This window comes from Zingiber officinale, chromosome 6A (genome assembly GCF_018446385.1).
Source record: "Zingiber officinale cultivar Zhangliang chromosome 6A, Zo_v1.1, whole genome shotgun sequence".
Lineage (NCBI taxonomy): Eukaryota > Viridiplantae > Streptophyta > Magnoliopsida > Zingiberales > Zingiberaceae > Zingiber > Zingiber officinale.
The window spans coordinates 85,772,256-85,844,344 of record NC_055997.1 but is presented as its reverse complement, the minus strand read 5'-3'; the positions used below and the strand labels follow the sequence as shown (position 1 = coordinate 85,844,344).

The window sequence follows — 72,089 nt, the reverse complement described above, 5'->3', positions numbered from 1 at the left end:
TATCTGTAATTTAATTTAACAGATATGAGACGATCTACTCATATTGCTGCGAGACGTGGTGCTGGTCGACCACGTGCGAGGACCACGGGATCTCTGGATATGCCAGAGATGCCCACTGTTAGTGAGCCTGTCAGTCAGGGACAGACTCAGGATGCAACGTAGCTCCTGTAGAGATATCTACTTTGGCCACACCGACGGTATCCACGCCTACCCTGTTTACAGTACCATCAGGAGTACCATTGGTGTACCCGACATCTGCTCCAGTGCAGCCTACGGTGTATTCAGGACCACCGCCACTTGGACCTACAGTGTACCCGACACCAGTGGCACCTGTACCTCCAGTGCCTACAGTAGCAGCAGCTGTTCCACATCCGGTACCTTTTCCTACCGTACCTCCAGTTGCCACCACGTTTGTTCCCCAGGCAGTACCACCGACGGCTTATGCTCCGGTATATACAGTAGCACCGGGAGTTCCTCCTCCGGTCTATTCCGCGGTACCACCTGTAGTATCAGGTTCCGCCAGTTCCTGCAGCCATCCCGACACATCATCGATATTGTCGCCGCACGAGCTAGGATTCCAGCCTTGGCCGAGTCGATGAAGACTCGTTCACTCTTCTGCGGAGATCTCGATCCGAGTATGGCTCTGTCATGGATAGAGACTATGGAGCGACTTTCTTCTATATGGCTTGCTCCGAGTGGGAGAAAGCAGTGCTGGTGCTTATCATTTACATGCCTGGTGGGTTACTCAGCGTTCTATCATTGGTGAGCGCAACGTCACATGGACCAGTTCAGAGAGGCTTTTGAGAGCCGCTTTTCCATCGCCCTATCGATGGCTCGTGACAGATTTTATGGGTCCGAGGCAATAATCGCCGTGACCGAGTATAATCTTGAATTCCTCCGTTGGCTCGCTTTTGTCCAGAGTTAGTTGCGGAGGACGGAACTCGCATGATGCAGTTTATATAGGGATTGGATGGTTATCTGCATGTACAGCTTGCCGGATTAGGGATTACATCTTACTCTGATGCATTGAATCGAGCTTTGATGATAGAGTTAGCTCAGGAGACATCCGGACAGAAAAGAAAGCATACGGGTCGACATCGTAGGTGTCCAGCAGACTCAGCGACAGATGCCTCGAGTAGTCGCAGACAGTCAGTCGAGTTCTTCCGGGCGCCTCGTAGGCCTCGTAAATCGGGACGGTCTTCTTCGTGACGCCCTGCTTTCTCAGCAGAATCCAACCGCCTTCCGTGATACTCATTGTTTCGATGTGGATCCAGATCACCTCACCCCGCCTTGCTCTTCGGTTGCTTTTATTGCAACCGCCGGGCACCTGAGCAGATTGTCACCAAGGCTCAGACACGGCCCTGAGGGTCAGTCGAGGGGACAATAGTCGTAGGCATATCGAGGAGGGCGAAGCCCAATCTTCACAAGGGAGTAGCTCCTCCGCAGCAAAGATTTGGCATGCTTGGACAGAGTACTCCGGTTTCAGAAGCACCCCGAGTTTTGCTCCGTGACCTTATTATCCGACTCAAGCGATGTCGACTCGATTCTGCCACCGCACAAGATCGCCATCATCCTCTCGCCTTATCCGCACATAGTCCAAGAATGGCATCCGCCAAATACCGGCAAGATTACCACCTCCTCCGCCGTAGACCGGTCGTGTTCATGCTATTACAAGAGAGGACGCTCAGCGGGCCGACGGATCCGTTTTCCGCGATTTCCATTTATGCATTTACTGCTGATATTTTGATTGATACCGGTAGTTCGCACTCTTTTATCCCGTACTTTTATGCGGAGATTGGTAGATTACCCATCGTTAGGTTGCGAGTGATCGTCTCCCTACCGTCGGTGATACTTTAGACGCCACCCAGGAGATCGGAGGTTGCCCGTTAGACTTTGGCAACATGATACTTACGGTAGATCTTCTAGTATTGGAGATGGTCGAGTTTGATATCATTCTTGGTATGGATTGGCTATCGATATATCATGCTACCGTTGATTGCCGACGAGGGTGGTCACCTTCCGCCCTCCGAACCAACCCTCGTGGAGTTTCACCGGCATCAAAGAAGACGACATCTCGATTATTTCGCGATTCCAGCATGTCACGACTGTCATGGGTTTCTATTATCGCTGATCAAGACCGAGGATGAGTAGTTCGCAGCCTCCGACGCCCGTTGTCCGGAGTACCGGATGTATTTCCGAGGAGTTGCCGGTTTGCCTCCTAGAAGGCCGGAGTTCGCTATTGAGCCGATTCCAGAACCGCTACGACATCGAAAGCTCCGTATCGTATGGCACCAAAAGAGTTGAACGAGTTGAAGGTTCAACCTGGAGCTTTTAGACAGGGATTTATTCGCCCTAGTGTTTCACCATGGGGTTCTCCGTATTATTTGTCAAGAAGAAAGACGGCACCATGAGGTTATGTATTGACTACAAAAAGTCGACCGTCGTAAATAAATATCCATTACCACGGATTGAGGATTTGTTTGATCACCTGAGGTACTTCAGTGTATTCTAAGATTGATCTGCGATCCGGATATCATCGATTGAGAGTCGAGATTCGATATCCGAAGATTCCGCATCGATACCATTATGAGTTTTGGTAATGCCATTTGGCTTACCAATGCTCCATGTGTTTATGGACTTGATGAACCGCATATTTCGGAGTATCTGGATCAGTTTGTTATCGTTTTCATTGATGACATATTGGTCTACTCTCGTTCCGAGGAGGAGCATGCACAGCATCTTCGCACAGTCTTGGAGATTCTTCGACGACATCAGCTGTACGCGAAGTTCAGCAAGTGTGCATTCTGGCTATCCTCAGTCGGTTTTCTAGGACACGTGGTTTCTAGCAGAGGTATTTCAGTTGATCCTCAGAAGATCGAGGCTGTCACCGGTTGGGAGCAGCCGAAGTCAGTTCAGGAGATCCGCAGTTTTCTGGGTTTGGCCGGATATTACCGACGTTTTGTCGAGGGATTCTCGTGTATTGCTATGCCGTTGACACGTCTTACCAGGAAAGGCGTGAAGTTCATATGGTCCGAGGATTGCGAGACCAGCTTCCAGGAGCTGAAGCGGAGATTAGTGTCGGCTCCAGTTTTGGTTTTACCTTCTGGAGAGGATGGATTTGTACTTTACACCGACGCGTCTCTACAGGGTTTGGGCGCTGTTCTGATGCAGCACGGTAGAGTAGTCTCTTATGCTTCTCGTCAGTTGAAGGAGCATGAGAAGAACTATCCAGTTCATGACTTGGAGTTAGCTGCCATCATCTTTGCTCTGAAGCTTTGGCGTCATCATTTATACGGTATCACATTTGAGATTCTCACTGATCATAAGAGTCTCAAATACATTTTCACTCAGAAGGAGCTTAATCTCCGACAGAGGAGATGGATGGAGTTCCTGAAGGACTACGATTGTACCATTAGCTATCACCCGGGGAAAGCTAATGTGGTTGCAGATGCACTCAGCAGGAAGTCCAGAGGGACTTTGGCTTGCCACCGGACTTCAGTCACGGACTTGATTCAGAGTTTCTCGGAGTTAGATCTTGAGGAGCAGGGACCGACAGAGCAGGGTATTCTGGTTACCATGGTTGCTCAGTCGTCGATCAGGACGAGGATCCGAGAGGCACAGGCCAGTGATCAGCATTTGCAGTTCATTAGCAGTCAGATAGCTTTCGGGCAGCAGACCGAGTTCACACGAGACGAGGAGGGTGTTATATACTTCCGAGGCAGATTATGCGTACCTCAGTCTCATCCGGTCTTACAGGAGTTATTACAGGAGGCACACCGTTCTCGATTTGCGATCCATCCAGGCGGGACCCGCATGTATCGAGACTTGAGGCGTTCCTACTGGTGGAACGGCATGAAGAAGGACATCGCGGATTTCGTAGCTAGATGTCTTGTTTGTCAGCAGGTGAAGGCTGAACACCAGAGACCTGCAGGGTTACTTCAGCGGATTCCTATTCCTGAGTGGAAGTGGGATCACATTACCATGGACTTTGTGGTAGGGTTGCCGAGGACACGACGAGGCCATGACGCGATTTGGGTAATCGTTGATCGATTAACCAAATCAGCGCACTTCTTAGCGATTCGGAGGACTGATCCCCTGGATCGATTAGCAGATTTGTATTGCCGAGAGATTATCAGACTACATGGCGTTCCATTGAGTATCATTTCGGATAGAGATCCACGGTTTACGTCTCGTTTCTGGCAGAGTCTGCAGCAGGCCTTGGGCACACAGCTCCGTTTCAGTACAGCCTTCCATCCACAGACAGATGGACAGTCAGAGCGGACCATTCAGACTTTAGAGGACCTGCTGAGATCATGTGTTATGGATTTCGGAGGCAGTTGGGAGGACCATCTGCCATTGGTAGAGTTTGCCTACAACAACAGCTTCCATTCGGCTATCCAGATGGCACCGTTTGAGGCGTTGTATGGTAGACCTTGTCGGACACCCGTCCTCTGGGATGAGGTTGGAGAGGCTCAGTTGTTGGGACCTCATAGAGTTCAGCAGGATGCAGAGTTGGTCCGTACTATCAGACGGAGGATGTCAGAGGCGCAGGATCGCCAGAAGAGTTATGCTGATCGGAGACGCAGACCACTAGAGTTCTCTGTTGGCGACCATGTGTTTCTGAAGTTTCACCCACGAAAGGGGTGAAGAGATTTGGCCTCGAGGTAAGCTAGCTCCACGGTACATTGGTCCCTTCGAGATCTTGGAGAGGATCGGAGCAGTAGCTTACCGTCTGGCACTAGTCAGGCGTACACGATGTATTTCACGTATCGATGCTGAGGAGATACGTGCCTGACCCGACGCATGTACTGGCTGATATTCCAGTTCCAGTTCAGCCTGATATTACATATGAGGAGGTTCCGGTACGGATACTCGACCGGAAAGAGCGTCAGTTGCGGAACAAGACTATCCGGCTGGTTAAAGTCGGATGGCAGCATCATTCGGACGAGGAGGCTACTTGGGAGCTCGAGGATACTATCCGAGCTCGATATCCCCATCTTTTCACTTGAGGTATGTGATTTATTTACCGTTCAGCATTTATACTCTATTATCTGTTACTAGTACTTGCGATGGTAGATACCGAAATTTGGGGACCAAATTTTTATTAGTGGGGAGAATGTAAAATACCGGAAATAGGCGAATATTAATAAGGGATTTTTCCGGAATTTTTGGACATTTTTCGGGAATTTTTCGGAGCTCGTATGGACGAGTTAACGGGAACAAGAACGGGGTCCGGAAAATGCCTGTTTAGGCTACCCGATTTAAGCGAGGAAAAGATTATATTTATATATCCTTTTCCTTTTTATTTTCTTATTTCTTTTTCCTTTGCTTTTATCGCCGTTTCTCTCTCGCCGAAACCGTGCCGCGCCCCTTCTTCCCCACGCGAAATCTCTCTGCCCTAACCGCTGCCGCCCGCGGTGGTTCCTCCTCCTCCTCGCGACAGAAACCCCTCGGCCAGCAGGGGCTCGCCGGAAGGAAGATCAGTTTCGTTGCATCGCGTCGCCGCCACCGGCCGAGTCGACGCCGACCCTTCTTCTTAGCCTAGCGCCGACAGCCGGCCGCCATCGTCTGTGCCTTAGATCGCCGGGAGCCGAGAGCCGCCGTCGCACAGAGCAGTGCCGGCCACCAGATCTGTTCCGAGACCCCCTCACTCTCGATCACCCCTGCGCCAACACCGTGCCCTAGCTTGTAGCCGGCTCCGACGCCACTGCCAGCCACTGCCTTGTTTCGTGTTTGAGCAGCCGGCGATCGCAGGGATCTTCCTCACCAGTCCCGTGCCCTGGGTTTGATTTTTACAGTCGGCCTTGCTTCATTTTTTCTCGGAGACAAATCGATTAAGGTAAGGTTAGGTTGTTAATTAGGTTGGTGTTTAGATCTATGATTCCCATAGCTTGATATTTGTTCTTGTTCTGATCAAGGATATTATTGCTTGATACCATATTGATCTGTTTCGTGGGAAGAATTTCCAGCAAGGTGCTGTTCTGTGGTTTGTTTTGGGTTCGGCAGCTTTCTAACAGCGGCTACTTTTCTTAGGCAGCAACGTTTCTGCTGGGAATCTAGGTAAGGTGTAGGATAACAGATCCTTGTAGTAGATTCTGTGTTGGTTGGACTATTATGATGGTAGATGTGAGTTAAGTTTATATGATGAATTAGGTTATGTATAGAATTGGATTGGTATTGAATTTAATCCATTGCTTGTTTTGTTATATGGGATCAATTCCATTTCTAAGGAAGGATAAGGTTATTAAATAGGTTTGGAGATTTTTATTTAGTTATATAGCTAAATACATTATCTGTTTGATAACACAGGACTTTGACGCGAGACGGTATCTCGACGTTGGATTGGACATTTCTTATTTGGAGGCGGGTACTTTTGACTCTTGTTGTCTTTGATATGCTTAGTAATGGAATTAACATGTTTCATTAATTATGTTTCTTATCTATATCGGTTAATCACTACCCAAATCTTACATGCTTGATTGATTGATTGGTTTTGCATCTCAGGTATATTTTTACCTGTTTATACATGCTTATAGGGGTAGTGATATGCCATGCTTGACCATGTTCAGGACCTAGGTTTTTATACCTTCTGTGTACCTTGATTTGATATGATTCTTTGACCTAGGGTGCACATTTCTATATATATGGATTAGGTCAGGATGTTTATATGGTTATTGCCATGCATCATTTGCATGATTGCATGCTGTGCGATAGTCCGCTCCATTATTACTGAGCACATCGCCAGTTACATGGATCTGCACACACCACCACTCATGGGTTAGTGGTCGATTCGGTAGAGTGTGTCGCAGTGGACTCTGAGGCACCGCTGGTCCGCTCATGGGTAGTGTGACACAACGAGTTATCCGACAGGGATTCCTCCTCTGGAGTCTCGGGAGTTGAGAGCATTGCTCCCCCACTTATGATTTGGGGTAGGAGGATAGGTGTACTCGACAACATCCCGCCCACTCGGTCACTCAGGAGTAGTGACGACAGAGTGCACGTTGTCACAGCCCTACCCACTCGGCCTCACTTTGGTATGAGATGATCGACTGGCGTCAGGGGTGACCAGGACGCATCATTGGCATCATATGCATGATGCATTTATTGCTTGTGTTTGTGGTTGCTGCATTTATATGCTGCATATTGTTTGGATGCCTATGTTTGACATGCATACAGGATTCCTATACCACTCGGACTGTTTGACCTTATACTCAGGACCTGGTTAGTACAACATTCTCCTGTTTACATCAGATGCATATTTATATCTTTCTTATAGCAGGAGACTGTACGCATGATTAGTGTTAGGTGTTATTTCTTTACTTTGCATATCAATTGTACCTGCTGAGTGTTGGACTCACCCCGCCTCCATTGTTGATATTTTCAGGTTGATGCTGTCAGGAGAGAGTTCCAGTTGCTGGTCCCTACAGACCTCGAGGATAGGATTTGGTTTCCGTTTTGGTTTCTTTTCTGTTCTAGACTATTTAAAACTTGTTAGGTTTTAGATTTATTCCACCTATGGACGTTGTATGGATTTTATGATGTCGATGAAATTGGATTTGGTTTTATTCTACTACATGCCTGCCTGAACGGCAGAAGAGGTAAGAAAAAATCGGATTTGGGCTTTACGAGTGTAGTTGAGTAGGGTGGATTTCGAGTCAGAGTATTATTACTGCGTGGTTGTGTCAGCTAGAGGCTGAATATATATATAAACTGCGTGGTGATTGATTTTATTTATTGTTATGATTCCAGCCGCCTGTGGCTGAGTATTTAGTGCTTGTAGAAATTTTTGATTGTCCGTCGTACAGGGGAGATGCTGCCGAAATTTTCTCGGACAGGGACTCCTCTGGGGGCGTGACACTTATGTTTTACTATTTTATCCTTCTCTCTTTTTTCTTTTCTTTTTTTACAAAGAAGAGAGAATGAGGGCACAATGGACATAATATGGAGAATTGAATTCCCTATCTAAATCACACATAAAGAGGTGTGATTTACTTTTGCCTTGTTTGATGGAATTGGAATTGAATTCCATATCAATTCTTAGCTAAAAAATCATTCCAAAGTATGGAATTCAATTCCAATTCTAAAAGAAATTGAATTCCATATCATTCCAAACAGACTGTCAGGGATTTGGTGGAGAAGTTGAAGCTCGCGAGCTTCCGCTGGTGGCGCCACTTGTCGCCGTCGACGGCAAATATGCCATCTCCAAACAAATCGCGAAGATTTATGTAGTTGTACAATCCCTGAATTAACCAGATCTTTAAGTCGATTAACATTTCTGGTACTTACTTAAAAAGGCATACCTTGCCGTAGTTGTTGAAGTTGGTCTTGAGTATGTACTCGACGACGGCAGGGTCGGCGGTGTAGAGCTGCCGGCCGAGGGGCGAGAGCAACCTGTAGTTCTTGTGGAGGCGCGACAGCTCCGTGTGGTAGTCGTGAAGCCTTTGGAGGTTGAGGAACTGGTGAAAGATGGTGCCCACCACCGGTGGAAGCAGTACTTGCCTCCTCTTCCAGCCGCCGCTGCCGAAGAAGAAGAAAAAGAAGGCGGGGATAGCAACGAGTAGCAGAAACTCGACCGCCGAAGCGGCAGAAGCAGCGATCAAAGCTGCCATGAAGAAGGGGAGTCGATTAAGGGTGTTGAGCAAGTAACACTAACAATCAGGGATATAAATAAAATGTGTGGCAAATGGCGAAATCGTTAATGCGAGAGGATGATGGGGCGAGTTGCACAATATCTAAGAATTTATGTCTGATAATTTTACGATTCGATCTCATGATCTTATATAATAAATATATCACTATTTATCATCTCGAATGATTTGTAAATCAGGGATATAAATAAAACATGTGGTAAAAGATGATTCGTTCACCCTAGCGCCCCCGTCAACCTGTCCCTAAGCTAATACAGAGGAGGTAAATCACAGATAACTACTAGTCATTAGTACAAATGACCAAGACATGAAAAAAATTATACTCAGTTATATTGAATTTTGAACCTAAGACCTGATATGATAACACTCTATATTTTAATCATCGTATCATCTCGAGAGGACACAGGATGTAAATAAAACATGACCACTCAACAACGACAGATTTATCCCATTAACAATATTTAACTCCTTACACCCTGTTTGGAAATAACTTAAGTCATGGAATTGAATTGAATTCCATTATGAATTGAATTCCATAAGAAATTGAATTCAATTCTCATGTTTGGAATGAATTGCAACTTAAGTTATGGAATTCTTATGTTTTACCATTTTATCCTTCTCTCTTTTTTCTTTTCTTTTTTTACAAAGAAGAGAGAATGAGGGCACAATGGACATAATATGGAGAATTGAATTCCCTATCTAAATCACACATAAAGAGGTGTGATTTACTTTTGCCTTGTTTGATGGAATTGGAATTGAATTCCATATCAATTCTTAGCTAAAAAATCATTCCAAAGTATGGAATTCAATTCCAATTCTAAAAGAAATTGAATTCCATATCATTCCAAACAGACTGTCAGGGATTTGGTGGAGAAGTTGAAGCTCGCGAGCTTCCGCTGGTGGCGCCACTTGTCGCCGTCGACAGCAAATATGCCATCTCCAAACAAATCGCGAAGATTTATGTAGTTGTACAATCCCTGAATTAACCAGATCTTTAAGTCGATTAACATTTCTAGTACTTACTTAAAAAGGCATACCTTGCCGTAGTTGTTGAAGTTGGTCTTGAGTATGTACTCGACGACGGCAGGGTCGGCGGTGTAGAGCTGCCGGCCGAAGGGCGAGAGCAACCTGTAGTTCTTGTGGAGGCGCGACAGCTCCGTGTGGTAGTCGTGAAGCCTTTGGAGGTTGAGGAACTGGTGAAAGATGGTGCCCACCACCGGTGGAAGCAGTACTTGCCTCCTCTTCCAGCCGCCGCTGCCGAAGAAGAAGAAGAAGAAAAAGAAGGCGGGGATAGCAACGAGTAGCAGAAACTCGACCGCCGAAGCGGCAGAAGCAGCGATCAAAGCTGCCATGAAGAAGGGGAGTCGATTAAGGGTGTTGAGCAAGTAACACTAACAATCAGGGATATAAATAAAATGTGTGGCAAATGGCGAAATCGTTAATGCGAGAGGATGATGGGGCGAGTTGCACAATATCTAAGAATTTATGTCTGATAATTTTACGATTCGATCTCATGATCTTATATAATAAATATATCACTATTTATCATCTCGAATGATTTGTAAATCAGGGATATAAATAAAACATGTGGTAAAAGATGATTCGTTCACCCTAGCGCCCCCGTCAACCTGTCCCTAAGCTAATACAGAGGAGGTAAATCACAGATGACTACTAGTCATTAGTACAAATGACCAAGACATGAAAAAAATTATACTCAGTTATATTGAATTTTGAACCTAAGACCTGATATGATAACACTCTATATTTTAATCATCGTATCATCTCGAGAGGACACAGGATGTAAATAAAACATGACCACTCAACAACGACAGATTTATCCCATTAACAATATTTAACTCCTTACACCCTGTTTGGAAATAACTTAAGTCATGGAATTGAATTGAATTCCATTATGAATTGAATTCCATAAGAAATTGAATTCAATTCTCATGTTTGGAATGAATTGCAACTTAAGTTATGGAATTCTTATGTTTTACCATTTTATCCTTCTCTCTTTTTTCTTTTCTTTTTTTACAAAGAAGAGAGAATGAGGGCACAATGGACATAATATGGAGAATTGAATTCCCTATCTAAATCACACATAAAGAGGTGTGATTTACTTTTGCCTTGTTTGATGGAATTGGAATTGAATTCCATATCAATTCTTAGCTAAAAAATCATTCCAAAGTATGGAATTCAATTCCAATTCTAAAAGAAATTGAATTCCATATTATTCCAAACAGACTGTTAGTGATACGCAGATTAGATGAACCCAAACCTTTTATAAAAAGTCTACTTAAAATTCTAGTACGCTACTGGTAGTTCTGTGCTTTTTTTTGTTAGAGCTTTTGGCGTAAATGCAATGTTGATGTCTTATCAAAACTTCATGATTATGGCATGCAAGAAGGTACATCTCGAGCGTTGCGTACAATATGTAATGCCCATTATGCATGGCTATACACTAGGTTAAGCCGAATTTGCAAGAATTCCAGATAAAATTGTTGGGAACTTGGAGTCCCATGCGCATGATCTCAAAAAATACATGCCCTAGCAATTGGTATCATCCATATGTTGTGGACAATACAATAATGACAAGAATGCATAATGAATTTTCTCCTATGCGAGAAGAAATTTGCATCACTATGCTGAGGTTATATTCTCTTCCGGCAACCCATTATTGTCACATTATGTACCTTCTATCAAATTTACATCTTTGTAACAGATTTAAATTTTAGAAATACTAGACTTTACTGTTTCATTGTTAAAAAGAAATACTAACATATTGGATCGAAAGCGCTAAAGGAAAAGGGGAGGGACTTATTGTAATCGAAAATGTTTCGAGAGTTAAGCAGCCGAATAAGAAAACAGTACACACAAAGACACCAAGTATTTACTTGGTTCGGAGCCTAGGGCGACTCTTACTCCAAGGTTCGCGATCGTTGATCACTTTCGATGGGCAATCATTATCAATCCGTAAATCTTTTACAGCTTTAGAATATAAGTGTTGAATAAAGAATTATAATACCGATAATACAAAAGAAATGAAGAAAGGAGTTGTCAGTTGTCGGAGTAGCAGAGCGTAGTTGAAGCGTTCGGAGTAGCGTACAAGAGCACAAGTTGTTCTGTTCAAGTTCTCTTTGAAGCTGCAGCCCGAGGATCCTTTTATAGCCTCTACAGATCTGATCCAGATCCTCGAAACTCGGGATCAGGTTTGACCCGAAGCGGATCGGTCGATCGATCTCCACATTCGGTCAACCGATCAGATGATCTCCTCCTCATCCGATCCGCTCGCTCCGCTTCGATCTGGTCAACTCCTATCCTTGGATCGGTCGACCGATCCCAAGGTTCGATAGACTGATCAGATGACCTCTTCATCCGATCCGATCCCCCTGACTTTGGTCTGGTCAACTCCCATCCTTGGTTCGGTCGACTGATCCCCAAGTTCGGTCGACCGATCCCTCGACTAAACCCGGTCTGCAATCTGGAAATCTGGTCCTTTTGTGCTGTGGTTCGGTCGACCGATCAGGCCATTCGGTCGACCAATCATGGCTAAGTCTGACCCTGCAGAAATGTTAGTTTCTTGCAAAACAGAATTTAACAAATAGCAACTAAAACAAATAAGTTGACATCTTTCAGGCTGTCCGGTTCTAGCTTTGGATTTCCTACCGGAAATTCTAGGTTGAACCGACGCCTACTGTTCCCTCTGCGAGGAACGCGTCCTCACCTACTCCACTCAGGAGAAGTTACCTTTTGCTAGTTCGGTCTTCCAGACTGACTGGGCTTTTGCTCGGCGCTCAAGTCTTCCGGTCTTCATGCTGGACACCCGCTCCACGACCCGTCCAAACTTCCAGGTGGTTCGCGACACCAGGATTTCCACGTAGGGTTACCTCCTCCTAGGATTTTTGCCCGAAGCTTCGACCTGCCAAGACTTTCCGCCTAGGGTTACCACCCCTAGGACCTAGGGTTACCGCCCTCTAGGGTTTTCCCTTTGCCTAACCGTAGTTAGGATTTTTCTTCACCTAGGGTTGCACCCCCTAAGACCTAGGGTTACCACCCCCTAGGGTTTTCAACCTCCCTAACCGCAGTTAGGACTTTTGCTTAAGTAACCTTGAGACTTTCTTGTAATCTCATTCACACACATTAGATAATAAACCAACTTAATTTGAATCCTTTAACATAATTAAAATATCAATTCGATCGTCAGATGTTTCCTGTACCAACATAACATAACATAGACCCATTAAATCATTATCCAATCAAAAGAGCAAGCAGGAACTACAATTAACAAATTGATTTTTCAACTCATGGAAATGTTTAATGATTAACTGGTTGAGAGGTTAGATAGGCTACTAAACATCTACAAGATAAAGGAGAAAAAAAAGTTTAAATAGCTAAGACAGACAATGTGAAAATTCAACAAGTTTGATACTATCTCACTGACTAACAGAAAGCTAAAGTTTCCAAGTTTAGCACACCTCATATCATAGGCTATCATCATGTTGACTTCTAACGCTAGCTGGATAATTTAAAAAACAACAAAAGCAATTTAATGTAGAACAGTGCCTTCACTCTCAAGGATTGTTAAGATTGGCATTTGAGTTATGAGATACATATTACAATGATATTTACATAATACCAAAAAATCAAACAAACAATAGTTGGTCTTTTTCCTTGTGGCTGTCTTCCTTCCTCAAGTCGAAAATAAGCAGTAACGAAGCCACGCCATTCTATTTGGATGCACGGACAACAAAGGTTACTAGTCACTTATATTTACTGGAGAGAATATTTTCCTATTAGAAATGAAACATCAAACGCAAAAAAATTTCTTATAAACATATCTTATTTTTTAAATATACCTATCAATAATTTCTTTTATCATAAAATTTTCTAGATACATCCCATAATATTCATATTTTATCCTTCCAAAAACCCTAAAAGAAATATAGTGTCAAAAATCTATATTTCTAACTTTCCTACTCCTCTTTGTCGTTCTGTTGTCTCTTCCGCGCATGAACCAGGTAACTCGATTTCTATCAACACCATGAAATAGCGGTGCTAAGATTTTATAGGTACTAGCTTGTTTGGTGGCCTTTCATTGTGTTCTATAATTTCATTACATAGTAAATTTTTATTTTTGTCAGATTTATGTTTAGTTTTTATTTATAAGTACGGAAACTTACTTGAATATGATGATTCCTACGTGAAAAGGTTTTTGAGTGTTGGGTTGTTGGAATTATAAAATGTATGTCAGAGATAGGATGAAAACCTCAAATTTTAATCGTACGTTGATCAGCGCTAGTCCGCCGAACACATTACTGTATGTTCAGTTAACATTGGTTGAACGCATGCACTAGGATATGTTCGGTCGTGGTCCACCGAACGCAACACGATGTGTTCGATCGATGACCACCAAACATAACCGAATGTGTTCGATTTATATCTATCGAACGAAACACAAAATGTTCAGCCTCTAGAAGTTGAACACCGACGGATTTGTTCAATTGTGTTTTTCCTGACACATTGTGTTTTGTTTAGTTTTAAGTAGCCAAAGAGCTCCGTTTCCTTTCAACAAGACATATTGGTCATATTAAGATTTAAAATCTTGATCCGTGCCGAAGTTTCGGTTTTGAATCGGAATGATACGGTTTCGATATCGTATTCTGCCATATTGATATAGTTTTGGTAGTTATTAAATATAAGTATAAATGTATATTAATATTTGATTATTAAATATATTTTATATTTTAAGATGTTGAATTTATATTTTAATATTTTCCTATAAGATAATGTCTATTAATTTTTTATAAAAAATATTTTTTAAAATAAGTAATTCTTAAAATTTAAAATTATAAAGATAATTATAAAATTATTTAAAAATTTTAAATTATTTATTTAATGTATTTTGTAAATTTTTTATTTTAAAAATGTTTAAGAATTATATATTATTTTTAATTTTTTAGATTATTTTAAATCTATGCTTAATTTTAAAATTATTCAAAAAAAATTTAAATTATTTTATAACATATTTATTAAATTTTAAAATTATTTAAAAATTTTGAAATAGTTTTTAATATTCTATAATTATTACTATTAAACCAAGTTCTTTCATAACTAAATCAAACTCTTTCAATTTATTATCAAATTATAATAAATCCATATCACCTTCAAAAGGCATGGCTCATCCGTTCTTTCATTCTGACAAATATCTTTCCATATTTGTTCTTTCATTCTGACAAATATCTTTCCATATTTGTCTTTTGTGTTTGGTCCAACCAAACTCTATCTCTCTCTTGATTTAAGAATTTAATTCTCAAACTCATTTTAAGTCTCTAAGATAAACTCGCAGTGCGTATGATCTTATAGATTTCAGATTATGTTGGTTTTTCATAATTAACCATTAATTATGGAATGATCATAAGTGACACCTAGTAGTATATCATAATCTCTAATTTATTAAAAAATCATAGTTGATTCCAGAATCACTTCTAAACCCTTCAATAGCTATAATGAGTCGTGTCTCGTTCCTTTCACTTGTCTTATATCTACTTGGTTCAGGGCATTATCTATGTGTTAGTCCTCACTGGGCTGACTACGTCACATCTAACTCATGTAATACTTTCTAGTCCTATATATTTAAGTTATTCATACATGTGTCCAAGAGTCCCGTACTCTTGACATGTGATGCTTTGGCCAAAAACTTTGAGTAATAATCCTGACAAGTTGGCATAAGGTATACATCTCCTTTTACAAGGAGTGGTGAATCTTTTATTGGCTATTCAAATACCTTTGAACACTTCGACTTATACTCAATCATCTTGGGTTCACACCTCCATGGAGATTCTTGCTTAAGATGTCAAAGTATAAATCCCCATAACTAAGATAATTTGAATACCTCAAGTCGAAAGAAATTTTCACTCAAGCTACAATAAGAGCTTCATTGACATATCTATACATGTAGAAAATCATATGAAATCTTATAGAAGGTCTCTCTTGTTGGTCTCGATTTGGTAGGCAAGAGTGGGGTGAATTGCTTGAAATGACAAAAATACCCTTTCTCGAAGCACTTCAGATAAGACAAACACTTTAAAAACAAAACTAAATTGCATAAAAGTAAGTACGAAACAGAAAGGATTTACTTGGTTTGCAATTAGGGAGGTTGCTAGTCCATGGCAAGATGAAGCTCAACTAATAGACTCCTTCTTTGACACAAGTTGGAGGTGGAAAAGCTTCGTACAGAACGTTGAAAGCACATAACTTGAAAACAGAATATTAAATTTAAGTACAGTGAGTGTTGTATCTCAATGAAGAAAATCAGGGTTCTACTTATAGCCCATTAGTCAAAAATAGTCATTTATTGACGTAGCATCTCCGAGCACCTAGACCTCTCCGGGTGCTAGGACCTCTTCGAGCGCCCTTAGCATCGCAAACTCTATCTCTATACAACGGCTGGATGATAGAGTGTTTTTATGTCCGGGAGCTTGGACCATGTCTGGGTGCCTGGATCGTTGTTGACATAGACCCGAAAGTGATCCTTGACAATGGCTCTACGACGAGGCGCCTGTTCTGTGCCTTGGTGGTATGGATTCCCAGACTACATGGTCTGGGTTCCCAGACTAGGTGGTCTAGGTGCCTGAATAGTCAGGCGCCCGGACTAGTTGGTCCAGGCTCTTGGATCAGTCAACCACGTGTTGACTGTTCGATGCTTTCTCCGGTCACTGGCTTCATCATTGGTTGCTTGGGTAATCCTCCGGCCTTCTAGAGTTGAGCTCATCTGAACCCAACTCAGACATTCACCTCGAGCAGTCTTTCGCTCTGACTTCCCGTCCCTCGAAAGTGTCGCGTGTGTCCTTCTCACTCCACTAGTGTACTCTTCTACAGCTTCTCATCCCTCGGATGCATCAAGTCCAGATCGAGTCAAAACTCGATCTGGTCAAAAGTCAACTCAGGGCGCTCTGATATGCTCCGAGCGCCCCGGGCGAGAAAGTTAACCTCGTTGACTTTTTTCAGCCCAGGTCTTCTGCTTCGGTTCTGTTCGCCTCAGACCGAGTCTTTCGCTCGCTTGGGTGATCTCTGTCATCCGGAATAGGGCTCACCCGAACCCAACTTTCGATCTTCTCGAGTAGGCTTCCGCTCCGGCTTCTCGTCCCTCAGAATCATCACGTGGTTCCTTCTCGTCCGCCAGCGTACTCATCCGCAGTCTTCGTCCCTCAGTCGCACCTCGGGCCGACCTTCTCGCTAGTTGCGTCTCTTGCTCCTCAAGCAGTCTTCCGCTCCGGATTCTCGCCCCTCGGAACCACCGCACGCTTCCTTCTCGTCCGTTGGTGTACTCTTCCGCAGCGCCTCGTCCCTCGAACACACTGCGTGTCGTCCTTCTCTCTAGCTGCCTCTTCCGCTCGACTACTTGTGCTCCTAAGTTTCTGCACACTTAGACACAAGGTTAGAAAAACACAGGACCTAACTTAACTTGTTGATCACACCAAAATAACCTTGGGGTTCCAACAATCTCTCCCTTTTTGATGTGAGCAACCCAAGTTAAGCTAGGGCAAAATAGACATAGAATAAGACTAACTAAATTTGCAATTAAGTGAAAAAAGATAGAAAAATTAATTTTTATCTACCTCCCCCTAGACTTGTACTTTTTCTTCTCCCCCTTTAGTCACTTAAAAAATGGGGTTCCAAGAAAAAATCTAAGGGTTATAACTTAGAAGATTTTGAAAATGATTTTCTAGAAAATATTTCTAAGTAAAAAATTGCTAAGTTAAAATTTTAGTAAAAACAGTTTCTAAGTGAAAGAAATTTTTAAGTGAAACTTTAAGAAAATTTTCTAAGTAAGGTTTTTTTTAAAAAAAAAATCCTAACTTAGGCAACTTTAAAAACTTTGAAAAATTTTTCTAAGTAATTTAAGCAAAAAAAAAAATTAATTTCTAAAAAACTTTTAACTTAGGCAAAAGTGATTGAAAAAGAAATATTTAAGTAAAAATAAAATTTTTCTAAGTAAAAATTATTTATATATATATATATATATATATATAAAATGTTTGAATAACTTTTTAAAGCATTATTTAGTTTAATTTTAATGCTTTATCAGAAAGTTAATTAAACATTTAATTTCAATATTTTGGCTTCCAGGTCGTGGCGAGACACTAGACCTTCTTGGTTATTGAAGCAACAACCACTTCCTTAGACAAAGCCTTATAAATAAATTCACTGTTTAATTTTCTCGCTGAAAGCGCTAATTTCGATTAAAATTTAGACTAAACAAGATTTAGGAACCCAATATAGGTTCCAGCCTACTAGATTAACCAAAAATTTCTTAGGGACATATTTTCTTGAAATATTCTTAATTTTTCCCTGATGATATCTATAATACCAATTTAAATTATTAAACTTTCTAAAATTTGTATTAGATAAGCATGCACGATTTTTCAAGTTATCTACTTGAATTTTTAGATTTTCATTTTCTAATTTCAATTTCTCATTTTCTAATTTAACTTTATCTAATTCTTCTAAAGGGCAGGATTTAGCTAATATTATTTTTAAATTCTTAATTTTTTTTCTAACTTGCAGCAGTCTTTAGTTAGTAACCTAACAAACTTAAAAAGTTTATCAGGAGGAAGAGATCGTACCTCACTTACCTTGTCGATCTCGTTATCCGTGTCTCACCCTGAACTGCTGCTTTCTTCCGACGTAGCTCCCCCTTCATCGATGCTCTCGATGCTCATCTCGGAAGAGCTTGAATCGCAGTCATCGTCTTGATGACTCGCCATTAATGTGAGTCCGGAGAATGCCTCAACTTCCTATTCGGACGACGTATCGTCCCACGTCGCCTTTAGAGCTTTACGCTTTTGGACAGGCTTCTTACCTTTCTCCTTGTCCTTGTTCTTCAGCTTGGGGCAGTTGTCCTTGACATGCCCTTCTTTGTCGCAGTGGTAGCAGCGGATGGTTCTTTTCTTTTTCCCCTGCAGATGGTTAGTAGTTCTAGATTTACAAAGCTTTTTAAACCGTCTTACCATCATTACCATTTCCTCGTCGTCGAGAGAAGACTCTGACTCAGGTTCGTCTCTCGATGCTTTGAGGGCGACATTGTTCTTGGGCTCCCTCGTACCTGCACATCTTGATTCGTGCACTTCAAATGTCGAGAAAAATTCTTCTAGTGTAATTTTTTCTAAATCTTTCGAAATGTAAAAGGCATCTACTAGTGATGCCCATTTTGAATTTCTCGGAAAAGAATTTAAAGCGTACCTTAGCGAATCTCGGTTACTTACCTTTTCTCCAAGATTCGACAGTCTGGTGATGATCTCTTTGATTCTCGAGTGCAGATGCGCAATTGTCTCGTCTTCCCCAAGTCCAGGTTGGTGAGCTGATTGCGAAGTAGATCCCGTCTAGCGAGCTTGCCTTAGGACGTTCCTTTGTGCAGCTCAAGGAACTTCTCCCAAAGTTCCTTTGCCGAGTCATAGTTCCCGATCCGGTTGACTTCTTGTGGCGGAAGAACACTTAGCAGATGGTATTTTACTTTGTCGTTTGCCACGTAGTTGGCCTGTTCCTTTTTCGTCCATTGATTTTTTTCTTTGCCCTCTGAAGCTACATAGCCAAATTCCATTATTAAAATTAATTCAAAATCAGTTGTAAAGAATACCTACATTCGCTTTTCCAGGTAGCGAAATCCCCTTCAAATTTCGGTGGGTAGATGCTTGGTCTGGCCATTATCTTTGCTTCGATTGACGGTTAGTCCTCCTGAAGCGCCTCGGCTCTGATACCACTTGTTGGACCGCAACGGCCGATTAGAAGGGGAGTTGAATAGCCTGAAAAAAAAATAAATCCTTCTCGAACTCCTAAACTAACACTTGCATAAAATTGAAAAATAATAACTTAAAGCAGAAGGACGAGGCTCACAAGATTTGACTTGGTTACAACCGGAGAGGTTGCTAATCCAAGGAAAATGATCGCACTAAAAACTCTTTCGGGAGGAGAAGCCTCGTACAACGATGAAGCGCAGAAAACAGAAGTTATTCTAGAAATGGAGTGGACAAGTGTTGGATTACACAATTTCTTAGTTGTTGAAAAGCTTATGAACCAAGACTATATTTATAGCCTTGGTTGGGGCGCCCTTAAGGTTCCGAGCGCCCTGAGGGGGATAAGCTTTATCCCCCAACATTCAGATCGAGTCAAAACTTGATTTGGTCAAAAGTCAACTCTGGGCGCCCCGGTACGGTCCGGGAGCCCCGCTACGCTCCGAGCGCCCTGGTACTCTTCGGGCGCCCCGGGTGAGAAAGTCAACCCCATTGACGTTTTTCAACCAGGGTCTTCTGCTCCGGTTCCGTTCGCCTCAGACCAAGTCTTTCACTCGCTTGGGTGATCTCTGCCATCCGGAATAGAGCCCACCCGAACCCAACTTCCAGTCTTCTCGAGTAGGCTTCCACTCCGGCTTCTCGTCCCTCGGAATTGCCACGTGGTTCCTTCTCGTCCGTCACCGTACTCATCCGCAGTCTTCGTCCCTCAATCGCACCCCGTGCCGTAAAAAGAAAATTTTTCTAAGTAATATATATATATATATATATATATATATATATATATATATATATATATATATATATATATATATATATATATATATATGTTTGAATTACTTTTTAAAGCATTATTTAGTTTAATTTTAATGCTTAACCAGAAAGTTAATTAAACATTTAATTTCAATATTTTGGCTTCCAGGCCGTGGCGAGGCACTAGACCTTCTTGGTTATTAATTGGAGCAACAACCATTTCCTTAGACATTCCTTAAAAAGGAATTCACTGTTTAATTTTCTCGCTCAAAGCGCTAATTTCGATTAAAATTTAGAGTAAACAATATTTAGGAATCCAATATAGGTTCCAGCCTACTAGATTAACCAAAAATTTCTTAGGGACATATTTTCTTGAAATATTCCTAATTTGTCCCTGATGATATCTATAATACCAATTTAAATTATTAAACTTTCTAAAATTTGTATTATATAAGCATGCACGATTTTTCAAATTATCTAGTTGAATTTTCATATTTTCATTTTCTGATTTCAATTTCTCATTTTCTAATTTAACTTTATCTAATTCTTCTAAAGGGCAGGATTTAGCTAATATTATTTTTAAATTCTTAATTTCTTTTTCTAACTTGCAGCAATCTTTAGTTAGCAACTTAACAAACTTAAAAAGTTTATCAGGAGGAAGAGATCGTACCTCACTTACCTTGTCGATCTCGTTGTCTGTGTCTCTCCCTGAACTACTGCTTTCTTCCGACGTAGCTCCCCCTTCATCGATGCTCATCTCGGAAGAGCTTGAATCGCAGTCATCGTCTTGATGACTCGCCATTAATGCGAGTCCGGAGAATGCCTCGACTTCCTATTCGGACGACGTATCATCCCACGTCGCCTTTAGGGCTTTGCGCTTTTGGACAGGCTTCTTACCTTTCTCCTTGTCCTTGTTCTTCAGCTTGGGCCAGTTGTCCTTGACGTGCCCTTCTTCGTCGCAGTGGTAGCCGCGGATGGTTCTTTTCGTTTTCCCCTGCAGATGGTTAGTAGTTCTAGATTTACAAAGCTTTTTAAACCGTCTTACCATCATTACCATTTCCTCGTCATCGAGAGAAGACTCCGACTCAGGTTCGTCTCTCGATGCTTTGAGGGTGACATGTTCTTGGGCTCCCTCGTACCTGCACATCTTGATTCGTGCACTTCAAATGTCGAGAAAAATTCTTCTAGTGTAATTTTTTCTAAATCTTTCGAAATGTAAAAGGCATCTACTAGTGATGCCCATTTTGAATTTCTCGGAAAAGAATTTAAAGCGTACCTTAGTGAATCTCGGTTACTTACCTTTTCTCCGAGATTCGATAGTCCGGTGATGATCTCTATGATTCTCGAGTGCAGATGCACAATTGTCTCGTCTTCCCCAAGTTGCAGGCTGGTGAGCTGATTGCGAAGTAGATCCCGTCTAGCGATCTTGGCTTCGGACGTTCCTTCGTGCAGCTCAAGGAACTTCTCCCAAAGTTCCTTTGCCGAGTCGTAGTTCCCGATCCGGTTGACTTCTTGTAGCGGAAGAACGCTTAGCAGATGGTATTTTACTTTTCCGTTTGCCACGTAGTCGGCCTGTTCCTTTTTCGCCCATTGATTTTTTTCTTTGCCCTCTGAAGCTACATAGTCAAATTCCATTATTAAAATTAATTCAAAATCAGTTGTAAAGAATACCTGCATTCACTTTTTCCAGGTAGCGAAATCCCCTTCGAATTTCGGCGGGTAGATGCTTTGTTTGGCCATTATCTTTGCTTCGATTGGCGGTTAGTCCTCCTGAAGCGCCTCGGCTCTGATACCACTTGTTGGACCATAACGGCAGGTTAGAAGAGGGGTTGAATAGCCTGAAAAAAAAATAAACCCTTCTCGAACTCCTAAACTAACACTTGCATAAAATTGAAAAATAATAACTTAAAGCAGAAGGACGATGCTCACAAGATTTGACTTGGTTACAACCGGGGAGGTTGTTAATCTAAGGAAAATGATTGCACTAAAAACTCCTTCGGGCGGAGAAGCCTCGTACAACGATGAAGTGCAGAAAATAGAAGCTATTCTAGAAATGGAGCGTACAAGTGTTGGATTACACAATTTCTTAGTTGTTGAAAAGCTTCTGAACCAAGGCTATATTTATAGCCTTGGTTGGGACGCCCTTAGGGTTCCGAGCGCCCTGGGGGGGATAAACTTTATCCCCCAACGTTCAGATCGAGTCAAAACTCGATTTGGTCAAAAGTCAACTCTGGGCGCCTTGGTACGGTCCGGGCATCCCGGTACGCTTCGGGCGCCCCGGTACGCTCCGGGCGCCCCGTGCGAGAAAGTCAACACCATTGACTTTTTTCAATTCGGGTCTTCTGCTCCGGTTCTGTTCGCCTCAGACCGAGTCTTTCGCTCGCTTGGGTGATCTCTGCCATCCGGAATAGGGCTCACCCGAACCCAACTTCCGATCTTCTCGAGCAGGCTTCCGCTCCGGCTTCTCGTCCCTCGAAATCGTCACGTGGTTCCTTCTCATTCGCCAGCGTACTCATCCGTAGTCTTCGTCCCTCAATCACACCCCGTGCCGACCTTCTCACTAGCTGAGTTTCTTGCTCCTCGAGTAGTCTTCCGCTCCGGCTTCTTGTCCCTCGGAACCACCGCACGCTTCCTTCTCATCTGCCGGTGTACTCTTCCGCAGAGCCTCGTCCCTCAGACACACCACGTGCCGTCCTTCTCGTTAGTTGCGTCTTCCACTTGACTACCTGTGCTCCTAAGTTCCTGCACACTTAGACACAAGGTTAGAAAAACACAGGACCTAACTTAACTTGTTAATCACACCAAAACAACCTTGGAGTTCCAACAGTGTCACTCAGAGGTCCTAGCTGTTAGGCCCATGTCGCATTGAGAGTTTTTATTTCTACTATTAATCTTACTCGTATTTTGGCTTTCCGAACTAGTTCATGTGTTGTATAACTTGTGTGTGGATTTCTGACTTGTAATGTCCTTTTGTCTATTATGTATTTATTGAGGTAAGTCGTATCAATACGCAGTCTAGCTTCTTATTTTACATGGTTGTGTTTGTTTTCAGCCATGTAGGCTATATATATTATCTTATATTGCCTTTTGGCTATATATCCAGGTATCATATATTGTCATAAGGGGGGAGATGTTGTCCGTTTATCAGGCAGGGACTTCCTCTAGGCGTGACACTTTCTCTGTACTCAAATTTTTATTCTGTTCTTTATTGTCTGAGCTGTCAATGTCTTGTACGAGGTTTCTCCACCTTTGACTTGTGTCAAAGGAGTCTATTAGTTGAGCTTCATTTGCCTTGGATTAGCAACCTTCCTAGTTGCAATCTAAGTAAATCCTTTTTATCTCATACTTTCTTTTATGCAGTTTAATTTTGTTTATTAAAGTGTTTATATAATCTAATGTCCAGTTTAATTTTGTTTATTAAAGTGTTTTTATAATCTAATGTCGAAAGAAAGAGAAAGGTAGTTTGATTTTTTATTTTAGGCAATTCACCTCCTCTTGCCGGCTTCACCGAGACCGATATAAAGTCCTAATTGTGTCTAAGCAAGGAACTCCTGGTTTGTAGGACTAGACGAAGTCTTGGCTGGTTGAGGACATTGGGTAAAAATCCTATAGTCGAGGATAATAGGTGAAAGTCCTGGAGGTCGCGAACACCAGGCGGGAAATTCTAGGGTCGAGGACACTAGGTGAAAGTCCTGAAGTCTCGGATACTGAGCAAAAGTCAAACGATCTGGAGAACTAGTTTGGCAAAAGGTAAACTCTTCTGAGAGGAGTAAGTGAGGAAACATTCCTCGTAGAGAGAACAGTAGGCTTTGGTTCGACTTAGACTTTTAATGAAACTCAAAGTTAAGATCGGATAGTCCGAAAACTATCAAAATATTACTCTACTTTATATATTATTGCTTATTGGACTAACTTTACATTGTAGAGAATCAATGGCTGGAAAATAAGGCTCAGACGTCCGAGTGCCTGAAGTTGCTCTAAAAACTCGAGTCAATGACCTTGTTGGAGTGCAGCGAGTGACCAACCTTCATCACCAAGGGCACCCAGAAGGTCTAGGTTCCCGGACCAGGTAAATTTCATCCGCAGACTGAGTTGGAGGGCGTTGACTGACCAACCAACGTCAGCAGTCTTGGTGCCCTGACCGGTCCAGGTGCCCAGAGGTAGATAAAGTCTATGGGATAGACTTTTAATGTGGTGCAGCCACGTCAGCACACTCCAGACACCTGGGGGTGGATCTAAGTGCCCGGATGGGGCTATAAAAGAAGGGTTTGCCAGCAGCTTCAACACATCAATTTAAACAACTTTTACTCTTGCACGCAACTCTGGAAACGACTATACGACACCGAAATGCTGCCCTGATGAAAATTACACACAAAGCTCCAATTTCAAAGTCGTCGATAACTTAAAGTTTAATTCTTATAATCTCTACTTAAATAGTTCTTGTACTAAATTTGTAAATCTATTCGGATCTGTTAGTGGATTGGCTAACGAAAGTGATTGATTATCATGGGCCTTGGAGTAGGAGTTGTCACAGACTCCGAATCAAGTAAAATCAATCTTGTGAATTATTTCTATTCTTTTGTTTATTTCTTTCCGCTACATTTACTCTTTACTCGATCGATTGTTTTCCAAAAAATGTGAAAAGCCATGAGCGTTATTCACCCCCTCTAGCGCTTTCGATCCAACAATTGGTATCAGAGCAGGGTCACTCTGAATCAATACAACTACCGTTCGAGCAATCTTTTTCGTTGCTTTTTCATCTATTTTTCTTCATATTTTCTCAAAATTGGTGTAACACCACTCGAGCTAGTTTTTTGCCTTATTCTCTTCTCACACTATTAATCCAAGACTAAGTCTTGGTACACTTTTTCTTGATTTTTGTTTTTATGAGATCGTTGATTTCAAATGTCCCATCAAGAAGACTATAGTACCGCACACCTGCCTCTTTTCTTCGATGAGGATTTCAGATACTGGAAAAGCCAGATGGAGTATTGTTTGAAGACCTAGGTAGAAATACGGATCATCATCCAAGTGGGCTTCTCCCTACCAGTGGCACTTGAGCACCTGTGTCATTCAAAAACTGGGGCGCACACATGATAAAAAAAGATCGAGGCTAACACCAAGTTGACTCTAGCCCTACAATGAGGACCAATTAAAGAGGAGTTGAACCAAGTTGGACTGTTCAGTAGCATAAAGGATCTCTGGCAAAAGTTGATCGAACTTCACGAAAGAACCTCCGATGCTAAGGTATGTAAGAAAGATTTGTTGTTAAATAAATTATATAACATCAAAATTATGAATGGAGAATCAGCAAGTTAACTACACCCCGAATCTAAGATCCGCTCAACGAACTTCAAACAATGAAGTACCAAACCCTTCCTACGCTAATGTAACATAGAAATGGCTCGAGTCGTCTGCCAGCGAATGTAACGGTAAGTGATAAACTTATGATCGTACGTTATTCCTATTTTTGGGATTTTTAATATGGAAATGGGGGTTTTGGATTTTGATTCTAAATCTAACAAATTAAAAGCAAAGAAAGAAGGAAACTAATTTAGTGCTGGAATGAAATCTAACTAAGTGTCAACAATTAATCCACAATGCATTGTCACTCTATGTTATGGTTTAACCATCAACACAATTAAACTAAGGAAGGAAATAGCAAAGCATTAAATGAAACCTAATATAATAAATGAAGGACAATGCAAGTAATAAAAGCTAAGTCTAACCTAACTATAATTGCATAAAATAAAAAGCAACATGAAATAAAGTAAGCATTTAATGAACCCTAAAACATTAAAGAAATCTAATCTAACCTAACCTAATTGCATTCAATCAAAACTAGAACCTAACGAAATTGGAAGAACAAGACAAAGCAAGAATTGAACAAACTAAAATGCATCAAATTAAACCTACCTAATGGTTGAAACAATTAATCGAACATGTTGCGTGCATGAAACTAATTAAGCATAATAAGTGAAATTTAAACATGGGGAATCAAGTTGGATACAAGCATTCAATCAAAAGCATCAACACAAGAAAATTAATAAAATTAATAAACATTAACATGAATAAAACTAAGCTAATCCAACCATAATCCACACTTCAACTTCAAGTACGAACGACTACCCTCGCCGTCACATAAGGGCTCAGCTCCGGAACCCCCAAAGCTGGTGGGCAGTAGCTCACTGCTGGAATGCTGCACGCTTCGACACGATGATGGTGAACGGATCTTCCACCAAAGAACCCCCTCAGATGGAAGTTAATCGGACTATGATGGATTGTCGAACCTCTCTCTGCTCTGCCGCCTGAACCCCAAGTGGAGGAACTTCGGAAGGTTGCCGGAAGATGGAGGTCACATCGGAGAACCCCTCCGATGAGGTGGAGTTGGTCGGAACTCGCTGCCAAAGCATGCCGCTCCTTGATAAAGCTGCTGCTGTCACCATTGGAATCAAGAAGAGGAAGTGGTGGACTGTGGATGGCCGGCCGGTGGCAGTAAAAGTAAGGGAAGAGCCACCGGTTGGTGGTGAGGAAGAAGAGAACGGTGCACCGGTGGAGAAGGGGCATCACGAGCCCTAGCCGACACGAGGAAGAAAATTGCAAAGAGAAGATGTGTTCATCATTGTTCGTCCGTGTGAGTGAAAAGGGGTAAGTTCCTTAATGGGTTTCGGGTTTGGGTAAGGAAAGGGATTCGAATCCAATAAGAGAAGGGAAATTGGGTTATGAAATTGGGCTTCAAGATTGGGCTTTAAGAGTTGAATTGGGTACTTCCTTTTTGGAATGAAATGATCCAAATTCTTCAAATTAACTCATGCTCAACCCTAGCTTCGGTTCCAATTAATTTGACTCAACTCATGTCTATGACTCCTCTTTAATTCTCTACAAAAATCATGAAATAATGTCAAAATTAGGGAGAGATTATAATAAGCTCACAAATATATCCTAACTCGTGAATCATGATATAAATCAAGATTTAAATGAATGAGAGGATAAAAATGATAAGTATGAGAGCTAAAATATCACATAAAAATGCTACTTATCACACCCCCGAATCCAAGATCCGCTCAACGGATTTCACTCGATTGGACATAAAGTGGAGAATAGTGATATTATAAGGTATATACTATAAGCCTTTCATAGGAATACCTTATGGGCATCTATGGTAGATGCCTACAAGGTTTCCAAGAATCTTTCAATTATTAGATTAGATGAAATTATTTTTTGATTTTGAGTTACACGAATAGACTAATGTATGGCTGGCGGAGAAAGATATTGCCTTGCTTACAAAAAAATTCAAGACTCAGAAGTCAAAACCCAAATTTTGACCCGAACCTGAATTTAAAGTGGAAGACGACAAAGAGATCACCTCTGAACTAGTTAGCTAAGTTCGAAAATTGCTAAAGAAGCAAAGAAAAAGGAAGCCTCTGAAAGCAATGTGGCCTGAGTCATCAGAAGACTCTGAAGAAGAAGAACAAGCTCAAGCAAACTTCCTTACTCTACCGGTACAAGCTCACATTGCCAAGACTGAATCCGAGACCGAGTCTGAGATCGAATCGGAAGTCAAGTCCAAGAAAAGCCACTGATCCATTTCAGTTTCCAAAGGGTCAAACAACACTGTGAGTTCCCCTCAAGTAGATAAGTTGTATAATTTAATAAATTATTTGATGTGTAAATTAGTTAAGTCCAATATCTGGGTTAAGTCATTCCAAAAGGAGATAATAGCCCTTAAGAAAGTGACTAACCTAAGTTCCTTGACTGACCAAGTTCAACATAGAACCTAAACTCAAGTCTATCAACTTGAGTAAGAGAATTCTAATTTGAAAACTCAAGTAAAAAAAACTCAAGGATACATTAGAATGGTTTACTTTGGGTGTCAAGAACCTTGATCTGATTCTTAGAAAATAAAGGTCATATACAATCGATCCTGACTCAGATATAAGGCTAAACAATGATTTAAATCTTACTTGTCTTTAGTAAATTGAACCAATAGAAATATAGTCGAAGCATGAGTCCCTAAGTCAAATTTGACTAATCAAGTTAGACTTAATCAATTTTGGATCCCCAAAGATCAAATTCATTACCTTGATAGACCTTATTAAGACTATGATTCAGGGAGTAAAAAAGAAAGACCATTCTTATTATTAAATAGATTTGTTTATTGCTTTATTTACTATTGTATTTATTTTTGTTTATATTAGGATGGTTAGATAAGAGCTTCGGCTTGATCGACACTTGACTAGTTAGACCTAGAATTTTCATAAAGAAAATTAAATATTCAATTTTCTTAAAAGGTTATGTCTAGAAGTGGTCGTTGCTCTGATAACTAAGAAAATCCCTATGTCTCGCCACAGCTTAGAAGTCAATTATTGAAATGAATATTTAATTGACTTACTGTTAAAACTAAGTCTAATTAAAATGTAAATAAGTCCTTAGATTTCAATTTAAATTGAAGATAAAATTAACCATTTCACAAAACTCATAAGGTTTTCTGTTTAAAAATCTAGAAAAGGGTGAGATAAATTTTGGTTAAAAATGAGAATTAGACTTAATTTAAACTTAAACCAAACCATCAAAACCTAATTAATTTCAAAAACTTAATTAATTTTTAAAATATAATTAATTTTTTAAACCTAAATTAATTTTCAAAAACTTAATTAATTTTTAAAATATAATTAATTTTTTAAACCTAAATTAATTTTCAAAAACTTAATTAATTTTCAAAATCTAATTAATTTTTAAAACTTAAATTAATTTTTAAAACCTAAATCAATTTTCAAAAACTTAATTAATTTTCAAAATCTAATTAATTTCAAAAACATAATTAATTTTCAGGATCTAATTAATTGTTAAAAATTAAATGAATTTTTAGAACCTAAATTAATTTTGAAAACCTTAAATTAATTTTTAAACCTAAATTAATTTTCAAAAACTTAATTAATTTTCAAAAACTTAATTAATTTTGAAAAACTTAAAGTAATTTTTCAAAACCTAAATTAATTTTCAAAAGATTAATTAATTTCAAAATTTTAAATAAATTTTAAAAACCTAAATTAATATTCAAAAACTTAATTAATTTTCAAAACTTAAATTAATTTTTAAAACCTTAATTAATTTTCAAAATCTTAATTAATTTTTTAAACTTAAATTAATTTTTAAACTGAATTAACTTTAAAAACCTAATTAATTTTTAAATTTTAATTTAATTTTCGAAAGCTTAAGTTAATTTTCAAACCTTAATAAATTTTAAAACTTGAATTAATTTTCAAAGCTAAGTCTTATCTAAATAAATTTTAAACTTTAATCCATAATTTAATAACCTAATTAACCTAAAAGGATGCGATAAAATAACTAAGAGAATTTAAATCAATTAACAAATTTAAATTTTACTCAATTTAAATCTTATCATTAAATTCTAAATCAAATTAATTCTACATTATATGAATTATGCATCTCTCAAAATACATAAGCATATCGTGTTTAAAAATCTAAAATAGGTGAGATGCTAGAAAAATAGATGACTATTTTAACTATGTTTTTAAACTTATTTTTATTTTTCGATGCATGGACTCTAGAATGATGATCATGCCATTAATTTTGCCTAATTTTAAAATTAACTGTCCCTTTAAACTTAAAGTAATTACTTGTTCAATTCTTTAAAGCAATTACTTAATTTTTTAAGGCATTAATCAAGAGAGGGGGGGGAATAGGGAGTTAAAACTTAAGTATTTTTCAAAAGTATTGATTTCGAAATTAAGTGTTGTTTTAAAGTGAAGTCTTTTAAAATCAAATAATCTTTTAAAATTTAAATTCAAGATATTTTCCAAGAGATTATTTTTAAAAGCTAAGGAATTAGCTAAGTATTTTTTTAAAGAGATTCTTTTTAAAGCAAAATATAACTAATAAATATTTAGCTAAGTAGTTTTGTAAGCTAAGTATTTTTTTCGACAAGAAATTTAAGTGATATTTTTCAGAGGAAGTTTAAAGTTAATTTTTTTCTTGGAAAAAAAAAGATAAAAAGTTAGTTTTTCAAATTTAAGTACTATTTTTACAAGTTCACAACTTTTCTCTCTACTTAGTTTTTTTTTTTTTTTGATATATGTCAAAGGGGGAGAGAAAGAGTAATAAAAGTAAAGTAAAAAGTTTTAATTGAGAAAGAGTAACATTTAAGGGGGAGTTGTAACATTTATATATTTTTTCCATTTTGCCTTGAAAAATAACACTTGAAAGCTTACTTGTTATTTAAGCTTACTTGTTATTTATTTTGCATATCTTACTTTATTATTTTGAATATTTTTACTTAACTTTGAACTAGGTTGTCATAAATCAAAATGGTAAGATTGTTGGTGCTCGAAGCACAGCTAATCAAACTTATATTTTGATATTTAACAAAGGTTCAAAGTTAAGCTATGTTGTGACCTAATAAGTTTAACTGAGTGTGCAAGAAAGTTATCTTAGGTAAGGAGAAAGTCTTAGTTGAGGTTAGGCAAAGATGCCCTAGTAGACATTAGGCAGGTGGAAAGTGCTAGTTGCGACTAAGCAATAAAGTCTTGGTCCGTGGGACTAGGTAAAGTCTTAGTAGGTCGAGGACGTCAAGTAAAATCCTAGGGTCGAAAGCACTAGATGAAAGTCCTGGGGTCGCGGACACTAGGCAAGAAATCCTAGGGTTGAGCAAACTAGGTGAAAGTCCTGAAGTCTCAGATACTGAGAAAAAGTTCAAACGATCTGGAGTACCTATTTGACAAAAGATAATCTCTCCAAAGAGGAGTAGGTGAGGACGTGTTTCCTGAAGAGAGAACAGTAGGCGTTGGTCTGACCTAGAGTTTTAGCGAAACTCAAAGTTAGGATCTGGCAGTCCGAAGACTGCTAAAATCTACTTTGCTTTACATATTATCTGTTGGAGTAACTCTATTTTGCATAAAGATAAAAGGCTGGAAAAGGTAGCCTAGGCATCCGGGAGGGCTCAAGCCCTAGATGTTTAGGCACCTAGAGCCCTCCCGGGCGCCCGGAGATCGATGAAATTTGTTAGATAGAGTTTCAACGAGAGCATTCCATGTTAGCCCTATGGGGGCGCCCAAGGGAGGTTCCAAGCACCCGAAGTGGGCTATAAAAGGAGGGTTCGACCAACACCTTCAACACATCAATTCAAACAACTTCCGCTCCTGTGCTATGCTTTGAAAAGGTCGCGACAACACCCAAATGTTGCTCCGACGATGATTACGCATGAAGCTCTGATTTCAAAGTCGTCGGTAACTTTGATTTTAATTCTTGTAATCTTTACTTAAATAGTTTTTGTTTAAATTTGCAAACCTCATTCGAACTATTAGTAGATTGCTCATAGAAAACACTCAACAAATGCGAGCTTTGGAGTATGAGTCGTCATAGTCTTCAAACTAAGTAAAACAAACTTGTTAACATTGTTTTACTTTTCGTATCTTTCTTTCTGCTTATTCTAGATCGTATTTCTGAAAAATATGAAAAATCTAAGAGCGCTATTCACCCTCCCCTCTAGCGCATTGATCTTACAGTTCCGTTGTAGATGTCGCAACTTTTTGGAAGAAATGACATATAGCATCCAAATGCGATGAGCTTCCACATGCTCTGTAAATGTTCTCAGTTAACTCAGTATTTGAATTATAAGTTGCATTGAAGTCTTCAAATTGCCAAAAATATGGATTTATGGTTGTATAGAAATAAATTCCTAGTCTCACCTGAAATAATATAGCAAAATCACTAGACATAAGGAGTAATCATAACATAACACATGGATATAGAAAACATAAAGTAATCAAGGCACCCAACTAATTTTGTATTAATTTTAAAAAAAAATAAATGCAAAATGTAACGACCCAGCCCCTTGGGCCCTTGGCCCCTTGGGCGGCTCAACTGGCGGCCCATTTGGCGGCCCATTTGGCGGCCCCTTATGTCGTCGACCGACGACCCTCAACCGTGACGTTACTCATTAGGTCTTCCCACCCCTGGCTAGTGGATTTTTGCCTTCCCCAGGATTCGAACTCTAGACCTCCAGGCTATTCGAGTACTAGAGTTTATGAATCCTGGTAGTCAAGTGAGCACCCCCTTATTTCTTTTATTATTTCCGCTGCATTACTCGATATGTTTTTAATTCTGAAACGCGTGAAAAAGCCAAGAGCGCTATTCGCCCCCCCCCCCCCCCTTTCTAGCGCTTTCGATCCAACAAACTTACTTTGTGTAGGGTTTAACCTCATCACAGTTTAGGAGTATGTATGTTCTTGCTGCATGATATTTTTTTAGATTTAACCATCTACAAACAGATGCTTACCGAAAAACTTGAAAATAGAAAGTATTTTTGGGTGAGTATCATCAAAATTTTGATGATACTTGTGATGTCTGATTTTTTACATTATTAACAAAATAATATGAACAAAAAAAAATACTTCTTCAATCAAATAAGCATTATATATTGACCCCTCAACTCTCGTTTTGTTATGAACATTATTCTTTTTCTTAAAAATTATTTAAATGGATACATCAATCTATACTACACATGACTAGCTAGTTGTACCTTGCAAAGTAAATGAACTGGTAGATGTTTCATTAAATCAAAAAAATAGGTGGAAATATGAACTCAAGTTTATATATTATAAGAGTAATGCCCATTTCTAGTCGAAGCATATTGGTCGTCATAATAACCTTTAGTGTCAAATCTCTAAAAAAACAGACTTAATTCTATAAGTGCTTGTTAAATATTATCAAGAAGTATGTTATGGAAAGATATTGGAATAAATATTTGCATAAACACATAATAGTCCTGACTCTTCATTCCAAATATTTTTAATTTATTCATATCCATAAATCAAGTCATATTCGAGGCATACCCATTAAGGAATTTGGTTTCCTTCAACTGACTACATAATATTTGCTTACTTTGTTTGTCCAATGTATAGTAAGTCTTTGAAAATTTATTGGTTGTTTCATTCTAATACATCTTAGGTCTATTAACTAATTCTTTCAATTCTCATGTGATTTTGTTATATCTTTAGTTTTTCCTAGAACATCCATCACAATATTGAAAATATTATCGAAAGAAAATTTCTCAACATGTATCACATCTAAATTATATTGAATGAGCAAATAAATCCAATATGATGACTCTTAAAATATAATCTATTTCTTCCAAGCATATTTGCACACACTAATAATATATTTATTTAAATCATCAAAACTCGTCTAAGTTATTAGTATAAATTCATAGTTATCAATTTCCTTAAGGATTTCCTCTCCTGACTTAATTACAGGTGGAAGTTTTCTGACCACTTCATTCTTTATGAACTCTTTCTTATTTCTCCTGATAGATTACTCTATAGGTAAATTTTTATGATGATTATCAAACCAAAATATCTTCTCACTGTAAGGTAATGAAAATACATCAGACTCTATTATGCAATGTGAATATGTTAACTTACCGATCGTGCTTCATCCTGACAACATTGAATATGTTGCAAAATCACTAATTGTCTATAATAAAGTAGCATACAAAGTAAAATTTATTTTACTTGCAATATCATAAGTTTTTGACCCTACATTCTATAATTTTTCAGCTCAGCAATCAAAGGTTGAAAAAAACATCTATCTTCTCTTTCGAATTCTTTGGACTTGGAATAAGAACAATAAGAAATATACATTCGTTTTTCATGCACATCCATGGTGGTAAATTATATGGTATTAATATAGCTAACCAAGATGAATATTGCTATCTAGATAATGGTTGAAATCCAGTTTTACATTATGTTGTTCCATTACAAATGAGAGAAATGTTGTATCAAAGTGTTTGAATGCATGAGAGTTAAAAGGATGACACATTATATCTCTTTTGTATATATGCTCATGATGCCACATCACGTGGCTTGTTGTTGCAGTAGATGCATACAAACGTTTAAGTCTACCAATTAATGAGAAGAAATACATAACTTTCCATACTAAATTTGTCTTTTTCTTACCTAATATACGACTATGCTACCAATACCAAGGGTGATTACACATTTTGTATTTAGTAAGTTCACTATCTTCATTCCAAAATATCATGGAGTTATTTATACAACAATCATTATTTTCAGGCAAACCTAAAACTCTAACAAATTTCTTTGTACTCTAGATGCTATCAATCATTATATTATTAGTATGGGGCAATTTTGACATCAATTAACAAATATCATTTAGCATCATTCTGAGAAATGATGTTCTGCCTTGATGTTTAATAGCCTTGTGATAACTAATAGTTAGGAATGATTAGAAAGAATGTCTTCTCATACTTCTTTTTCACCAGCCTTTAACATGTCATGTAGTTTTTGAATTTATACTATTGATATTTCATCTATATTCAAATGATCAAGCACATTCATTGTGTCGTAAACCATTGATTGCATTACATTGTCATTAGATAATGATTTCTCTTTAGCAATAAGGCCAGATAATAAAGTACTAGAAGGTCCAATTAGCTTAAATAAATAAGGTTCTCCATGACAATACTAGTTGTAATATATGGAACAAAACTATTTTTACCTATACGTACTTTCACAATATCCTCATCACAGAAAGTTGTATTTCTATATTTGTAATGGTTACATGGACAACGTAACTTGTCACCAATGATATAATTTGGATGACACTTAGCGAATTTCACAAACTCTTTAACTCCATCAAAATATTCATCAGTGATAAATCCATTTACTAACTTATTATACATCCAAGTTTTACAATATTATTAAACATGTAAAACTAAACATGCATATAGTTAAAACTTAAATTTAATTAAATTATTAAAACTTAATACTTTCAATAAATAATCATTCATCGTATACGTAAAGTCGATGCCCAAAGAAGGTTATCTTCAAAATGTGTAAGAATGCCAAATAGAGAAGTCTGTATAAAAAACATTATAAAGTCAATAATAAAGTAGAGGGGTGCACAAACAACAAATAAATATTTTTGATAATTTTTATCATAAAAATAAAGGTATGCAAGCATGCATCATGCACCTGGTCGACTGAGTAAGGCTACATGGCCGGTCACCTATGGTGACACGACTATTTAGCTAGAGCTAAGGTCACGACCAGACTTATGACCTCAATGTGAGGTTCGGGCTGAGCTCGGCTGAGCTCACAATCGGCCAAGGTTGAGCTCGCAGCGGGCCAAGGCTTAGCCTTCGACTAGCCTCGCAACCTCGACGAGAATCCACACTCACAGTCGGAGATGGGAGGGGAGGGAGAAGAGCGAGAAGAGGAAAGAGGATGACCTGCATGTCGAAGAAGAGATCGTGTGCCGAAGAGGAGGATACCAGAGATCGAAGAGAGAGGAGAGAATGAAGATCGGTGAGATAAGAAAAAAAATAAAGAAATCTTAATATGATTCTGAATTATCGATGAAAATTAAATTTTATCGTTAATTGGCAACATAATTAAATTTTCATCACTATTTCAATGCGAAATTAAATTTCCGTCACTAATTTAGTAACTAATTAATTTTCCATTGCTATTTCAGTGACAATTAAATTTTCATCGCTAATTTAACAACGAAATTACTTTACATCGTTGAAATAACAACAAAATTAAATTTATAATTTCAGCAACAAAATTAAATATCCATCTCTAAATTAGAGACAAAATTAAAATTCTAAAATTAAATTCCATTTTGCTAATTTAAATAGATTAAATCTTATTTTTGATTAATATTGACCGACATTAAGATGAAATTATAATTTTATCACTAATTTAGTCGCTAGAATTTTCTTGGAGTAACTCTTTCATAGAAATGAACTTAATATTTGAGCAGATTCATTTAAAGTTTTTCAACGGTCTTAAAGAGTACATTTGTTTTTTCATTTTACCCCCTCTTGTCAATAACTGTGATACTAAATTTTAAAGAACAGCGCTATAGTAATATTAGTTTTAGGATTTAGTAATATTGTTTTTGAATTAAGTATCACAATAATTTACAAAGGGTAAAATGAAAAATAAATATGTCATTTGAAAATTTTGAAAATTAAGTGTGACTTTTAAGAATTTTATAACTTTAAGTCATCCTTTGATAAACTGCCGAAATGAATTCTTTCCTCCAAGGTAAACACATCTAAGTAGAGGAGACTTCAAACAGTCTATCAACAGCTGCTTTTCACTCCCTTTTGCACATGCATGTGCTAGGCTAAGCTTGGTCATGGGCCAAGCATACACATGACACAACACGAGCACGAACAGTCCAGTTTGTAAAATCGATCCGAATTATAGGATCGTACGATTCTTGTGAATCGATCCGGCGTCGATTGAGATTAACTTTTATAATAGAATTGAAACAAATATGTTGAAATCTACAGAATCGATGAAATCGTACTGATCTCACATTTTAAATGATTTCAGACCCAACTGGAACAACGGACACCTAGACAACATTCTTGTCGGCAGCCGGCGACAGCGAAGGAATCCTCGTTGGCAGGCAGCAAGAGAGGAGGCATCCTCGATCGCTGGATGACGCTGGTAGTGAGGAGGTGGACGACGTCTTGCGATGGGAAGAGGGGAAGGCGTCGGTAACTTGAGATGGGGAAGGCATTGGCAGCAGCGGCTTGCGATGGGGAAGAGGGGAAGATGCCGACAGCTTGGATGGGGAAGAGGGGAAGGTGCCGACAACAACTGGCAGCAATGGGTGAGGGAGCAGTGGTAAAAAGTGGCAAAAGGTGATTCGTTTATCTTCAGCGTCTCCGTCAGCTCGTCCCAAGATCAACACGAAGGAGATAAATCACGGTAACTGAAGAAACTAGTGCGCAATTGAAAAAGATATATAGGGACCAAGGAATTACGCCCTGACTATCCCGAGATTCGAAATCACGTTCTCAAGTGACAAATTTCTACGTACTAACCACTTCAGCTAAACCCATGGGGGCAAGTTTAATATGAATATGGTCCAACCATATTGAAGACCATATTGCGATCCTACGAACTATGGTCCAACCATTTTCCTACCATTTGAGACAAGAAATCTCTGCAACTAACAAAGTTGAGGTGGTCTGAATGCTCTTGCTCTCCCACAACGAAGCGCATTCGGGAAGTTCCTTGTCGCACAAAAGAAGAATTGGTTGGACGATTTGTGCCTATGATCGACACATACCATGTGTATGTCTAAGTCCTAGCCTAAGCTCGAGTTCAGCCCACCATGTTTGCATATAATTGGGCAAGTCAATCTACACCTCAGGACTTCGGTGCAGCAGCCACGTACTTGTAAAATATTTGCTGGACCATCGCTGGCACTTTTCGATTTGGGACGGAGAGTTAAGAACTCACGTCCCCTCCCGTCACCGTCATCTGTAAGATGTCCAACTGAGTCGCACAATCAACGTTATGGATGCTACAAGGAAGCCTCTTCTATCAAAAATCTGCATGAGATTACCAATTTTTCCTAGATACAGAAATGTTTTGATCGACAAAACAGGCATCAAATGTCATTTAACCGTTTTTATATCACAGCAAAAATCTCATTCAGAGTTTTCACCATGTTGTCATAGCATTCATGCACGCGGCTCGCGTCCTTGTCTCTCGCTGCATAATCAAGCTGCAAGGGAAAGAATCATGGCGATTTGAAGTTAAACGTGCTCGGGACGAGAGCATATAACTGCATCATGCTCACCATCGAGGCATTGTTGAAGAGGACAGAGTACAACTTCCGCAGCTGCGGCCTCTGGCTCCCCGGTTTGGCTTGAATTATAGTGTAGAGATCCTGCTTCAGGTAGGATGAGCTCTCTCTCAATGCAACCTGGGCTTCCCTCCATGACTCCCTGTCTATGAATCTCTTAATCTGCAGAAGGTCCCTCGCATGGGTCCTCACCACGGCATCAGCTTCCTCCAGTGTCTGGTCTGGAGCAGTGAGTGAGAAATCAAATGCTGAAGCAATGTTTGAGCTGGAGAGCAGTGCCTCCTTGACCTGGAGCACGACTGCTAGGGTCGCAGCGGCTGCTGTTCTCCTCCCAATTGCCTGCTCATGGGGAACCAGGGCAACACGGACAAGTTTGGAGTGCAGTGGGAGTTGGAATGTGGGTTTTGCAGAAAAGAGCTGTTTCTGAGCCATTGGAGATGGAGTGGAAGCTTTGGATGCAAGAATGAAAGTGGAGGGATGATCTGGATAAGGCGGTCTCCAGATGTGTGGATAAGAATTCCCCTTCTACCTGTCTAATCAGAAAGAAGATGCGTAGATAAGAAAATTTTGTTTTTTTTTGGTGAGACATTTCTGCTGCTTCATCCTGATAATTTCATACTGTTTTGAGCTCAAAACAACATTTTTTGAAGTTCTTGAGACGGTCGAGGCTGGCCAGACCAGAAATTTCCTTCCTCAATATTCAACAATCGATAAAAGGATTCATGATTACACGACCAGATTCACGATACAATCTAGGGAAAAAAACACTTAGCAGAGAGGCACCGGCTCTGCGAAGAGGTTCTTGCAGTAGCATAAGTATCAATCTTGTATAGCAGCTCGTTTCGAACCAACGTTAAAGAACTCTACGATAATTTCAAGAGGCATGCTCTTGGTTTCAGGAACCCTTAAGAACACAAACACAAAAGCTAGGATGCAAACTATTGCATAAACTCCAAAGACTCCTGCAAGGCCAATGGAGCCGAGCATCAAAGGTAATGTGTAGGTGACAACGACATTGCCAATCCAGAATGCAAGCGCGCAGATAGCCACGCACAGACTGCGTACCCGGGTCGGGAAGATCTCGGCACAAACGATATTCGGAACAGGTCCAAATCCCATAACGAAGAAACAGAAGTATGCAATAACACTAACTGTAGAGAACACAGCACGAACAACTGTGCCAAGTTCGATAAGGTTGGCAATGACTAAGACAACCAGCGAAGCTATTAAGATAGGGATTGTGGACAACAAGAGGAGCCTGCACAGTGAGATACGATACATGAAGATCGATGATCATAAACAAAAATGCCAATGGCAAGGAGGAGTAGTTACCTTCTTCCTGAAATATCCATAAGCCTCATGGCAATGCCGATGCTAGGAAGCATTAACAATGCTGTGAGAGCACTAAAAAGTATAGACGATGAATCTGAACTGATGCCTATGTTTGAAAGGATAACTTCGACACCAGCTTGCTCGAGTATTTGAGGTGTGTAATATAGAATCCCATTTATGCCAGCCAACTGCAAGTACAAAGTGTTATCAGGATTAGTCAGTTCTTCGAACTGAATATCTGGATTTGCATGTAAATGTTCGAACTGTTAGTCTTGTGATGATGGTGACGACGAAAAGTTCCCAAAAACAAGATGAGAAGAACCTTTATTGTCTTATTTAGAATAATCAAAGCATAGGGTCGACAAAGATAACAGAGAAACCATACATATAAAAAGCTACCTGCTGAAGGATTTGGATCCCAATTCCAAGAAACAAGGCGTGCCGTATTCCGGGTTCGTAAAGATCTGACCAGAATGGACCTCTAGATGCTATTTCAAGCGGATGGATCATTGCCGGTCCGATAGGATTAAGGTCCATTAGCTTCGTTGAGTAAAGAGCTGGTCGACTCACCAAAGCTGCTGCCTGAACAAATGTGCTGCTACCTTCTGGGGCTTCACCTCCTGAAATCGAAAAAAGAGAACCTCTTTGTGACCCAGGGACACCCTTCTGGTGTAGATAAATTCTCTTGAATCCTCCTCCCTTCCCATCTTCACCTTCTCTATCTAACCATTTCCAAGCGATTTGCCATCCGCCACCAATGCCCATGCTACTAACTGCCTCACCCAAATTATCCTGCACCAGACTAGTTTGCCCCATACCATGAATTTCCCCACCTTCCACACTAGTTGTTTGCCGTGTGATTAGTGGACTTTCTAAATTGTCATCCAAATCATCTCCTCCGGCATTAGATGCATAGTCATCTTCACCCTCCTGCTGAACACTCTCTTCGTCCCATGGCTCATCTTTAGGTGCCTGCTCTGCCACACTAAACATACTTCCAAAATTAGGGAACAATGTGCTTTGAACACTACCAAAAAACATGCTGCCTGTCTCAAGTAGCTTCTTATGGACACTTGCAAATAGAGTCACCAGAGGGTCCATTAGAGGTACTTTACCATGCGTATCGAAACTACCACGACGAGATAGAACACTTAATGCACTTCCAAGGATGCTTCCCTTAACAGGCCTAGCCACCCAGAAAAGACCCTCTTCTGCTCCATACAATTTGATTTGTTCCTCATCTGCAATTACTCCCTGATCATCAGCGAGCTCATTTGCTGGGCCGATTATGTAATCCTCGATCAATGTCTCACCACTTACACCTAAACCCTCAACAAGGAGGGCCATTTCTCCTGTTTACTTGAAAAAGGAGAAAATAATTACTTGACTGATTGACTAGAACACCAGGGACAAATGAATTATGCAGTAAAAAGTTGATGTCAAGAACAATTTGCAAAAAGAATTGACAATTTGTTCAGACCAATGGACAAGAGATTCGAGAAATCACAATTTCAAATTTAGAGGCAGTGTGACCTATTTAGAAGTCTATAACAAACTATAACTCAGTTTCCTCCCAATTCTTTTGTGAAAGATACTATTGTATTAGAAAAAAAAGCAAGAGAAACCCAACTGTTTTGTTTTATTTCGTGGCTTACAACATTTGTGAAACTACCATTGACTATCCTTTGATTTCATTCCATAGATTTACATGATTGAGGAAGAAAAAGTTAAAACTAGATTTAGTGTGCCAAATGATAGTGATGTTCACAGAAAAGGAACAATCAAGTTCTAGTTTAAATCAATTTAGAGTCAGTTCAGCACAGACCTGAAACGTCTTCTCTCCCTCTCAGTCTCTGCAAAACCAGTTTTGCTTCTGACATTCGTCCTTTACCTACGAGCCACCTTGGAGATTCCGGCAGATAAAAAATGGCCAGAGAGAAATACACAAGAGAAGGTATGGAAAGAACACCGAGCATTAATCTCCAGTCTGGATTTGGCTTTAGTGACATTCCAAATACTATACAGTAGGAGAGAAACATGGCAAGTGAACCACTGAACTGAGGAAGTGTATTCAACAACCCCCTTATCTCTGCCGGGGCAGTCTCTGAAATATATACCGGAACCAGTGTAACGGCAAGACCAATTCCAAATCCATCGATAAGCCTTGCCAAGAGCAGAACATAGACATTGGGGGAGAAGCACATGAACAAACTACTGAGAAAAAAGAGGATTGCTGAGATAATTAGCATCGGTCGCCGACCAATCCAGTCTGATGCTATTCCAGATACTGTTGTGATGATCATAGCACCAATAAGTGACATTGCTACTATTAGCCCCTCTACGGCAGGGTGATTTTCCAATTTGAATTCCTTTTTAATGAACAGAATAGATCCTGAAATGTAGGAAAGAAAACCATATATTCAAGCAAAAATTCATATGCTCTGAACAAAAAGAAAGGATGACAACAAGGTCGAAAGAGAGATGGTCAGGATCATAAACCTATTTTGATTAGATTTGAAGCAAGGAAGATCTTATGTCTCTATTTTTGTTTTTATATTTATTTTTTACTTTTTTAATATACCTGCAATGGTAGCATTGTCCCACCCCTGCAACAAGTTCCCAATTGAGGCAACTATTGCAACAAGAACAGCTCCTCGCATCCTTGCAAAAAAGATAATACCTTCTGCTAGAAACGAAACCTGCAATTTTCTTAAGAAAAAATTATTATTACAACAAGCGGCATTCTATTTCATCATACTTTGTTACAAGAAAACAATGATTATTTTTTTTTAGAAATGAACTTGGAGCTGAGAAATTTAAGCAGTAAAGTACAACATACTTAGAGAGTTCTCATACCTCCGGGAAAAACCAAAACTAATCAATCGATACTCCTCTGGCAATCAAATATGGCAAACTTGGCACCGGTTCCAGAAGAGAAGAAAGGCAATCGGATTCCTTGCACCTCAACAAGCCTCTCTGTCTCTTACTCTTGCTCTTCCTCACTCTCTTTGACGTCCAAGTGATTATGTCCGCTTCGCCGCTTCAGTCCGCAAAACCCTTTGCCTCCATGACTTCGCAAGATCCAACAAAATAAAGACTTTAATTTTTTTTAAAAAAAAACTGCAGCTTTTTGACGATCTTTTTTACTGAGATAACAAGTTGCGAAATTTGTGCTACGAAGACGTCTTCAGCTTTTCCATGGATCATTCAATGACCTTCTCCACAGCTGTAAAGGATACAAAATTAAATCGAGCGCCGTTTTTTAATCACAGCTATACTGCAAAACCCATCAAGAACCTACTGGACTTACTGTGGGCGGCCGCCGAGATCGCGATACCGGTTCAAGATCCCATCTTTAGGTTTCGCGCGATGAATCCGAGCATGAAAACTGCCTGTCGCGTTAATGAAGACGAGAAATCTCGATTTGGGAGCGGAATGGTGCATCTTTAATAAAAATCTCTCAACTTTAGGCGATGGCAGCACGGACGATGCAAGAAGATTCCTCACGCTCCCAAGTTGAGAGTTACGTATTCGGGAATTCTTCACAGTTCAAAATCAGTAAAATTATTTTAAGGAACAAATAATAAATAAATGAATACTTTATGAATTTTTATTTTTTTATTTTGTAAGTGCAGGCCGTCTAGTGTGTTCCACATCACCCATTCAATTGATTGACGAGTTTATTACTGTTGCTTCTTTCGTATATGATACGTCGGGTGTTCAGTTAAGCAGAGGATTATAAATTTGTTATAATCAAATGGGAATTAATTTTCAGTGAACTGGGGTAGGAATTAATTTTCAGTGAATGCATGTTTAAAAATTCATCTTATTATTTAGTTACTTAGTAGTTAATTATAAGTTGATTTCATCATCTCCCCCTCTTCATATAATCTGAGACAAACAGAAGTTATCTTATGAATGTTGCATGGTTGCATTGTAAGTAACCTCCATGTTCTTCACACACATTCTAGAGGAAATAGTTCGCATAGTCTCACAAGGAAACATTGTATTAAACTTCTATTATACAATTCATAGATTATAATGACCAGAGAAATCAATACAAGATTACATAAGACAAAGGGAAGCCACGAGATATTTCGAACAACTCCAGTTGTTTAGTTGGAACTATTAGTGCAGGGAGCATCATAATCGAACCAATATTTTAATATTGTTAAATATTTAGAGTTAAGTCTTATTGTTATCTAATAAGTTAATTAGTGTGTAGGATGTTCAACTCAGAAAGTCCTAGTAGGTTAGCTGAACTAGATTCTAGGCAAGGGAAGTCTCAATAGATTATGGAACCAGGCAGGAAGTCCAAATGGATCACGTTGACTTGACATCCGGCAGGTGGACTCGGTAGGTCTGGAGGACACGATATCGAGTCAAGTGGAAGCCTTGACAGCCGATCCGATGCTAAGCAGTCAAGTCTAAACATGTCTGGAAGACCTAATATTTGGTAGGTGAGTTGAGATAAGCTACTGAAGGTAGTGCAGTGAGGTTGTATCCCAGAAGGGGCAAACCTTAGGCGCTGATCCAACTGAAGAAACCAAGGGGTTTTCAAGTTGAGATCAAGACAGGTCATATTGTCTTCTCTTACTCATACATTCTTTCATACTATGTTAACTTTGTTTTGCAGAAATATTATTGTTATATCGAATTAACTCTGTTTTATAGAAACGGATGGAATTGGTTGACTAAACAGAAGATTTAGTCGACTGAACCAAGCTGACATGACACCGAGTTCAAGTCGTGCAGAACACATTTGGTATTCAAGCATATCCGTTGATCAAACCTAGGATCCGTCAACTGAACATTAAATGGTATTGATGATGCAAAAGATCGGATCTCAGCGAAAAAGAAATTTTCAGTGATTGGTCGACCGATCAGATCTTTCAATCGACTGAACAATAAATGTATTAATGACACGAAGATCGAATCACAATAAAGAAGGAATGCTGCATGATCAGTTGACCGATAGGGAGATCGGCTGACCGAAAGGATTAATCGATTGAACAACTTTTTTAGTCAACTGAACGCTGCTTATAAAAGTACATCTCAAGTTTCAAGCTAGAATAACTTTTGTGCATACTTCTGAACTTCTATTTGTTCATCATCTGTGTTGTTGTTGTTATTACGTGTGCAAGCTCTACTCCTACTACGTTGAAAGACTCTTCGACATTAGCGCTTGATTTCCTATTCTCATTGTCGGTATAATCTTTTATATTGCTTGTATTTTATAAAGAGATATTAGAATTGTTACTATCTCTATTCATTGTATTAATTACTTCCTTCTGGAGGTTATGGAAAGAAGGATTTTAGTGAATTTCTCAACGGTATGATCAATGAATGTGGGTCTTAGAGTAAGAGTCGACATAGGCAGCGAACCAAATAATCATGTCTCTTGTGTATTGCTTTTGCTATCTTATTCCGCTTCTTACTCTGATCTATGTTAATGATACAATAAAGAAAATATTTTTAAGGAACAGGATTCACCCCCCCCCTCTCTCGTCGATCTAACAATTAATATCAAAGCAAGATTACTCTGAAAAGTCTTAATTGTCTTTCTAGCATCTTTCTATTTTTTTTTTCTATTTTCATATTCTTTATCTTTCACTGTTAATCCCAAGACAAAGTCTTGGAAATCTCGTTTAGTTATTTTCGTTGTACAAGAATGACAAGCTCTCGGCAAGAAGGATATAGCACCGTACGACCATCTCTTTTCAATGGAGAAAATTTTAGCTGTTGGAAGAAGATGATGGAGTGTTTTTTGAAGTTTGATATTGACATGTGGTTCAACATTAAAAAAGGATAAAATCACCAAGAAAAAATGGAGAACCACTAGATCTAAAAGATTGGGATCAAGAGATGAAGAAGAAGGCTTATATCGACTTCAAAGCAATGAACACCCTCCAATATGGTCTAAAAAAGGAGGAGCTAAACCAAGTTGGTCCCTTCGAAAATGTAAAAGAACTGTGGGAGTGTCTAGTCAAACTACACGAAAGAATTGATGACTCTAAGGTAACAAAGAGATATTTACTTTTAAATCAATCATTTAATATCAAAATGTTACACGGAGAAACCACGACACAACTACACACAAGAATAAAAGACAACATCAACGGACTATACCTCATCGGCCACCACCTAGAGAATCGAGACATCATAAGGTATGCACTAAACTCCTTTCCTCGAAATACAATATGGGTATCTGTGGTTGATGTCTATAAAGTTTTGAAGGATCTCTCAATTATTAGACTAGATAAATTATTTTGTGAATTAAAGTTACATGAGCAAACTAACTTTGGCCAAACCAAGAAGGATATAGCTTTTCTTGTAGGATCAAACAAGAGCGAGGAGGTTACGTCCAAGTCTAAACCAAGACAAGAATATGAAAGCAAGTCAGACTCATATTCCAATAATGAAGAAGAATTAGTAAACATAGCATGAAGGATATTTTCTGTAAGTAACATATGCCCACTATGGGGTATTAATACATGTAAGTAACCTATACCCACTATAGGACATTAATACATGTAAGTAACATATGTCTACTATGGGGCATTAATATAAAGGTTAGTAAATCCATCTTATGACTCCACTAACATCCGCTAACATAAATGAATGTTAGTAACTCCTAATGTTAGTAACCCCTTATGCTTCTCTTATCCTATAAATACATACTTTTTGTGAGAAGTATGTATGTGAGAAAAAGAAGAGGAGAGAAAGAAAGAAAAGGGAAGGAAGTCTAAGAAAAAAAGGAGTGATAGTGTCTATCTTGTTGAGAAGAACAAAAGAAGACTATCATCACACATATCACCAGGTTAAGGGTTGAAATATTGTGACATAACGTTGATAGTTTGAGATACGTGACTATTATCTCGACTTCAAGCAATCCGTGGCTAGACTTCACAATAATTTTGAAGGTTTACAGTGTTGGCGATTGGTGCATCACCAACCAAAGTACAAAATTTAATTTCCACAAAGTAGAAGTAAATTATGTGTTTTATTTTTATAAACATCCAACATTGGTATTAGAGCCAAGTTGGTTTGATGCACTTCGTTGACCAACTGATCAACGAAATTACGAGTAAGAAACTCACGAACCCGGTTGAATATCACGCGTGCAGGGTTTTCTCAAGATGTTCGGGCACGCAGAGATGCTCAGGAAGCCCGAGAAGAAATTCTCGACACGAGTGTTCAGCCACATGCAAAACCTCTCATCCGCGCTCTCAGCATAGGTGCTCGGGAAGAACTGCGGTGCTTGGGTTCTTGACACATGAGTGTGATTCTTGGGAGCAGAGGTCCACAGTGCTTGGTATGTAGAGGTGCTCACCACGAAGTGCTATGCAACATGCACACTGCTCGACACTTGTTTGAATTACAATCGGTTTATTACTCAGAGTGGGAGACAACCACTTGACCTTAGATAGAACCGAGTGTCTCGAGGTAAGACGAAGAGGTTCAACTCTAAGATGTGTGACATAACGCTCCCAATATTTGGCAGTGTGTGTATTCATAGCGACACATAGGTTAGTCTTAAGAGTATACAGTGACTACTTGTGTATAACATCTTAATTCGAATTGTGAGAGGTAATTTCAGATTGTGGTGTGTGATGTCTGTTGACTCATACTCTCATCTTGAAATTTGTATTTGAGTCATTTAAATTAAGATGATTTGTAGGGTATACAAAGTTAAGATATTAAGCATCAAATATCACTAACGTCTCTCTATTCTGTGTAACAGAGATATGGTTGCAACAAAGAATGTCATATTGGATCTCATGAACTGAGACAAGCTGAATGGTAATAACTATGAAATATGGCACCAGAAGATTTAGTTTGTTTTCGAGGAACAAGAACTCGGAGAGGTTCTTAAGCATGAGATGATGGACCCCCGAGAAAAGTACCATAACACAGGCAAGACGAGATCAGGAGGCATATCGTGGTTGGAAAAAGAAGGATGGCCAAACTAAGGTAATTCTTTTCAATAGCATGCATGATGAACTAATCCTAATTTATGAGCAGTATACTACGGCTGTGTTGGTCTGTAATGATCTTAAAGAGCATTATGGCACCCCGTTAGCTCCTAAGTTGAGAATGCTGACCTATAAATTCATAAATCGTAAGAAGAGGTTTGATCATACTATAAAGCAGCATTTAATGCATATGTCGAGCATGATTGCCTCTTTGAAGAATATGGGAGAGCCTATGTCAAATGAACTTCAAGTATTAGGAGACATACAGTCTTTGTCTGACTCTGGAATACTGTTAAGACCTATCTCACACACATTGAAAGTATCAGTACTTTCATGGATGTGAGTAAGCATTGTGAACTCAAGGAGGAGTGTCAGGAGGTGACCAAGTCTGCCTCAAGTTGAAGGAAACTTGCATTCGAGCTACAGTAAGTACTTCATAGACATATCCATATATGTAGAGAACTATATGAAGTCTTACAGTAGGTCACTCTAATAAACTAGTTACGATAACTAACATTCATGTTTAACTCTCAACATCTTAATATCTTCAACTAGTGCGTAACAACTGCTTAATTAGACCAAGGAGTATAACACGTGCTAGTCTCACAAAATTGATAATGTTTAAATACATCAATTTATTGACTAGAGAATGTTTCAATACTTTCATAATTACACATGTAGAAACTTTCACTAGTTGTGATCCAATCACAAGTTCTCTCATATTATGAATCATATTGCGGACATCCAGTAAATGAATTTAAGACCATTGACATACATAAGTAAAGTACACTAAAATATTGAATCTATATTTATCGAAATAAACAGTATAAACCATAAGGTGATTGCCTTATGACACCTCTCAAACATAACACAAACAACTCATGTAAAGAACCCTATTTGCTAAATATCCAAGAAAACTATAAATACTTGACTATAATAGCCCTTATCTAGACCCTTCTTTAGAATAGATATAGAAAATCATAAAAACTTAGATCTTCATTCATATTTACTCTCTAGCATATTTACTTCACTTATTAAACACTCAACCCAGCCTAGACTTCCAAATTTCTAAATTGAAGAAAATAGAGAATCATAGGAGAAAATTCTACTAAATAATGTAAAAGAGATAAAGTCTATTGCAAACTTCTCATAATAAATCTAGATCTAATAATTAAAGCACAAGACTTAAGATATACTAATTGGAAAGAAGAAGAATGCACCATGCACATTAAATAATTAGTAAACATAAGAGCTATCCAACGATCCATGTACATATTGGTGGAATTTCTCCTGGGTCAAAGTTGACCACGTTGTCTAAGTTTAAGTCTTGATGTTTAAGTTTTGATGTTTAACAATGTATGGAGATTGTAAGTGCAATTGTCCATATGAGATATTGATAGTCAAATGTTGGCCAGAAGAGTCAAATAAGTCAAGGTTGACCAAATACTTGATTGGGAAGTCCTAACTGGAGGTTAGGCAAGGGAAAGACCAATAAGAAGGTTGGAAGAAGTAGAAAATTCAAGAGGGTCAGTGTTGACTAGACACTTGGTGTGGAAAGTCCTAATAAGTGAAGCTAAGGAGATTGGAAAGTTTTAATGAGTGAAGTCGAGTGACTAAAAAGTCCTAGTGAGTGAAGCCAGACGATTGGAAAGTCCTGGTGAGTGAAGTCAGGTAGCTAGAAAGTCTTAGTGGGTGAATTCAGGCAGTTGGAAAGTCCTAATGAGTGAAGCTAGGTAGTAAGAAAAGTCCTGGTGAGTAAAGCTAGGTAGAGAAAAATTCTAGCGAGTGAAGTCAGGTAGTAAAAAGCTCTGGTGAGTGAAGCTAGGAATGTGGAAATCCATGTGGGTCAAGATTGATGAAATTCCTAGTGTTTGAAAGTCCAAGTGGCTCATGAAGGATTAGACACTTGGCACGAGACGATAAGTCCAAGAGGATCAAGGTTGACCAGACACTTGGCACAGGGAGAAAAGTCCAAGTGGGTCAAAAGATTAATCAAACACTTGGCACAAGGAGAAAAGTCTAAGTGGGTCAAAGAATTGATCGGACACTTGGTGACGCAGTCCCAGTAGATCAAAGTTGATCAGATGCTAAGCATGAGGGAGTCTCAACAGATCATGATTGACCGGATGTTAGGATTGGGAACCCTAGACTTGAGTTAAGTAAATTTGGATTAGTTAATCGATCAGGTGATCACAGAGCCTAATCAATCAGTTGATCGATTGGGCAGTGTTTTTGACGTGAGGAGCTTAATCGATCAAGTGATCGATTGAGAGGAAATCACATGAGCATAGATTGCTTCCCAATCAATCAGTCGATCAATTGGGCTACTCCAATCGATCGATTGGAGCTAGCTTTCTTGCGATGATGTGAGGTGGACGGAATCGATTGGTTAATCAATTTCAGGATCTTCTGCAAGCGTACAGAAGACATTTAGATCGATCAGTTGATTGATCCAGCTAACCCAATTGATCGACTGATTGATTGAGATATGAATCTTGCATAGGTTGCGACCTTTGGATGACTAGGATTGTCTAGATTTGATGTGGCAATAGATTGGAAGTAAGCCCAATCGATCGGAACCCCTAGATCACAAAGGATAAAATCGTTGGAGAGGTTCAAACGCAACAACTCTTTATCGATTCTTCTCCAACTCTCACCGTCGGTTCGTGAATGCTCTTGGAGCAAAGTGTTGTTGCATTTTCAAGCACCAAGAGACGTTTCCAAATAAGAAGAGAGTAAGCTAGGTTTCATTGTTGTAAATCTTATAAGATTTAATTTGTATTTGCTTCTCTTTTCTTCTTATTGTATAGAGACTATTATATGAGGTTTCTCCACCTTCGAATTATTCCAAGAAGGAGTGTTCTCATAGTGGAGAGTGTGCTCGTGTGTGGATCCTTGGATTAGGCATCTCTTCTTGAGGTGGATACCAAATAAATTCTTGGAGTTAGCATTGGAGGAGCTTGCGTCATTTTTTTCACTGCAAATCAATATCAACAAAGTGAGATGAGATATTCACCCCCCCCTCTTCCAGCTCCGAAGTGTCCCAACAAGTGGTATCAGAATGAGGTCGCTCTTCACCGGACTCATCGCCGGAAAGGAAAATGAGCTAGAGGAAAATTAAGTTGAAGCCCTAATTTCAACAAAGTCAAAGACTTCATCAATAAACTCAACTTTAAGATTGATTTCCAAAATGAACTCGGATTTGATACATGAGCACCTCCACTGTACAGATATGGAAGTTTCAATCTTTGAAGATCAAGGATCGAAAATTTCCTCATGATTAAGATAGAGCAATGGTTTGCTCTAGTGGAAGAATTTGAAGTTCCAAAGGATAGTAAAGGCAAAATCATCAATAGAAGTAAATGGAGTAAAGAGCAAATTTAAAGATGTGAAACCAATGACAAAGTAACCACACTATTGGTAAGTTTATTACCTAACAACATCTTAAGCAAGATAGGAGAATATGAAGATGTCAAAGAGCTTTGAAGCAAATTGGTAAATATTTATGAAATCCCCTCCACTATACCAAGTCAAGAAGAATCTAAAGAGGGAGACTCATTGGATCACGAAGAAGAAGATTTGAAGGTTGAGGTGCTCATCTTCCAAAGGAGAAGAAATTAAAAAAGATTCATCCTCAAGAGAGCACAAGGACAAAGGCAAAGAGAGATACTCTTTGTTTCATATAGATGAGGATTTATAGGTTGAGAGATGCTCAACATCCGAGGATGAAGATGAAGAGGCATCCATCTCAAGAATTGAGGGGGAGCGTCAATCATTGGCACAGGATCAAGAATAAGCCTCTACATCTGGATTAAAAGAAGGATCATGTGTCACCCCTACAAGCAAAGATGGTATAACAATTTCAATTATAAATAATAAAAGTCACATTATTTGCTTTGAATGTAGGGAAAGCGGACACTATAAGAACAAGTGCCCGAATGTGACCAAGAAGAAAGGTTAATTGGCACCTAAGGGCAAGGAAAAGTCCAAGAAAGTCAACCCCATTGTATGAAAAGGCAAGGAGCACATTGTATGTTTTTCTTGCAACTAAAGAAGACATTATTGGAGTCAATGTCCTAAGAGGAAGAATTCGACCAAGGTCAAAGGAGGAAGCTCACATCACGAGGGAGCTCTTAAGAGCAAACATAAGGTATCATTTATTGAAGCAATTCCTATAAGAAATGATAAAAAGCATGATAGAAATAATTTATATCATTTTAATGCTATTTATCAAAAAAATAAGAAGTATAATAGGATTAAAGAAAAGTATGTAGCATATCATGCTAAGATTATCTTACCTAAGGTTAAGAAGGTAGATAATAATTTAAGCAATAACTCTAAGGATTTTAAATATATATATAAAAAGAAAAATACCCAAGAAAATCAAGAAAATTTTAAATTTAAGGATTTAAGAAAAGAAAATCAAGTCTTGAGGTCAAGACTTGATAAATTGGAAAAGACGCTTAAAAGAATGGAAAATATCTTTAAGGGGTCAAATGAACAAAACCTAGGATTAGGAAAACAAGAGTAATCCAATGATCATAGAGGTTTGGGATACAAACCTAAAGTCAAGAAGGATGTGGCTTCGTACCATAGGATTCCATATAGTTATGGAACAAACTCTAGGTCTAGGAGTCAAGTTAAAGTTACAAGGAAAACTATCCCTAGAATTAACCTTGCAAAGACTAGTGTGACTAAGGCTTTAAAGAAGCCTAATAAAGTCACTAAGACTGTTATAAGGGAAGTTATCCCTAGAGTTGACCCAGAGAAGGTGAGTGTGACCAAGCCTTTTAAAAAACCTAGGAAAGTCATTAGGAAGGTAACTAGGAAAGTTATCCCTAGTGACTACCTAGCACACCTAAGGAACACCAATAGATTTTAGGTTCCTAAGAGTGTGTTCTCCATACCCTAAATGGGTTTAAAGAGTGTCAACTCTAATTGAAATGGTAGTTAACCCAACCTTGATGAAATTGGTACTTTAGGACATTTTCAAGGTATTGTTACACCTTGAAAATGAGAAGGATTAATTGTTTACTCTTTTGGAAGAGTAAAATGTGCCAAAATTTTAAAGATTTGGACTTAATTAAAATTGGCACAAATAGGAAGAGTCAAAGAAATGTCAAGTTGGGATTTTAGCATTCTCTTGGAAAATAAGGGCGAACTTAGGTCTATTCTTTAAGTTTAGAAATTAATTAGGGATACTTAGATAGATAATCTAGGTATATTATTTATACTAAATTGCTATGATTGTTTGCCATTATATACCATGACATCATATTTTATATTTATATCATTATGAAAAATGCCACATGTCATGTCATACATATATCATATAGCTATAGTGTGTTTTCTTTTGAAAAGTATTCATTGTGATGTATACCATAAATCATTATGTATTAGTTTAATTCCTTGTAATTAAGAACAATGATATTAGCTATCAAACAACATCCTAGGTGGATGATCACAACTTAAATGACTAGATAGATATGTATGAACCCTTAGATTAAGAAAAAATAATATCTACATCTCACAAAAACTATAAATTGACTTGTATGTGCCTTGATGCACATTAGATACAAGTGAAATGTTAGGAGGATGAACAAAACTCAAGATGTTGATTTAGTGCATCTTTTGAGTTTTAATTTCATTAAAATACATAGTTATGTGTAATTCAATCATTGGAAAAGCTAGTGCACAAGTTATGTGTATTTAGCCCAAGGAACATGGTTGGAAATTAATTTTGAAAATATATTTAAAATTCTTTAAAAAAAACCTTGGTGAAAGTTATCTTTTAATAGAAATCACCATTGTATAGTTAGACACAAACCAAGCAAAACATTGAGTTTTCAATAGTTTCAAGCTTTGTGTCAATTTTTAAAAATAGGAATTATTTTCTTAGAAAACTATTTTTCCATGATAGTATATGACATAAATAAGGTCAACCCAAAATTTTATGATTTTTGAAAAAATCATAGAATTATTTAGGAATTTCTAAAATTTGGCTAAAATTTGATTAAGGAATCAGAAACTCAATCGATCGATCGATCAATTAGGAATTTGTATATTTGGAAAATGTATATAGGGAAGAGCGTGTAAACATACTGAATCTGTGAATTTTTATCATTTTTCGATGGAATACCGACAGAATAAAGTTTCTGTCAATGATTATCAAAAATAAATACCAACAGAAATACTATACTCCATCGGTATTTTGATAGATTATCGATGGAATCAAGTGTTTATGTCAATAATTACTGACAAAAACACTGATTTCGTCGGTAATTACCAACGGAAATACTTGATTCCATACAAAAGCTCGCAGAATCTATCAGTTGATCGATTGACCTTGACTTGATCGATCAGTTAATCGATTCAATTACTTTTTCAATGAACAGAAGCTCATAGAATTGATCAGTTGATCGATTGAATGGCTTTGATCGATTGAGTCTCAACTTCAATCAATTAGAAAAGCTAAATTTGGCTGAAATGGTCTAATTTCAATCTGTTAAGCCACTTTTAGTAGTGTTAATCATCCTTAATCCTAAGATATATATTTATATGTATTTAAGGGTAGTTTTCTTGATGAAAACAAGAATAGAATGGTTGAGGAAGACTAAGTTAGAGTTTATGATAAGATTTAGTTTCAAAGTTAATTTTTGAACCTCAAAATTTTAAATTTTGGATTTTCTAAGATTTAGGAACTCCAAGTCATTATTAGTACAATGACAGAAGATTTGAGCATGTTTTGAAGGGAAACTACTCTTCAAAGACATGAATTTGATTTTTCTTTTAATGAAACTATGGAAGGTTGTAAACCTTTATTATTGTGAATGCTCAAGGTTGAGCATTGAAGAACAATGGAAGATTAGAAATCTTCATTGTGATGGATGTATTCTCTAGGATGAGCATTTGGAGACAATGAAGGGTATGAGACCATCATTGTAATGTTGTGAACAACAAGTGAGGTTGTGAATAATATGTGGATAACTCTTCAAGGGAAGAGTTTTTTATGTGTGCCAAAGGGGGAGAATGTCGGATTTAGGTTAGGAATCTTTTATTTACCCAAAGGGGGAGATTGCCCTTGTGAAAAGGAGAAGAATGAAAGAAATCCTCATTCATGCTTTGGCACGAAGAACAAGTTGAGATTATGAGATTAGCCTAACTTAACATATTGTCAAACATTAAAAAGGGAGAGATTGTTGGTACAATTTCTCCTAGGTCAAAGTTGACCTAGTTGACTAAGATTGAGTTAGCTCAAACTTGAGTTTTGATGCTTAACAATGCATGGAGATTGTAGGTGCAATTGTCCATATGAGATATTGACGGTCAAAGGTTGACCGAAAGAGTCAAGTAGGTCAAAGTTGACCAGATACTTGACTGGAAAGTCCTAACTGGAGGTTAGACAAGGGCAAGACCAACGGAAAGGTTGGAAGATAAAGAAAATCTAAGAGGGTCAGTGTTGACCGGACACTTGTTATGGAAAGTCCTGGTGAGTGAATCCAGACAGATTGGAAGTCCTGGTGAGTGAATCCAGGCAGATTGGAAAGTCCTGATGAGTGAAGCCAGACAGCTGAAAAGTCCGGTGAGTGAAGTAAGACAGTTGAAAAGTTCTAGTAAGTAAAGTCAGGCAGCTGAAAAGTCCTGGTGAGTGAAGTCAGGTAGTTGGAAAGCCCTAGTGAGTGAAGTAAAGTGAAAAATCCCTAGTGAGTGAAGCTAGGCAGAGGGAAATTCTGGTGAGTGAAGTCAGGTGGTGAAAAACCTTGGTGAGTGAATCGAGGTATGTGGAAATTTAGATGGGTCAAGGTTGACCGGACGCCTGGTGTTTGAAAGTCCAAGTGAGTAATGAAAAACTGGATACTTGGCACGAGACAGTAAGTCCAAGTGGGTCAAGGTTGATCAAAAATTTGGCACAGGGAGAAAAGTCCAAGTGGATCAAAGGATTGACTAGATACTTGGTGATGAAGTCCTAGCAGGTAAATGTTAACCCAATGTTAGGCATGAGGGAGTCTCAATAGGTCACGGTTGACCGAATGTTGGGATTGGAAATCCTACACTTGAGTTAAGTAAGTTTAGGTTGGTCAATCGATCAATGGATCGATTGGGCAGTGCTTTTGACGCAAGGAGCTCAATCAATCAGGTGATTTATTAAGAGGAAATTTTGTGAGCACAGAAGGTCTCTCAATCAATCAGTTGATCGATTAGGCTACTCCAATCGATCGGTCGATCGATTGGAGCTGATTTTCTTGTGATGACACAAGGTAGCCATAATTGATTGGTCAATCTATTTTGAGGTCTTCTACGAGAGTACAGAAGACATCTGGATCAGTCAATTGATTAATCCAGCTGCCCCAATTGATTGACCGATTGATTGAGATATAACCTTTGCACAAGTTGTAAGTTTTGGACTACTGGAATTATCTGGATCTGACATGGCAATTGATTGGGAGTATGCTCAATCGATTAGGAACCCTAAATTATGAAGGATAAAGTCATTGGTGAGATTCAAATGCAACAACTCTTCACCGATTCTTCTCCGACTCTCACCGCCAATTCTTGAAGACTCTTGGAGCAAAGTGCTGCTACATTTCCAAGCATCAAGAGGTGTTTCCAAATAAGAAGAGAGTAAGCTAGGGTTCATTATCTTAAATCTTGTAAGATTTCATTTATATTTTCTTCTCTTTTCTTATTGTTGTATAGAGAATATTGTACGAGATTTCTCTACCTACGAACTATTCCGAGAATGAGTGTTTTCATAGTGGAGAGTGTGCTCGTGTGTAGATCCTTGGATTAGTCACCTCTTCTTGAGGTAGATACGAAGTAAATCCTTAGAGTTAACATTAGAGAAGCTTGCGTCGTATTTTTCACTGCAAATCAACATCGATGAAGTGAGACGAGCTATTCACCCCCTAGCTCCAGAGTGTCCCAATAGTACAGACATAGAAGCCCAACCTTTATAGTAAATAAAGGATCTGAACAAAACATGAGCAGTCAAGAATGATCTTTAATTATAAATGATTAAATGATAATTGTTAAGAGGATGAATACAAAATACCAGATAAAGACTAACTTCTTAACAAAATATAAAATTCAAAATGGTATTCCAAGTTTGACACGAAGTCAGGATTTTGGTAAGTAAAAATACATCCCAAGTCAGTTAAATGGACAATCTTCTCATATCCAGAAGGATATTTTGAATGGTTAGTTATATCATTTGAACTTAAAATAGCACCACAAATCTTCCAAAGAAAAATAAATGACATTTTTAGATTTTTTTTTTTTATGTTTACATGTGTCTATATGGACGATGTTCAAGTCTTCTCAAAAATAAAAGAGGAACATTTTACTCATCTATATACTATTTTCAACCTTTTTGGAAAACATGGATTCATTATCTCTAGAAAAAAGATGAAGCTAGCTATAAAACATATAGACTTTCTAAGAGTTGAAATAGGACAGGGAAAAATTAGCCTCTAACCACATATTATAGTGAAATTACTATCATTTCCAGATAAAATGAAAGACACAAAGATTTTATGAGCCTTTCTTGGACTACTTAACTATGTTATACATTACTTACAAAATCAGTATCCCTTTATACAACAAAACGTCAACTATTGGGCAAAGATATTTTAATCAACAAGATATTTATCTAATAAAACAAATCAAAGAAATGGTAAAAACCATTCCAGTTTTAACTTTTCCTTTAAACACTAACTATCTGGTAATTGAAATAGATGGTTGAGTTAGGATGGGGAGGAGTCTTATTTAAAAAAACTTCCAAATATGACCCCTAAAACATCTGAAGTCCTATGCCGATATGCTTCGGGAAAATACAAGGAAAAAGGGCATTTGACTTCTCTCGATTATGAAATTCTAGTAGTCATTTATTGTCTTGATGCATTCATCTTATTTATCTGCAACAAGCAAGAAATTATTATCAAAAGTGATTGTGAAGCTATAGTCAAATACAATCAGCAAATAATGGGTTTAAGAAAGAACTTAAGCACCAAGCAATGGCTTAAATTCATAGACATTATTATAAACAAAGGATTAAAAATCAATTGGGAACATAGTAAGAGAATAAATAATTTTCTAGTGGATAGTTTATCTATATTGTTACATTAAATTTTACTGAATATTTTAGGATTATGGATAAACAAAAGAAGGTACAAACTTTTGCTATGAAAACCACGCAATTTGGCAATCAAGAGTTACAATAATTTATAAGACATTAGGGACAATTTCATTTTTCCTCCAGAGATAAACTTGATCATATCCAAAATTGCCTACTGGACAATATTTGGAATATTCTGATAATACCAGGAAGTTCCAATTATAAAATTGGTATCATCAATGCTTTGTCCAACTATTTCTTAACAATAGTATAGAAACCAAAAGGCAAAAAATTCTCTAGTTATGTAGTCCTTTTCGAAACATTATCAGCAGTCTATTATTACTAGGAGGAAGTCAGAATAGAAATACAAGGTTGTGAAAAACCTTATTACAAAGGCTTTTACTCTTTAGATGAAGCCTTTATTTCTGTCAGAGCAACAACAATAGGTCCTAACTTCTTTATAAGCAAATTACTTAAGGTAGGCAGAAACATTCAGGTAGAAAATACTTATGCTCAAGCAACTATTAATGAGCCTAAAAAAAAAACCTTCTGGTCCTCCTTATCTACCTAACTACTTAACTCTAACCCAACTTAAAACCAAGACTACTAACATAGTAAAACAAAGAGCTTCAAAAATAATACTCTTGGGACTTCCCACAACTATTCCAGAAGATATCTCCACATATGTTCGTAGCATGACAAAAAGATCCACCTTCCAAAATTTCTCAGACTTATGTGAGATGCTTAAAACTTTTCATACAAGCCCTCCTACGGGCATGACAATTGTTTATGAGGCAGAATTCAGCTATAAAATGAAATACCAAAAGAGTTCCCAGGCCTATATAGATTCAGTAAAATATGGTTGACAATGTCAACTAATCTACTCCTTCAAAAAAGCCAACATTGACTATGAAAATATATCCCAAGAAACTTTAGAGGAAGACTTATCACTCCATTTACTTTAATGGACTATAGACTTCTACATAAGCTTTGGGTACATTACTTAGAATCTATCAAAGATTTTGCAAAGAAATTGGGTGGCATGATAGCTCATGCTCTTGAAAAAAGAAGAAACCTTCGTGATTCACACTTTTGACAACACCCCACCAGAATGGATTGATCTCAAGACAGAGCTAGTCAGACACCTAATCAAGATAGACATCCACAAGGTAAACGACCTCTAGTTAGAACTTGAGGAATATCCCTCAAATCCTGAGTTAGAATGGACAACATTAGCAGCACCAACAAACCAACTAAAAAATTGGTGTACTCCTATTTAAGGAAGCAATTGGTTATGAGACCAACATGGAGACTCAGAAAATTACATGTTAGTCAGAGAAACATACACTGAAAAAATATATTGGCCAAAAGGCATGAGTGCTCAATTTTTTCATTTAATTTTTCTACTCAACATACAACCCTCTTCCAACATTATCAAAAGAAAGCTGAAAAGTGGGTAGCCAAGCAAATGGCCAGCTTAGTAAAATTAGCAATGACCTATAGATGTGCTTTAAATAGAGCTAATCTCCTAACTCAAGCCACTAGCTCTAGAGCACCATCCTTGAACTCAGTAAGTGAACACAATCTCAAAAATATGATGGAGCCCCAACCACATGTAAGCCATGACATCAGCCTCTAACAAAATAATCAGTTATGACGCATTACTCTACTACCACCCCCACTACCTTCTGTCTCTTATTTTATTCCCCTACTTTATGCTCCACTCCACTCTTAGCTCTTTTTCTCTCCACTACTCTGTGCCCCCTCTTCACTCTCATGGCACCTCAGCTTCTCTCTTCTTCTCTTCGAAGCAACCTCCTAGCTAATGCCCTATAAAAACCAACACCTCTTCTCCCTTCAAGCATCTAAGAAGAAGAACTACAAGCAAGTGAAAGTGTGTTCAAGAATGAGTGTGTGCAAGTGTCTTAATGCTAATAGAATTTAAGTTTCTATAAGTATGCTTATGTAATGCCTTTTAATTTCCTTATGTAAAAGTTTTTAAGTAGTTACTGTATAATTTCCGCTCAAGCATGGTTTGTCATGTTCTAAGTTTTCTATATATTGCAATAAAAGCTTTTCTTATGAAGAACTAACTTCTTATACTAGGTTATAGAAGGCTCAGTCTTGTTTTTCTTCCATAAAATTTAATCTCATAAAACTTACTCAGTCCTTGTTTAAGTACCTTGATGGGAACAATAATTGTATAAGAAATAAGTAGACTCCTAGTTGGATAAGTCCTGTGCAGGCTAAGGAAGTCATTTAGCCTGAAAATCCTAAAAATAGTCGAAGCAATGGTTGACTATGATCCTTTACAAGTGAGGCTCAATGGAAGTAAATAGGTTGATATTATGATAAGAAGAACAAGATATCCTCTCTCTTGGCTTAGATTCATCATAAACCCAACTTTATCATTTTTATTTACGGTCAACTATTCACAATTATGGTTCATAATTACTAATTCGAGTAAGGATCAATAGGATGCCAAATAGATGAAAGGATGAGGAAGTTGCCAAAGTGGTTTATGTAGGTAACCCGCAGTAGTTTTGATGTGGTCAACTGAGTTAAGTTAGACCCTGTGTGTATTGATGCCTTGTGTCTAAGTGTGCAGGTACTTAGGAGTACAAGAAGTTGAGCGAAAGATGCAGCTAGCAAGAAGGATGATACAGGAGAGAGTCAACGGATTTGGTGTGTCTGAGAGACGAGGTGTTGCGGAAGAGTATGCTGGTAGACGAGAAGGAAGCGCACGACATTTTCGAGGGACGAGAAGCTGGAGCAGAAGCTTGCTTGAGGAGAAGGTCAGAAAATGAGTTTGGGTGAATCCTATTCCAGATGGCCGAAATTACCCAAGCGAATGGAACCATAAGGGGGGAGAAACACACAGTTAATAAAGGTTGACTGCTCGAGGTGCCTGGAGCAATTCCAGGCGCCTGGATGCTTCAGGCACCTAGACTCCTTGGGAGATCCCCAGGGTGCCTCCCTTGGAGAGCTTTGAACTGGTCGCGTCAGCATGGTCTAAGTGCCCGGAGGTGCTCCACGCGCCCGGACTAGATAAGTTTTATCCTGAGTGAATCATTGCGACGTGGATAAAGTTTTATCTACACCTAGGTGTTCAGAGCCCTTCCAGACGCCCGGAGTTGCCATGTTAGCAAATGGTTATATTTAACCAGTAGACTATAAATAGAGTCCTGGTCTCAGTAGATCAGGTAATTACTTGTACACGAGTTCATTTTTTGTTCTAATACTTTAATTATGAGCTATCAACATTGTAAGAGGCAACTCCACCCGAATAAGAATTCTAAGTGATCTTTTCATAGTCTTGGATTAGCAATCTTATGATTGCAAATCAAGTAAATTTCTATACCTCTTTCTTTTATTAATTAGTTTATTATTTTTTATACAAGTATGTTGTCTAAATTATTTCAAAAGATTAAGAAATGTCTGTTTACTTTTTTAGGACAATTCACCCCCTCTTGTCGGCCGACCAAAGACCATCAATTAGTATCAGAGCAAGGCTCTTTTCAAAATGACTAACCTCCATTTGAAGGAAAAGAAATGGTCAGATCTAGCATCTACCTGCTGAAATTTGAGGGAGACTTCACAATGTGGAAAAAACACATGGAGGTATTCTTCAAGACCGACTTTGAAATCTTATTAATTATAAAATACGATTTTGTAGCTCCTGAGGATCAGCACGGAGCTGAGAAAGAAGAGTACAAGTGAACGAAGAAGGAACAAGTCGACTTCATGCCCAATGGAAAAGTATAGTTCTATCTGCTTAGTGTTCTTCCACCCCAGGAGGTCAGCCGGATCAGAAGATACAACTCCAAAGATCTATGTAAAAAATTCCTGGAGCTTCATGTGGATACTTCGAAAGCCAAACTACTAAAGCGGGGCATCCTCAGAAGCCAATTGACAAATCTCTAGATGAAAAAGGGAGAAAAGGTAGCCCAACTCCATGCAAGGATCAAAGATCTAATCACCCAGCTCAACAACCTCAGAGAAAAGGTAACAAATTGTGACTCTTTTAAGGTACACACTTAACACCTTTCCGAGAATTCAAGAGTGGTCAACCTTAGTAGATGTTTACTACATCTCTAAGGATCTCAAGGCAAGTACTCTTGAAAGCTTATTTTTCTACTTTTGAACTTCACGAGTCCCATTATGTAGATAATTAGAAAATAGAAAAATCTAACAACATTGTCCTAAAAGCCAAGAAGGATGAATCAGACGCCCACACCTCCCTTGATGATGCTGAATCAACATATATGGTAAGAAAATTTAAGAAATTCTTTAGATCTAATAAATTTAATCAAGTGTAGGCAAAGAAAAGAAGAGAAAGGAAGATAAGATGTTATAATTACAGTGAAGAGGGGCACATTAAGGAGGACTACCCAAAACTGAAGAAGAATGACAACAAGAAAGGTCCAAGCACAACAAAGCACAAAACCCTGAAGGCGATTTGGGATGAGTCATCGTCAGAATTTGATCTGGAGTGTGCTAAACTTGTACTGATGGAAAAACAACAGGAGGAGAGCATAGACGAAGGGAGAGGCTCCTCAGAAGAAATCTATAGCAAGGAGGCAAAGACAAACTTCCAAGCAGATCTGGTAAGTGAGGTATGTTTACTACCTCCTGACCAATTATATACAGGGTATCAAATCCATGACTAGATCACTATATAAACTTAAGTCTAAAAATAATAATTTGAAAAAAGATATTTTATAATTAAAAATAATTTTAGCAAATACATGTCCTTTGGAAATGTATGATAAATTAAAGGATGAAAATAAAAAATTGAAGGAGCAAATTAAAAAATTCTATATGTGTCAATCAAAATACCTAGAGAAACTATAAAAGCCTAAATTGATATCTTAAATATCATAAGGGTCAAATTAGAAAAATATTATAAAAATATATTTCAAAGAAATTTCTTATGAATCCTGTACGTAAAATTTTATTTTGAATACCAAAATCTTGCTTAGTATAAATAAATGATTATGCATGTTTTATGTTTAGAAATATTAATTTTACTTGTAAAATTAAGTTCATATGCTTACTCTTAACATTTATTGTTGAAATTTTTTTCTCTGTTACTTGAATGAAAAATCTCTAAGTATTAAATTTTTTAGAATTTGATTTCGAATAAAATTTTTTTTAATGAATTTTAATTGAAAAATTTTAATTTAAAGTTTATAATTCTTCGGATAAGTATTTTGAAAAACTTGATGTTTTAGAGAATTACCGTTATATTTTGAATAAAGACAAAAATCAACTTGATTTTTAGGTTAATAAAAATATTTTTAAAATATTTATTTTCTTAAAGAATCATGTCTGTTTAAAGTACTTTTCGTATAATCTTTCTATTCAAAATTTTTATTTAAATTTTTTATAATGATAGAATCATTGAATTTCCATTTGAAAATATTTTTGTAAATATTTGATAAATAATGAATTATTTATGGATTATTTACTAAAAACCTTATTTTTAAAACTAAAAAGTTTAGAAAACTTATTTTTAAAAATTTTAATTTTTCATTAGTTATGCATTCTATTCTCAGTACTTAAAAAAATTTCAGAGATTTATTTGAATAAAAATAAATTATTAAAATTTATCTTGCAAAAACTATATTTCTGAACAAAATTTTTTATTTATGCTAAAATTCTTTTTAAAAAATTATAAAATTTTTTCTGCATATTCATATATTTCTATTGAACTTTAAGAAAAAAATTTTAAATTTTTTTAAATATTGAACTTATTTTTAAATTAAATTTGCAAGTGTGATTATTAAATCTTGGAAATTCATATTTTTTGAAAAAATATTTGTAAAAACATTTTTTACTTTGAATTCTATTTCCTTAACCCTTAGAACTAGTTTCAATTTTTTTTTATCTAACTTTGTTTTTCTCTGACTTTATTTTGCTGTGATCAAAGGGAGAGAATGAAAGATTGGAGCTTAAGTCTAGGGGGAGGTTATTTTTGTAATTTTATAATTAGAAAAATTCTAATTTTAATTTACATTTTATTAATTCTATGTTTTTACCCTAACTCTAACTTGGGTTGATGTACATCAAAAAGGAGAAGATTGTAGATGTCTGAGGTAGTTTGGATATGGTCAACTGAGTTAAGTTAGATCCTGTGTGTGTTTAATGTCTTGTGTCAAGTGTGCAGGAACTTAGGAGCATAAGAAGTCGAGAGAAATACGTAGTTAGCGAGAAGGATGACACGAGAGATAGTCGACGGGCTCGGTGCGTCTAAGGGACGAAGTACTGTAGAAGAGTACGCTGGCAGACGAGAAGGAAGCACATGACATTTTCGATGGACGAGAAGCCAAAACAGAAGCTTGCTCGAGGAGAAGGCGGAAAAATGGGTTTGGGTGAGTCCTATTCAGGATGAGTCCTATTCAGGATGGTTGAAATCACCCAAATGAATAGAGCCGGAACGAAGGAGAAACGAACAGTCAACAAAGGTTGACTGCTCCAGGCGCTTGGAGCAATTCCAAGCGCCCAAATGCTCCGGGCGCCCGGACTCCTTGGGACAACCCCAAGGTGCCTCCCTTGGAGAGCTTCGAACATGCCACGTCAGCATGGTCCAAGTGCCCGGAGGTGCTCCATGCGCCCGGACTAGATAAGTTTTATCCTGAGTGAACTGTTGTGATGTGGATAAAGTTTTATCTACACCCAGGTGTTCGGAGCCCTTCAAGACGCCCGGAGCTTCCACGTTAGCAAACGGTTAGATTCGACCAGTAGACTATAAATAGATTTCTAGTCTCTGTAGTTCAGACAATTACTTGTACACGAGTCAATTTTCTGTTCTACTACTTTAATTGTGAACTGTTAACGTTGTAAGAGGCTAATCCGCTCAAAGGAGAATTCTAAGTGAGCTTTTCATAGTCCTGGATTAGCAATCTTCTCATTGCAAACCAAGTAAATTTCTATGTCTCTTTCTTTTATTAATTAGTTTATTATTTCTTTTTATACATGTGTTTTGTCTAAATTATTTCAAAAGATCGAGAAAGGTCTATTTGCTTTTTCAAGACAATTCACCCCCTCCTGTCGGCCGACTGAGGACCATCAGTTTCAAAGACAGGTCCAAGGCCCGACTCCTGAGCTCCTGGGGCTTCCTGGCTCCATAACCTCTCTAGCCTTCTGGCCCCAAAGTACCTCAAGCTTCCTAGCTCCCGACCCACTCGGGACTCTTAGCTCCTGACTCACTCGGGACTCCCGACTCCTAACCTTCTTGGGACTCCTGTCCCTCGACTCTCTTGGGACTCCTGGATCACCAGCCTCTCGAACTTACCATTTTCTCAATAATACAGGATGAAATATCAAAACGGGAAGAAAGTCAATTAATCTTGTTATTTTATTAAAAATACGATGTCGTGACTAAATTTTGTACTATTTAAGGAATAATCAGCATAAAAAAATCAAAACTGAAGAATAGAGATGGTTAATCTGATTATTTTTGGAAATGGTGACAATTTGACTAAATCTTATATTATTTAAGGAATTAAATAATGACCATGTAAAAGGAAAGAAAGGAAAAGGTCTATGGTTTCTCTATAAAAGAGGATCCTTCACAACTTCCTAGGTATGCATATATATACGCCACTCTACATATCAAAATCCTAATCTTCATATTCCTCCTCTAACTTGAGCATCAGATTGCCTATGCCAGGAAACTCCCTGGTCATCACCCTAACCCTCTTTTATTGTTGTCTTTTTTTCTTCTACACAGGTTTTATATCACAGCGTCGTCCTCCTTGTCATTCAACTATTGATGATTAAGTTGGTCGTCTAACTAGCTCATCGATGAATCATCAGTCGACGTTCGCGGACAGGATCAATTACTATTCACTTTTACTCCTTACACCAATAATAATCCCCTACTAAGAACCATAGAAACAAGAAGACCATTTGAAATCACACACACACACACACACACACACACACACACACACACACATATATATATATATATATCGTGGCCATTCACGGGGGCGTGTAGGATAACACCCATATATATACCTATGGATGCTCACGTGCACCTGGATCACTTTCGGATGCCTCGCATGCACTCATATATTTATATAGTAGTGATATCCTGCTCAACCATCCATTCGCGACTGAGTAGTCAGGAAGCTCGGAAGCGATCTAAACGCCCCGAGTGCATTCACTTTGGGACACATGGATTACTTCATATATATATCTATATATATATAATCCAAATGTAGCCTTTGGTCCAATTAATCTTAAAGATGGATGGCCTAGTCTCACAGACTAACCGCTAGGTAAATCCGAAAGTACAAGTAATTCATTGCCCAATAATCAATCTCATTTGAGGAAAATGGACTGTAATGCATTGTAACTAGGATTCAAATAGTAGGTGCTTGGGAAACTACTTAATGTCTTGTCATTGCACATGACCCAGGATTCTTTATGTATTTTTGTATTCAAGGTTTTTTTTTTCTTTCAGGCCAGTATAGTAGTTAGTGCATAAAGTATTGCCAACTTGAGGTATATATGGAGTTCGAATATGCCTCCTTCATGCGTCAGTCATTATTCTAAAGATTAGTAGTCATCCGTAATTTACTTTCTCCGTGTTATCTTTGGGATGAATTGATGAAGATGTTGAGACGAGCGTAATCATCTTTTACCAACTTATATTTAGGATTTTTAAGCACATCATATCATATAGGAAGACATGATTGAAATTTCATTCAAAGTTTTCCGCATTATGTATAAAAAATTATTATTCTTCCTAAGATAGAATTCCTAAGATCGAATTCTATCGTCAGTTTATATTCCTCGGTAGAATGGTTCGGAAAATTGATTTTCATAATCAATAAACATTGATAACTACGTGACTGTAAACTAATTTATGAAATGAATGAAAAATTAATATTTAAAATTATTCAAATAATAATAAAAGCTTAATCTATTATTATTGGATAAAAATATTAGCTAACATAAGAACTAATTCATAAAAACGAATACTCATCAAAATAAATTGAGAAATCAATTAGTCATTATATTAATCATTAATTATTTAATTTAATTACTGATTAAATTACTTAATCAAGTAATTAAATTAATGTGTCATAGAGATTAATTAGTGATTAATTAATTAATTGACTAAGTGGTTAATCAATTAAATTCATGTGTAGACCGCGCCAGAGAAGATTGATTGGTTTAATTAATTAAATCAATTAATAGCCCTTTAATATACCCTTTCAAATTCTATATATCGTCTTTTTTTTCAAACTGACCTCTTTCACAAAATCTAGAGACAAGATGATCTAGAAAGGAGATATCATAATCATCAGTGCTATTATTTCAAATATTCAATAGAATTGAATAAATTATTATTTACGACTTAAACTCCTCTTAATCAACTGGAGATTTCTTTCTTAAAAAAAAAAAAAAAGATAAATCTCACCTTTTATACTTCCTAAACACCAAAAAGCTGTCACAAAAACACTTTCTTTTTAAAAATAATAGTAGCACGCATCCTCCCAAAAGAATTTTCCATTTTATTAGAATTATCAAAAAGAAAATACTCAGTTTTCATTAATCTCACCCATTTTTATTATCCAAATTATCCCACTTACTCCGAATGAAGCTACGAATCATACTTATTATCAACAGCGGAGCCCGGTACAGTGGTACCTAGGCTTTAACCGGGGGTCCACTAGAAAGTTATTATAATTTTTTTATAAATGCAATTATTTTCCATATAAGTTTTTCTATTTGTGTAGGATAGCTCAGGTATATTTTTTAATTATTTAGCCTTAGAATTTTTTAGACTGGACTGACAAAAATTCTTGGCTCCACCGTTGATTGTTATAATTTCCTAATAATCAATATTGATTTGAGTTATCTTCACGAGGATGTCTAATTAGTTGGAGATATATTTGTTACAACTAGATATGATCCATTTATAACGGGCATATGTCCTTCGAAATTTTTTTTTTTCATCTTCTAATCATTTGACAATCAACTTATCTTATAATTTATCTCTCTTTATATAATTTAAAAATAAATTATAAAAAATATCTAAATAAATATATCATCTTTGAGTACTACCATATTAATTTGAGTTAATAAGATCTCACATACAAATATGTTATAACGGTTTCAAATTTTAGTTAGTTATATTGTAATAATTATGATTTATAATTGTTATAATATGATATTGATAAGTGTGGACTTGAGTTGAATAAGATTTTACATGTGCGCATATTATAATAGTTATCATTAAGTATTATTATGATATGCTATTGATTATGTTTATTTTAATTATAAGATTCATATAATCTGAAAACGGATAATGAACACTTGAGCATAATTATCTATAATATTTATATCAGTTAGATTATAGTTGCTGCCATGTGTATTAATTATTGATGCGAGGACCATCTACCATGAATCAATTTATGTCAAAAAAACTTCAAAATTAAGATATTTAGTAACATTAAATCTTGATAAAGGACAATAGTGTTAGATTGTCAACTAATATTAAATTTTTGATAAATATTTAACGAATAGATCCATTAAATTATTATGTTAATATTAGAAAATGAAAAAATAATTAAGACAATAAAAATAAAATGGATGCTATTTAGATGTTTAAATTTTGATAAATATTTAATGAATAGATTCATTATACTAAAACTAGAATACATTGTAAAATCTAATTGTAATGTTTCAACAAGCACATGTTCAGAACTCAAATATAATATTAAATATATAAAAATTCATGTCGTAAGATCGAACTCTAATGTATGCTATTTTGATAATTATATCAAAATAGGGTACAACTCACCACACATTAGCTGTTATATGATATGATATTGATCTCCTCCGTGTTGGCATTGGGACGAGTTGACGGAGGTGCTGGGGGTGAACGTATTCGTCTTTTGCCACAATGATATGATATTGATGATTAATTTTTTATTTCTGCCTAAAGAGAAATTGAAAAAGGAAGAAAACAAAGAATAATAACATATAAGCAAACAAACCCTAAAGTGAATTGACTAATGTCGACTCAAAATTCAATCATACATAATCAACTAATTGGACAACCCAAAGAAAAACAAACAAAAAACAAACAATACTGACACTTTAAGATACAGCAAGAATAATCTAGTAAATATTATTATAATCCTTTGAGAAGCCATTGGACGCCATATGTGCTCTTGCAAATAAAAAAAAAACGCAAAAAAACAAAACACTATTGTCTACTCTTCTTCTTGCCTTAAGAAAAGGCCTTAGCAACAAACCTTACCTCACAATTATCAATAATTTAAAAAGGTGAGTCACAGTGTCTCTGAAAATAAAAGGTTAGGTATTGCTTTAATTCCCTGTTGCAGATTAAATGTCAATATTATAGAACAAGATAGGAGAATCTTAGAATAAACTAGTGATGTAATGATGGTTGTGTGAGATGTTCTCCCTTCATTGATGAATGGCTCTATCAATCAAAACTCATCGAGCATTAATCAGTAACAAGATGATCCACAACCAGAGAAAAGATCGGGTTCATTACAGTTCTTTTGTTAGCAAAAGGTCATTGCAGTTCTTGTACCTAGAAGTTTCCTCAAAGTCAAGATCAGATACATCAAAAAAAAAAAAAAAAAAAAAAAAAATCCAATTCATGAAGTAAATAAAATATTTCAGAAAAAAACAGTTGTTGATAACAAGTACTGACTTCCAACTTTGATAGCCTCAAAGAACATATAAGAATTCAATCCCTAAAGATCTCATATCAAAACAGAGTTAATATATTAACAGGCCCATTGAAAGAAGAGAAAAAAACAGATGAAATAACATCTGACCAAAGTAAGGACAGATGAGGACTTGGCTAAGCATTCAAACAACACAAGCTACCTTTTTAAATAGATGCTTAAATCAGTAAAGGCATAGCAAATTGCAAAGAAATAAAAAGTTTGCAGGTTAATAGATGGGAGCACTACATGTGCATGACATAGGATAATGATCAACCAAATAGGTACAAACACAAAGGATAAGAAAGGTAAATAGTTTAGTGATTGAGTAGGAACTAAGAAAAGACAGAGTGCAAACCTTTTTTCATAACCAGTTGAATAAGTGGAGCAAAGAGACATGTCATGTTTGTGAGGGTCCTACCATGCACCTTTTTTTTCTTATTTTTCATTCCTTGGTTGCCCTAGTTTATCCTAGATAATACCCTAAGCTTAGATATGAAGTTATCTTTTTCCTCTCTAAGAAGAGTGCATGACAATTTATAGTTCTCTTGTTATTTAGTTGCACGAGTCTTAAGAAAGAAAAATAAGACAATCTCAAATTCTTTAACTGTTTCATATCCATTTTGTAACAAAAAGAATACAAAGAAGAAAACAGAGGCAAGAGATGAGAAGCGTAATTTCTGACAGAATTTGTACGTGTAAGAATGTTCAAAACGGTCCTGCAGAATTTCTCATGCTTATGTTTAGACTGTTCCGCATTGTCCGCCGGAGTCCCATTCCCATGGTACCCTTTTGCATCATCGTGACAAATTCACCGTAGTCAATACGACCATCCTGCAACATCAAATCACTTTCTGTTAGGGTTTGTGTGGAGACTTGGATTCTGAAGCATATGTCCCAACACTTTTCTGTGAAATGTGACATGAGGGAAGCATCATTCCATGCTCAAGCAAAGAGGAAGCCGAGAATAGATTCTTATGAGTTTCTAAACAAAAGTGGAAAGGAGAAGAAAATAAGAAACTCTTTCTAATGCTTTGGAGTAGCTGTACATGTGACAATGCCTCAGTTTTCTTAAGATAATAAAAACATTTAGAATAGCTGACGATTACATAGTAGAACATGAAGAACAATTGTCTAGTTACAAAAGCTAAATTATCTTACTGATTGCTATCTTATCAGAAACAAATATGAGGTTATATACATTTGAACTTCACAGCTTGTGGTTTGGGTAAACAACACCAGAGAAAACAATACAAAGTTATCACAATTAATACTAAAAAATAGCAACTAGAATTTGTTAAGTATGAGGATGCGTATCTCTGATGAAGACAGGAAATCGTATTTTTCTTTCTATAAATTTATAAGGAATAGGGAATCTGGGTCAATAAAATTGTATATAGCTCAGAATATATTACTCACATTATCTTGATCCACTTCTTTAATAATGTCTTCAAGGAAAGCATCAGTCATATTGTGCTCTTCACAAGCTTGCTGAAGTTCATCAACTGTGATATAACCACTTCCATCCTTGTCAAAATATGAAAAAGCTGCCACTAGATGTTCCTCGCGTTCTAATTTGTTGAGATGTACTGTTGCAGCAATAAATTCACCATAGTCGATGGTACCACTGTTGTCCACATCAGCCTAAATGTATTTTAAAATGTCAAAGGAAGCACGAAAACTTGGTTCTTTTAATCTACAAGCACTAATCTTCATATATCAAAAGGTATGTTCAAAAAGAATGTACTCAACATTAACAAACTATTTCAAGGAATGAAGTGCTTCTTAAACATTTATGGACAGAGCCATTAAAGCATCCCTTGATCAATGTAATTAAGTAATTATCAGATTCGGCTATTCCTTTCTAGGAATGTTATCTTACTGCTTCCATAAGATCACGAATCTCTGTATCCTTCAAAGTAGAACCATATCTTCGCAAACCTGCTTTAAGCTCATCAAAGGTAATTGACCCACTGTTGTCTGTGTCCATTGCCTTGAACATCTCTCTTAATCCAGCAATTTCCTCCTCGGAGAGGCTTTCAGCTATAACCTAATAGAAGATAAAGAATTAATTTCACAATCTAAAATTATTAGACTCGTTGCACAGCATCCATCAAATATTCAAAATAAAAATAGAAACTCTTGCTCTTTTTTCCAGATGGTAGAGTATGTATCCACCTAGTGTACTTCCTTAGATATAATAGCAAAAAAATTGTAGTTATGATTTATAACACCACAATAACAACATCTAAGAGGGATAATTGTTTGACCATTATTATTATTGAATTCTCCAATATAAAAGTGTTCAAGAAGATGCAAATCAATCTTCACAATGTGGCATATGGCCTACAGTTAAAAGAGGAACAACATCTCTTTCATATTGTCAATAGGATTTATAAGTCAGGCCAAATGTCAAGATGGATTAGCAGGATGTTCTCTTTAGTCTCATATTGGTGAGAAATAGATTACCACGAGTAATTGGAATGAAAAAAGGATTAATCATTTTGGATGTACAGATTCCTAGCCTCATTGCAAGTGGTAGCCAAGAGCCCTTGAATTTTTTTACTAATGTGAAAATAATATTTGAATAATCCAGCAATGTCCAAATAGAGCAAACTTCTAGGAGAACAGCAATAGACTTCATCCTGATTAACAAAGGTCGGAAAGATGTTAGGCTATGAACTCACTCTCAAAGCCATCTTCTTTAATTTATTCATAGCGGAGAATTGTTTGAGGCGAGAAAGAACTGCTGGATCAAGAGCTCGGTCAGGGGCAACTCCACGATCACAAATCCAGGGATGACCTGACCATACAAAGACAGTAAACAGAAAACCAAGATAACATTCATTTAATTGAAATTTGAGTGGATGATCAAATCCAATAGATAAATCTATGACTAATCAACTAAGTCTTGATTCTTACAAGCACAAGCCTTTAACACTTTTTTTTACTCCTAAACCAAACTTTTGTTACTCCCTAGACAAGAAATTAAGACCTCCAGCCTGTAAATGAAAAAAAAAAAACCTGCAATCAATTTTTGGGATGCCTAGTTCTCAACAAAAACACTATATAGTATTTCCTATGTTCTGTGAAAACCACTC

At 37.5% G+C, this 72,089-nt stretch overlaps 3 protein-coding genes across 5 annotated transcripts in view; all 3 read right to left on the bottom strand.

Annotated features, from left to right (window-relative positions):
- Positions 1–37,573: 37,573 nt before the first annotated feature.
- On the bottom strand, positions 37,574–38,365 carry LOC121996796 (psbQ-like protein 3, chloroplastic). Its single transcript, XM_042550914.1, has 2 exons — positions 37,838–38,365; positions 37,574–37,762 (listed from the first exon to the last, which is right to left on the bottom strand). Exons 1-2 carry the CDS (start codon positions 38,273–38,275, stop codon positions 37,667–37,669), a joined length of 534 nt encoding a protein of 177 aa, XP_042406848.1. The 5' UTR covers positions 38,276–38,365; the 3' UTR covers positions 37,574–37,666.
- Positions 38,366–38,512: 147 nt separating this feature from the next.
- LOC121996794 (monosaccharide-sensing protein 2-like) lies at positions 38,513–42,729 on the bottom strand. 3 transcript variants are annotated; one of them, XM_042550913.1, is made up of 7 exons: positions 42,477–42,729; positions 42,032–42,401; positions 41,757–41,884; positions 41,001–41,567; positions 39,575–40,527; positions 39,176–39,363; positions 38,513–39,101 (listed from the first exon to the last, which is right to left on the bottom strand). In XM_042550913.1, exons 3-7 carry the CDS (start codon positions 41,833–41,835, stop codon positions 38,663–38,665), a joined length of 2,226 nt encoding a protein of 741 aa, XP_042406847.1. In that variant the 5' UTR covers positions 41,836–41,884; positions 42,032–42,401; positions 42,477–42,729; the 3' UTR covers positions 38,513–38,662. The 3 variants fall into 3 exon arrangements, with proteins under 3 accessions (XP_042406847.1, XP_042406845.1, XP_042406846.1); XM_042550911.1 differs by having other exon boundaries at positions 42,486–42,729; XM_042550912.1 differs by having other exon boundaries at positions 41,757–41,874; positions 42,486–42,729.
- Positions 42,730–69,587: 26,858 nt separating this feature from the next.
- The window catches only part of LOC121996793 (calcium-dependent protein kinase 26-like), a 6,733-nt gene continuing 4,231 nt past the window's right edge, over positions 69,588–72,089 (bottom strand). Inside the window, exons 4-7 of the mRNA XM_042550910.1 lie at positions 71,676–71,791; positions 70,871–71,038; positions 70,408–70,632; positions 69,588–69,822 (exon numbers count right to left, since the gene is read on the bottom strand). Of these exons, the coding sequence (XP_042406844.1) occupies positions 69,697–69,822; positions 70,408–70,632; positions 70,871–71,038; positions 71,676–71,791 (635 nt within the window). The 3' untranslated portion in view covers positions 69,588–69,696. The remainder of the gene's footprint in view (positions 69,823–70,407; positions 70,633–70,870; positions 71,039–71,675; positions 71,792–72,089) is intronic.

Bases quoted from the DNA above. Each gene is read 5' to 3' on its own strand.
- LOC121996796 (XM_042550914.1), bottom strand. From the start codon at position 38,275: ATGGCTCAGAAACAGCTCTTTTCTGCAAAACCCACATTCCAACTCCCA. The intron at 37,763-37,837 runs GTGAGCATGATG...TTTCCCTTGCAG, and splicing joins TCTTCAACAATGCCTCGATG to CTTGATTATGCAGCGAGAGA.
- LOC121996794 (XM_042550913.1), bottom strand. From the start codon at position 41,835: ATGCGAGGAGCTGTTCTTGTTGCAATAGTTGCCTCAATTGGGAACTTG. The intron at 40,528-41,000 runs GTCTGTGCTGAA...TCAAGTAAACAG, and splicing joins AGGGAGAGAAGACGTTTCAG to GAGAAATGGCCCTCCTTGTT. The intron at 39,102-39,175 runs GTAACTACTCCT...CTCACTGTGCAG, and splicing joins ATGGATATTTCAGGAAGAAG to GCTCCTCTTGTTGTCCACAA.